A 60,948-nucleotide genomic window follows, 5' to 3' on the forward strand; every position below is an offset into this window, starting at 1 on the left:
GTAGGAGGGACTTTAGCATTCAGTATAGCACTCCTGTTCTTGGGCCAGTGTGTATCTTTAACACTTAGGATAGAGCTTTGCCACCTACATTGTTTATTTAGTTTGTTATCCTGCTGTTACTTTGTGCACTACAGTGCAATGAGCTTTTCTCACCACGTTATATGCAATTCTGAGGGCATGGCCTGAAGTTGTGTCTGTGAAGGTTTGGGTTGGATATTAGAAAGGGGTTCTTTACCCAGAGAGTGGTTGCATGCTGGAACCTGTTCTCTAGGGAAGTGGTCATAACACCAAGCCTGATAGAGCTGAAGAAGTGTTTGGATGATACTCTCAGACACAGGGTGTGACTCTTGCGGATGGTCCTTTGCAGGGCCAGGAGTTTGACTGGGTGATCCTTGTGGGTCCCTTCTAACTCAGGAATTATGTGAATCTAAGCTGTGATTTTGCAACAGCATACTACAAGCTTAAGCAAGGGCATTGAGAAGTAAATACCTACTACAGATCTAACCTGTTTCTGTATTAAGTTCTGCCCATGCACATCATATATCAGTAAGCTTCCTGTAACGAACCAGGGGACTCCGAAACACACTTTTATGTTGGAATGGCCTCTCAGAATTAGATCCTAGTGATCAGACATTTGAAAATGGGGGAGGGGTCTTCAGCTAGTGTCCATCCCACTCATGGCCCCACCGAGCTTTATAGAAAGCCTCCAAGTCCCCAAGAAACAATTTAAAAAGCTGTTAGGACTACCAAGACAAGATTCAAGTTCAGCACGCTGACAAAAACAGCTTTAGAAAAGAAAGGTGTGGCAGACCAATGTTGCTGGGGCTCCATCTATTTAATTGCATTTTTTTTTCCATTTGATCTACTTTTTCCCCCTTTTTTACCTACCTTTTAATTCCCTTCTCTCTGTTTTTCAGTCTTCCTTTTTATTTCTTTCCCCATTCTCTTGTTCACTGTTTTCTCATAGCCTTCTCTTTTGTAACAGCTGCATGCCAGTGAAAAGTGACACTAGATGGGAATCCTGGATGACAGTGGCATCTTTGATCCTTCTGTTGCTAATTCATTGTAATGCACAGAAAGAAAAAACCCCACTGCTGTTCTTGTCTGACTTGGAAGAAACACTAGTTCTTAACAATCTCAATAGACCTAGTCATTCTTTGTGCTTATTACCATGGGGTTTTTTTACAAATTTATACAGTTCAGATGAAGAGTTTGGTCCTGCCTCTTATTAACAGACATAAGATCAGAGATTTTCTTCCATTTGTACTTCCTCATGAAGTATATTTCCAAACACCTTCTTGCACCTTAGCCCAGATATTCAGCATTCTTTCCTGAGGGAGGGAGGGAGGGAGGGAGGGAGGGAAGAAGGAAGGAAGGGACGAAGGAAGGAAGGGAGGAAGGAAGGAAGGGAGGGAGGAAGGGAGGAAGGAAGGAAAGGAAAGACCCCCAGTTCTTTTATTCAACTCTGTAGACACCACTATTTTTATGTAACTGAAATGGTTTTTTGGAATTCAAAGGCTTGACATTCCTAGACATGTAATGATGCAATATCACAGATAATTCAGTTTCAGTCTTGCTCTCAAAGTTTTCAGGACAGTCTGGCAGCTGTGCCTGCTATGAGCTGACATGAACAAACTTAAGAGAAAGCTCTGTCATTCCATATTTGTCTTCACTTTTCTTTGGTCAGCAGGGGAAGGGCAAGACATAATCTCAAGGTGCTGAAGCTCCACTACCATTATTTACAGCTTAGCCAGGCAAATCTCAACTCACGTGGTTAATAGTTTTAAACAGCTCCTAAACAATCCACCAGCTATGGGTGCCACATAAACAGGTGAGCACTCAGCTGAAGTCTCTTTTTAATACTGGATGCAGTCTGTGTTCAAGAGCTGAAACAGTTCACAAATTCAAAAAAATCAGCCTGTTCATAGCCAGCTGGTAAGCAGGAAACATGGCTAAAATCACTACATGAACAACCTATGTTAGGCCTTCCCCTGCACAGGATGAAATCACAGTCAGCAGAGCAGGAGCCCTCCCTTCTACACTCCTTGTGGTTCTGGTTGAATTTGACTGCTGGAGTTAATTTAAGCTCTTAGCAATATCAAGTCACCTATTACATTTGTGCAAAGATATTGGTTAGCACTGATTCATCTCAGTTAATGGAAATAGGGTAGGAAGTTGTAGAAGGCAAATTAAGACTGTTTGGCAAGATTTGTCCCTTGTGCCCTTGATACTTTCTTTTTTGCCAACACAGGTGTCTCAGTGGAGCACAAGCATACATGTAGGGAAGGGCTATGTGTTACACTCCAGTAAGAATGCCATCCACACTGGCATAACTGCTTAAATTTCACAGTTAAGATTTTTTTTTTCTTTTTCTCAAGCATCAGTCAATTCATATAAATAAGCTAAACAAGATTTGCAAATATCTGGTGCTATATGGTTAGTCCTAAGATCCAAGCCTGACAGAATTCAAGAGGCATTTGGATGATGCTCTCAGGCACATGGTGTGACTCTTGGGGATGGTCCTGTGCAGGGCCAAGAGTTGGAGTCAATGATCCTTGTGATCCCTTCCAACTCAGCATATTCTCCAATGACAATAATGTGTCCAACTTGCAATACAAATATATTCATGATTATGCCAATGGAAGCTTTGCTGCTATTACTGTGTGCTGTTGCACTAGAGAGAAAACTCTTTTCACCAGCATACCTTATCTGAACTATCTTTGGAGTACCTTTTCATCAGTTTTGGTGCCAAATCTCCATCAAATTTGAGGATTATTTACAAAGAGAATCTCAAATGTACAAACTAAGTCATAATGGAATAAGGTATTAGACAGAGTTCTTGTTCCCTAATATTATTTCTTAAAACAGTAATTTCCTGTGTAAAAACAAACTGCTGAACTTTGCTTCTCTGAAGACTCAAAACAGGTTTTCTCCTAAGGTGACAATTTAAATTGTAGTTATCAGAGTAGTCAAAACAAGCATACAGGAACACTAAAATCCTGTTCTTCTTTATAGCTGATCTATGTTAAAACATAAACAGTCAATAAAATACAGAAATTTTATCATTCTCACTTGTATGATCATATATGTTTCAATGCAAGGACCCTTTTTCTATTTACCATCTACTAAAACAGAACAACAGCACTATATTCCACTGAAGGTATACAAACTTTGAAATGTTTTGGTTATATTTGTGTTTATTCCTTTTAGTATCCTCCTAGGACATTAGCTTTTACAAATTAGAGGTTCAGGGTTTTTGTTTTTTTTTTTCATTTATAGCCAATTATATCACTGCAGAGAACAGAAGTGTCTGCACAGGATGACTGGATTGGTTTGTGATCCAAGAAGGATTGCCAGAATACTCAAGGTCATTAGCAGTGTCTTCTGAAATGTTCAGGATCACCTGCTCACTTGCAACCTAAGCTCAAGAGGAGACTGGGGGGCCTCTTATATATGACACAAGCATAGTGATTGTAGCAGTCAATAGAAGGAAAACAGACCAAAAGTGATCACAGGAAACAGAGCTGGAAATCTAGTCCAGAGCTTTTGGGTCCCTTCCAGCATCTTGCGCACGAGTACATAGTGCTGCCAACAAATATTGACCAAGAGATGATTAATAAGCTACTAGCAAGCATCTGTGGAAACAAGTGTAAGGACAATGTTATTTATCAAGAATAAAATCTATAATCTTGATATTTAAACCAATCTGTAGATTTAATCTTGCTTAGTGTTTATGACAGATTGATGAATGTACATGAGGTTTTTTTCTATCAATAGTCACAGCTAACCAATAACCTGAAATTTTTTTGGTCTGATCTTCTACAGAAGGGACAACTAAGTGATTAATACTGCATATCTGCACTCACTCCAGGAACTTTTGATCCTTCTGGCCATCTTCAGCCAAATTTCAACATGGAGTGGACATCTTAAAAATAGATGATATTTTACAAAACTCATTGAAGTGGATAGAAGAGAGAAACTCAAATCAGTGCCCTGGGAGAGACTGGCAGGTAGAATTCAGTTATTTTGTATTCAGGGTGGTAGCGGATAATCAGCCAGTTAGCAGAGAATTTGAGACCAAAATATTCAGCACATGTATGTATGCCTCACTGTTGGCACGGTGAGGTTTTGGCAGTGAGGGATGTGCAGGGGTGGTTTCTGTGAGAAACTGCCAGAAGCATCTATGTCCAGCAGAGCCAATGCCAACCAGCTCCAAGGTGGAACTGTTGCTGGCCAAGGCAAAACCCATCTGTGACAGTGGCAACACCTCTGGGATAACATAGTTAAGAAGGGAAAAAATTTATTACACAGAAGTAATTGCAGCCAGAGAAGAGTAAGAACATGTGAGAAGAATAACTCTGCAGACACAAAGGTTTGGGGAGAAGGAGTGGGAGGAGGTGCCTCAGGAGCCAAAGCACAGATTCCCCTGCAGCCTGTGATGAAGACTATGGTGAGGCAGGCTGACACCCTGCAGCCCATGGAGGTCCATGGTGAACCAGATAACCATCCGCAGCCCATGCAGCAGGTGGACACCTGAAGAAGGCTGGAAATCCATGGGAAGCCTGTACTGGAGCAGCCTCCTGACAGGACTTGTGGCCCCAGTGGAGAGAAGAGACCACACTGGAGCAGGCTCTTAACAGGATTTGTAACCACAGAAGGGACCCATATTGGAGCAGCCTGTTCCTGAGACTGCACTCAATGGCAAGGACCCATGCTGGAGCAGTTAGTGAAGAACTCCAACCCATGGGAAGGATTCCCACTGGAGAAGTTCATGGAGGACTGTCTCCTGTGGGAGGGACCCCACACTGGAGCAAGGGAAGGACTCCTTCTCCTGAGGAGGAAGCAAGAGTAGAAATATGTGAATTCCCTGACTCCCAGGGCCACTGCCTAGGAGAAGGTAAAGAATCAGGAATGAAGTTAAACCCAAGAAGGATGCAGGGACGGGGAAAAGGTGTTTTTAAGATTTGTTTTACTTATTTTCCTGCTCTGATTTTGATTGGTAATAGATTTCCCCAAGTCCTGTCTCTTTTGCCTGTGATGGTAATTGGTGAGTGATCTCTCCCTGCCCTTACAGCAACCCACAAGACTTTCATTGTATTTCCTCTCCCCGTCCATTTTAGGAGGGTAGTGTTAGAGTGGTTTTGGTGGGCACCTGGCATCCAGCCAAGGTCAAATTACCACAACATGTTGTCACTAGCCCGTGGAAATCTGTAAGAAATGCAGGAAAATTTCAGATTATTTTGTTGTTGAGAATTATGTTATAAAGATAAACTTGAACATAAACCTACATGAAACTGTTCTTCCTTATTTCCACTGCTTGCATAGGTTTTATATTCCTTTCATAGTGACAAGACTGTGCTAAGCAATTTTTCTGAGTTGAAAAAAAATAGAAGGTCCTAACCTCAAAGATTTCCTAATCCAGAAAACAACAGCAATATCACAGATATCACTGTCTGTGTTAGAATGAGATAAATAAGGAGAAAGTAAAGTTGCCAGGGATAATCATTAACTGCTATTTCTATTATGTCACTGTACATTCTACTCCCTTTATTTTTAGCATTATCTTTACATAAACCAGTCCAAAGTTTTAGAAAATAAAAGTAAATAAATCAGCAAACTTTTCACTTCTCTTTTTTATTCTGTATAAATAAACTTGAGCTTTAGCCACAGCAACTTTCACCTTATTTGACCTTCAGATAACTCTTTTTCAGTTTACTCCATCACTCCAAGATGACCTTTGCAGTCGGTCAGGAAATGTCTAGAGATTACAAGCAGTCCCTTTCTTTGATGCCTTGTAGAGCTGGTGCCAGTGGCAAAGAACATTATTTTTCATTTTATTTTTAATCAATTTTCAGAGAAGGAAATAACATTCTTTAAAAGCAGATTACATGTCCAGCGTTGCCTTATTTACAGGCTTAACTTCCAGTGACTGCAACAGGATGCTGCATGAGCACAGGATTGAATCCTTAAGTATAATTCCTATTATGGTGGACTTTTTTTTCTACAACTTTGTATGGGAAACTCCTAAGAGATGGATACAGACCAAACTAGAAACGATGCAGTAGAAGTCTGCCCTTGCATTTAACACCTCTCTTACTACAGTTGCTCTATTACTAGAGCAACAATAGAGAACACCTTTACAAGCCTGTCATTTCTCCCAAGTCTCACAGATTAAGATATATTGCCTTTTGTTCTCTGTCTTATGCTGTAACAGTTACAGATTTGCAGAGCTAGGGCAATACCAGTTTTTCTCCGGGTAACAACCTTGCTGTTTTAAAATCTCGTTCACTACAGCCCTTGCATCCTGCACATGGGAGAAGATTTTGCAGTTGGCCCATGGACAGAGGTGCCACTGGCATAACAGGGACTATCACACAGTTCATATGCAGAATCAGCTTGCTAACCCTAAGGAAAATAGAAAGTAGTGTATATCTATAAGATTTTTCTTACTACTGGACAGCAGCCAAAACAAAAATCTTTCTGCTGCTACTGATTCATTTGATCTATTCAATACTATTTCAGGATATAAAAACCTGGATTATTTTAAAAGTCCTAGCAAAAAGCAACTTTTTGCTTCTGATGTGAGAAAGTCTTATTTCTCACAGATGTGGCAGGTTATTTTACCTAATACACACCTTTAAATATAGAAGTGGTACAAATTCTAAAAACAATTTGTGGAGAAATATGATGAATCAGCAGAAATGCTTTACACTTACCATTGGTATCTGAGTTCTGCCAGTTTTACTCTTGAACAAAGGCAGCAGAGCTGTTAATGAAAACAGTCTTGATGGTGGAATAAATAGTGCTTGGTATAAATAAAGCACACATTCAGCTTTTTCAATTATGTCAGGGGTACCACTAACATTAGGAAAAGCCCAACCTTTCTAGGCTTGCAGTTCTAGTTGTGATTATTTGCTAAATCTCTCACCTACATCTGCAACATTCTGCATCAGAAGTTTGTCCTTGTCCAGGGGTTTTCTGTTTATCATGTTCTGAGGGTTTTGACCTACTTTTTCATCAACACTTCTCACCAATACTTTCTCACCTACTTTCTCCCTGCCCTTCTTACCTAGGTTAGTCTGTTACTCTGTCTCATATAGTGAATAAATAACTCACGTGAATCTGGAACTGACCCACTTGTAAGGAGACTCTTAGTCCTTATCTTTTATACTCACATGCCCCTCTGCTGACACTCTTCACTCAATCCTCATGAGTAAGGCAGTATGGAAAGTGCTGATAAAAGGATTAGCTGACAAAAAAGCCCCAGCAAGCCGTTAGCAAGCATACCTCATTCATGCATACTACCACAAAGACTGGGTCACTAGAGGAAGATGTATCTCACCCAGATACTGCTATCTCAAAGCGAGCCAATTAGCCTAGATTTGTCATCTAGTCTTCCTCCATGTCCATGGGGAGAGAAACAAAAGTCATCCATGAGAGACAAATCTGTCCACTTATCTTAGAGGCCTCCCTCAGGAGGATATATCATCCACAGTGGATGCCTGGTGGCAAGATAGCTAAAATTAGTGACTACAGGGTTAAAAACAGGACAAGTGGAGACTTCCACACTTCCAAGAGGGAAAAGAGTAAGCATGCCAGGAAGAGAACAGGTTGTGTTAAGGACTTGTTGGATTTAGTGTTGGTGACTGCCTCCTTAGATTTAAACATTCAGACCTGGACAGCAGAGGAAATAAACAACACATACTTCATTGGAGCTGCATGGGGTGGGTGTACACACATTAAAAGAAACTGAACAAACAAAGGGTCCATGGGAGCCAGGAAAGCCATCTGCAGAGGAGGCGTACCAGAGACCATGCAAAGCAGCGAGCAATGGACTCTCCCGAAGCGCTGTGCGTGTCTTGCACAGCAGCACATGTGACACAAACCACATGAAAAAGGCCCGGCGTGTTCTGCCATCAAAGCTGCCAAAACATGCAGACACAGGGCAAGCAGCAGCAACAGTTCTGATCAGAGTCGCACACTGCAGATACATTGGTGGAAGGGGAATGTCTGAACTGCAACAAGCAGACAGAAAATCATAGGGCAACTTTAAACTCCAACAGTAATTTTTGCTACCCAATCATTTTTGTCTTCTTTATTTGTTAATGTTCAAAAATATATTGTAACATTGTTCTGTTTGGTTCATACCTGGGAGCTCTAAGTAGAGCCTGACAACTCTGCTGTGATAATAACACCCTTTTTTGAAATAGGAACCTTGCAAAGCCAGGAAGCAGTGCTTTCATGTTAGCCCAGTAGTTCTACTAATGCAATTATAAATAAATAAACAAATAATTAAATAAATAAGCATACAAATAACTAAACAAAAATAGTCTCACACTTTAGAAAGCTAGGAAAAATGCAGCAGAGTATTTTTTGGTTTTTGCTTGTGGGGTTTTTTTGTTTGGTGAGGGGGGGGGGTGAGGGCTGGTAGAGGTGTCAGTTCTTACCTTAGATGCTATTTCATCTGATCCTGCTCATCAGTCAGAAGGCACTCCTTCTGCTGTTGCTGGTGTTATCATAGAACTAGCATCACAGAATCAATTAGCTTGGAAAAGACCTCTGAGATCACTGAGTCCAACCTATGGCCCAACACCACTTTGTCAATTAGACCATGGCACTAAGTGCCATGTGCAGTCTCTTCTTAAGTATCTCCAGGGATGGTGACTCCACCACCTCCCTGGGCAGCCCATTCCAATGTACAATCACTCTTGCTGTAAAGAGCTTCTTCCTAATGTCTAACCTAAACTTCTCCTGGTGCAACTTAAGACTGTGCTCTCTTGTCCTACTGCTGGTTGCCTGGGAGAAGAGACCGACTCCCACCTGGCTACAACCTCCTTTCAGGGAGTTGTACACAGCAGTAAGATCTCCCCCAAGCCTCCTCTTCTCCAGGCTGAAGAACCCCAGCTCCCTCAGCTGCTCCTCATAGGACTTGTGCTCCAGTCCCTTCACCAGCCTCACTGCCCTTCTCTGGACATGCTCCAGCACCTCAACATCCTTCCTAAACTGAGGGGCCAAGAACTGGACACAGTACTCGAGGTGCAGCCTCACCAGTGCTGAGTACAGAGGAACAATCACTTTCCTGATCCTGCTGGCCACACGATTCCTGATACAGGCCAGGATGCCATCGGCCTTCTTGGCCGCCTGGGCACACTGCTGGCTCATGTTCAGCCTCCTGCCAATGAGAACCCCCAGGTCCCTTGCTGCCTGGCTGCTCTCCAGCCACTCTGTGCCCAGCCTGTAGCACTGCATGGGGTTGTTGTGGCCAAAGTGCAGGATCCAGCACTTGGCCTTGTTGAATCGTTGGATTAGGACCATCCATCCAGCCTGTTCAGGTCGCTTTGGACCACCCCTCTACCCTCCAGCAGATCAACACTCCTCCCCATCTTGGTATCATCTACAAATTTGCTGATGGTACACTCACTCCCCTCATCCAGGTCATCAATAAAGATATTAAACAGGTCAGGGCCCAACACTGGTCCCTGGGGAACACCATTATTGGCCAGAACCCAACTGGACACAGCACATTCCCTACCCCTCTCTGGGCCCAGCCATCCAGCCAGTTCCTAACCCAGCAGAAAGTGCCTTGTCCATGCCATGGCTGACAGCTTTTCCAGAAACATATTATCAAGCTGAGCTTTTGATCACTACGTTCTTAACAAGAAGTTCTGAAATTAAATCAAAATAGTACAACTAGTTGGTATTTAGAAGATACAGTATCTTTCTTTGCAAAATCTTCCAACACTTTAGAATTTGATATTAAAATCCAATGTGACTTGACACAAATGATCTGACAAAATAGTCCAATTCAGTTCTAGCAGCAATAAATCTGGCAGGTCAAATGTAGTTATAATACACCAAGACAAGAGAAGAAATCTTATTAGCAACAGCCTCTACTGCTATTTTTGTGCTCAATTGACTCCTGTACATTTCCTTTCCTCCGCCTACATATTTTTGTGGAAGAACAGAATTAGTTCACAGAAATGTGCCTGGAAAGTCTCTGTCAAGATCCCAGTCAATGAGTTGATCATGTCCTTGGCCTGCCATTATAGAAAGTCCTTCATAATTCATTCTGCTCAGCTTTTAGTAAGAGGGAAATTCAGCGTTTAATAACTCCACATTGAACCTGGCTTTGTTTTGTGACATGATACAAGTGGGAAATTAAACCTTCATAAGTAAAAAAAAAAAAAGAAAACTGTACACTTGCTTTTGTAGTTATTTTACCAAGATCTGTTAGAAAGCTAAAAAAAAAGGCTTCCTTCTTTTCATTCTTGCTTCTCCTCAAATCTTAATTTATGAGACAAGTTTGTCATTAAGTAATGCTGAAAAGAAATACCATACCAGTCCACTCAGTGGAATTTCCCTCTGTTTCTGCTGTCTGCTCTTCCAGGCATTGCATTGGTAGGGACCATTGCACTTGATGATCAGAGAAGGGGATACCTTCAGTGATAGCTTAAGGGTTGTGTACTCAAACTGCAAAGACAAGAAGTGTTTACAAGTGAATGCAGAGCTTAAATGTAGCAGCATGTAGGGCGTAGAACTCTCCAGAATGTTTCTCTCATTTTGAAATGTTTACTGCTCTTGGCTGCCAAGTGAATAAATGCTACAGTACCCGTTTCTATCCCTTATGCAGACAGATACTTCTCAGTAAATACAAATGCACATGTTAATTACAGATCTCTGAAGTCCCTGAGTAAAATTCTTACCCTTTGGTATGTTTGTTCTCATGTCAAGCATGACACGTTGTGGTGACAGCAGAGTGCTCTCATCAGTATCCCAGCTCAGCCTCCAGTGGGATTCTCACAGCAGCCTTATCCCAGGCCTTACAAGAGGCTGCAGGGAGAATGGCTTCCATCTGTGTCTGCTACTGTAATGATACTCCAGGAAAATAAGTTCTTCATTTCTTTGCTTCTAGTATTTTTCATTTGTCATAGAGGTGTTCACTAAGCAGCACCAAAAATGTTAGGATCAGTACAAACACATAAAAAGCTGAAAAAAAAATATCAGCACAAGTAAGAACAAACACTGATGGGATTAAGAAGTAAAACTATTTGGTGGGGATCAATGTCAGAGAAATAGAAAGAACATCTTCCATTAAATAATATAATGAGGAGCCATTGCTTGGCTTACAATACTTACTCTAGGTACATCTGTCCTAAGAAGTGACTGAATCCTTGCCGTGGCCTTACACAGTAAACTTGTTAAGAGAGAGTGTATAAATTGCTCTTTCTGTTTACTTTGCTGACTCTCAGAAACAGCCAAAAGTAACACTAACCAATAAACAACCTTCCCCTCATCTTTGTGACCATGTGATAAACACATAGTGCAGTACCTCTTAGAATAAAGATAAGATAAAGATAAAATCTGTACATGCACATGGTTTGGCCAGTCACTTCTCCTTTCACTGTTTATATCCATGTATCTTTTGAGGAAAGATAATTTTTGAAAGAACCTGGGAAGTGCCATGTATGACCAACTGGGAGCTGTACAGGGAAGGTTATATGAGCTTCAGATGAGTTTTAGAGACTGCTCTTCAGGTGTGCACGAGTGTGCTGGTTTAAAGGCAAACCAGCAGGGGAAATGAACTCACCACAAGAGAGATTATAAGTCAGAGCTAAAATTTAATAATATTACAACAAATACACTGACACAAAAGGGAAATTGCTTTCACCTCACAAAAACCCAGCAGTATAACCCAATGTCCTGGGACACAAACCCAAGGGGGTTTGTTAGCCCTTGGGCTGAGACCCCTGTGGCTCCCCCAAGTCCAGAACAAAAAAAAGGAAATGAAAAACCTGTTGGTACAGGCGAGGGCTGTGGTCTGGGCGACACCAGTGATCTCCTCTTGTCAAGGTCCTGCTGCTCCTCTGGATCCAACGAGAAGTTCTTGAGGTCTCCTTACCAACCACTTATGTACCCTCAGGGAGCACCCAGTCCCTCCCCCTGGGCAGGGACTCACACAATGGGTGATTAACTCTGGGAGCCAGGGGGTATTGTTGAACTGTTGATGGCCCTTAGCAGCCACACCCCCTCAGGCTGGGTGTGAAGGTGATAAGGACTCCCTGGGCAGCTGCTGCTAATGGTCCATTGTCCTTGGGGAATGAATAGAAGGGGTAGAATACACAACTTTGATCACCCCACACACAGTGCTAACTGGTCCCTCCTGCTGAACTAGGACAGCAAGAGACAAATAGTGATTTCTGACCCAAATTCAGTCTTCTCTGTTAGTAGCAGCTGACCTAAAGGAGTGTCTTCTTGCTCAACCTTAGTGCATTAGTGGTTAGAATATTATCTATTGTTTGCAGCAATATGTTGCATACTGCTTTAAAAGATTAAAAATATATAAAATTTGAGTAAAAACTTGAAAACAAAATATCTGCACAGCACTAAGATTCTGAAATTAAACAATAACCATTTTCATCATCAGAATTCCCCTCTCATGAAACAAACAAGGAATATCCTTTTAGCTTTTGCCATTGGCAATGAAAAAAGAGCATTTTTCAAAGAACTATGCACAAAATGACCACACTATGGTCTTACCCAAATTCTGAGGCCAGTTTGAATAACATTTTTGAAAGACTTCCAGCTGCATCTGAATTGATACTCCTAAAATATCCAGTTTGTGAATAAAAATAAAAATAAAAAAGAACTACCACAGTTTTAAAGGAAGTTGTTATGTAAATTAATAAATAATATTTCTGCAATTGTTTCTTTCGTATGTAGGTACTACAGCCCTATACACAACTAACGGGCTTCCAACACTCTACAAAAGCTTAAATTCATAAAGCAAATACATTAGGCATCTTCATAACTATAAAAAGTTCCATCCCTTGTATAGTCAAGCATCTGCACCACTTCAGGGAATCATCCATAAAACCCTATCCAATGACATCAGGTCAAACTTTCTGAATTAAGTAGACTGAAATATCAGTTGGGAAGATTACTTGAAGTTTATCCAACCTCTCACATTATACAATTCATTGTTATTGTTGTTGCTGTTGTTGTTATATTAAACAGGTATTTAGATACCATAGATAGGCTAAAACATATCTATAAAGCTACTTAGCATTTGTTGAGCTAAGATGCAGGAGAGAAAGAGAGGAAAAGGGAGAGGGAATCTGACAGAGAGAGAAAAAAATAACGAAAAGTAGGAACAGAAAAGAGGGTGGGAAGACAGAGAAAGATTGAAAGAGATCACATGGCTTCTGCAAGAGAAGAAAGTACTTCAGAGAGGAAAAGAGTGAAACATTATTTACAACAAGAAATTTTCATAGATAAGGAAAAATAAATGAGTCAGAGTGACACAACAGGGTGGAATTTAATCCAGCTGTTTGTGTCCTATGGCAACCCCAGATAAGCAATATCAGAAAAATGAATTAGGAATCCAGATGGCAATAAATATTATTCTCATCAATAAAGAACAGATGCCAAGAGTACTTTTGACATGTAAATACCATTTTACTGTATTCCTATCATTTGGCTATGCTTTTTCAAGTGAAAGGTTGGACAAAACAATCCTGGTCTCTTTTTCATTTCAGATGCTACTCTTATTTTTTTCATATACTCATGTTGCTGTGTTAATCCCCTCCTGCAGATTAAGTAACATGTAGGTATATCCTTAATGTTATAATAAATCGTCAAATCTAATTGCTTGAAAATGGTACACAGAAGAAATTTTCAACAAATACTATCTGACTGTGAAGTGGCAATAGCATAGTAATTCTGCAGCACCACTCTGGAATCCAAACAATTCGATGAACATTCTGGTGACTTTTTTGATCTCTTTGGAGTCCTCAAAACATCTGCAAGGAAAAAATAATTTTCCTCAAAATTATGTGAGAAACTGAGGAAATATTTTCTACTGTGAAAGCTAAAGGTACACACTAAATTGAAAAACAAGGATACCATTTAATCAAAATCAGAATTTATAGTTTCATGAAATTGTATTTAATGAGCTTTTTAATATGAAAATAAAAACTAGCTCGGACCAAATTCAGAACTACCAATGATGTTTGTGATTACAGAAAGGAATAATATTGCTTTCTTTATCAGTTACTGAAAAAGTATACCTTGAGGTAAGACAGTATCTATTCACATTTTCTTCAGAAACAGCATAGAATGTTTTCTTCCCTGCCATGTTATTCAAGTAGTTTTTATTTATTATTTTGCTAGCAGTGAAATCAAAGGATATTTAGCAATTATTAAAAGCTCTGGAAATGCATATGCCAAAATAAAGCACAAATTAAGACTAAAGAGCCAACCCAAAATCTGGGGCTTCCTAACAGGTGTTGAACTTCATAAGTGTAAGAATGTCAACATAAGGGCAAAAGGGAGTTATACATAAAAATCAGCTAACCATCAGCTAATGTGTGGATGATTTGTGTTCTTCCAGACATGAAAATAAACCACTTACAGACTGCCCTCAGATTTCCACCATATAAATCTTTATGATACGCATTAAATTAAGGGGCAAATGGGCATGAAGAGGCACTAAGCTTCAGCACCAAACATAAGAATTCAATGCAGGGAAAAATAGCTGTCTGTATCGTCCACACCACCAAAGAAGAGGAAAAGTAATGCTTTCTCTAAATTCCAGCTCCTATAGGAGGCACAGATATGTCTGGTAGTTACAGACATATATTACTGTAGAAAGCCAAAAGATTTTCAGTGGAGGCTATCAAAGCTGGCATGCTGTACAAGTTAAAATGAAACAAAATACCTCACTGCTCACAGTGGCAATGTGCTGGCATTCTTACTTAAAGGTGAAAGAATAAATTGTAAACTGAAAAATTACATCTGCATCAGAAACAATTATATAAATAACAGAAAAAACCCAGAAATAATTGTAGGCTTGTTGTCACTTCCCTGCTGGAAATTCTCCAAAGGGAAATACCTACCTCTGAAATAGGTATGTAAGACTGAGAACTCTCCAGTGACAGCAAGCAGAGCGTTCCCATATTTCTTCAGACACCATCAGCATGTAATTCTGCCTAGCTGCCGCATAGCTAAGATGTAAGAGTTCAGACATGTATCACAGAGATGTACTGCTGAGGTGGCAGTTTATATCCACCTACAGAACATGCCACATGCTAGTGTTTACCATGTCCTAGTATTTACAGGAAAAACAGTATAAAGTTATCCAAGGGGAAGTGCACAAAACTAGTACAGTCATGTCTTTCTTTTGACTAGTCTATAGTAAAGTGCGGAGCGATAAACAGAAAGTTCTCTATGGTACCTGAAGTGTAAGAGCTCTTTAGATGACGTCCAACAAACTGATCAGCATTTAAGCTTATGGATAAAAACAAGTTGAGCTAATGGATATTCTGAAAAATGGGCCGTGTCTGTTGTTATGACCTCTGCTGAGGCCAGCTAAAGCATGCTGATATTAGTAGAGGAAAATTTGGTAGTCTGATGAGTGTGTCACATCAGTATTTTCTCCACGCAGACAAAACTGGAGTCTAAAAGCAATGTCCTTGATGAAGGCCAAGCTATATAATCAGCATTATAGGAGGAAATACCAAGTATTTCCTAGGGGGAAAATGACAATATGACAATATATCACTATAACATCCTACTTTTACCAGCTGCTTATTCTGCGTTTGGGGACTTTTCTTGACACTTGTTAACTACCTAAATGTAATTAGAATAATCTCTTCCTTTTAAATTAGAACATATTTATCTATCAGTTTTACTAATGGCCACCTGGATGTAACAAACACTGCCTGTGTGGTACCTTCTGCAGTGATTGCAAAAAGGAACTTCAGAGCATTCATCAAAATTCCACTTAGTTTTACCAGAGAAATTTTACTTTCTATCTCAAGTTCCTGCCTTTGCCATTAAGAAACATTACTTGCCTAAACATAGCAGATAGTATTTAATTCATATATGCCAGTGGCAGCGGGATGTGTGGCCAGGATTGTGTACACACAGAAAACTATGTCAAAGATTATTAGCATGTATTTATACACTGCCCTGTTCTAAGAATACAAGCAATCAAAATGAGGGGGGAAATGGTTTACTTAGCTTAAACATAGTGTAAAATATGTAACAGAGCTCAACTCCATTCTCTGAACATTGTTGTCGATCAAAGACGTATTTGCAGGTGCATGAAGACTGGTAGAGATTTGAAGGTTGAAATACATAGCTGAGCATTATTTCTTTGCATTTTACATATCTTTGTAAGACAAGTTCCAGGTGCTACAGTGCTGAAAAGTCTTTCAGCTGCAGCAATTTGATGCTGCTGTCATTTTTGGGCAGGTATAACAGCGCAGTTGCACTAGAAACATATAAGAGGCCTATACACACACTGTAGCACTTCTTTGCTGAATTTAGATGGCTATCTAGAATATTTGGCACCAAAGGAAGTATCAGTTAGAGCCAGGTCACTGTAGCATGAGTGAAGTTGGCTCTGGCCAAAAGGGAACATTTCCAACCTCTCTTCCCTTTAATTGCTTCTGACATTTCATGAAGGAAATAGATCAACACAGAAAAGCATTCAAAAAAAAACCCAAACCAACCAGCTGACTCTCTTTATATTCTAAATTCTCTAGGGAGAAAGGGAGCGATGAATTCTCACCTGTTAATTATTACCAAGAAACACAAAAATGTCAAGAAAATCAGTCTCTTAAGTATACATCTTTTATTGTTCCTTACAATCCAAAGCTTCACAAAGACCCAGCACAAAGGCCTCAGCTCTACATCAATGCCCTTTTTACAGAGAAGACATGTGGACAGGCCCTAAAGTTGGTGACTTAGGACAGTGTCCACCAAGGGGACATGGATGACAATATTACAGGTTCAGTAATGAAAAAAAAACATCGAAAGCATAACACAAAAGTATTGTAAGTAGGTTTAGAAATCAAGATATCTAAAACTGTTATTTAGTCTTAAACAACATGGCTTTTAATCATTAGAATTGTAACAGTTGCACAGCACTGAGGAACTTTAGTGCTCAGTTAAAGTTCCTGTTTGTTTCATACTATACCACTCTTTGCTTACTGGTTCTGACTTTTTAAGAGAGACATACAGTGTTACAGACTTCGTTGCACAAACAGACTACCACTCTTGACTAGCTTGGTTCCACTTAACACCTTCCATAGCACCTTTATTAAGTGAGGAACTGCCTCTTCACACCACAATGGGAAGAAATATAGAGAAGGATTCAGTTAATCTAAAATCTACATGTCTAGTGCATATTAGTTTCCCATGTTACCTCTATAACCACTGGAAAGTGACAGAACCATCCAGAAAGTGAATCTTTCCAGCTATTTTAGGCACTATACTTTAAGAGATGAGTTACTTATTGGAAGTGTACACCTCTCTATATAGAGGACAGACCTAGGCAACTAGATTAGATTAGCTGCCTAACTTTCATGTGCCTGAAACTAGATGCGATGAATCCTACCTAAAATGCAATACTGACAGTTTCCTCACGCACCAGTAGACTATCTGCTACTTTTTCCTATTTGAAGCTTTTCTCCACAATTCAAATTATTTCCACTCTGCTGTGCCAGAAGGAGGGATGGTATCAGTGGTCTCTAAACTCATCAAAGTCAGATCTCCATCTGACTAAAAACACTGGGATCATGTGTCCAATGAAGGATATTTAAACTTCCTTTTTAGTTTACTTTTTCATGTTTCCAAATAACTAACAGAAAGAACTTGTCTGAACTCAAATCTGGTCTTTCATATTGTCAGACTAAGAATCTCTAGCAAGAGTGCATCTTTGTCCTCGTAATGCTGTCCCTTTAGAAACTTCTGAGATAAAGAAAGGGACTTCACAGTATGGTAACATACACTGGGGAAAAAGATGTTTGTGTCTCTGCTCTTACTCAAAAGAGACTTTTTCATGAACAACCACAAATGTCTATACATCCAACACATCCTTAACCTTTAGAAGGCTGCAAACAGTCATTGTTCTCCAGGCATGGAGATTTCTGCACAGAATACCAGTTATTATTCAGACTCCTTCTTTTCTTGTTTTCAGCCTTATACTACAGCAGGAACTCTCATCTCTCTGAAAGCTCCAAGAGAAGCAAAAAAAGGAGAGCAAATGTCACATATTTGCTATATCAACTCATAAAACCACAACAGAGACAAGAAATGGGTTTAAGCCAGAAAGACTGGAGCCACATCCCAATCTGCGCCCTCCCACAGAATAAAGCAGACTGAGATCCTCTGTTTTGGTCTGGATTCAATTCTGCTGTAGATGGAAATCGTTTAGACTGATGAAGAAAAGACTTGCCAGGAAAACACAGCAATGCCAGGGACTTCAAATTCACTATCTCAATGGCTCTCCAAGTTCCTAATGTGTCTAGGAACACGAAAAGGTGACTTTACACCTCGCAAGTAAATCTCTGGGGCAGAAGGCAGAAACAGGCAGACTTCCCTGTAGAACTCCTTAGCTATTTATTGAGTTGACAAATTAACTCATTGACACCATCCAACACACTCCTTTGGCCATAAGCTTTTCTTTCTTGACCTTATGCTGCATGTGGTTCACAAACTGGAGTTCTGGCTGTTGATGATGTGATGGTGCTGAAGTTACTGAAGGATCTGAGAGCTCCTTCTTCGACAAAAGTCAATATTTTAGAAGATGCCTGAGTTAAAAGTTTTGGTTTTATCATGATCCTTTCTCTTCTGGCACCAACTGTTTGCCTTAGTGCAAGAAAAAGAGTTGGGTCAGGATTCCTGAGGGAGTCCAGAATGTACCCTGGATACACCATCAGGTAAAATTCCACCTCTGACAGGCAGGTATATTCCCATGGCATCAAGGAATTAGTGATGCCAAGATCTATGATACAGCAAACATCAAAGCTCCTGGGCTCTAAGTCTTTGGCTCAAAACAGACAAAAATAAAAACCAATGAGAACAAATGCAGTTGAATTTTCCTTCAACAAGTATTTAATCACATGCTAAAACTTGTGTTGTTTCTACAATTTTCTAGGTTGTCACTCTCTTATTTTCTAAATTTTCCATATAGCTTTTTCATAGTTTTTAGTTTGTGGGTGGAAATATTTAATTAATACAGATCCAGAGCACTGGATCTCATTGAACCCCATAAAACAGCCAGCATCCATCCATCTATAAGAATGTTCACCAAAAATGAAGATAAAATTAAAAGGCTGCAGCATTATAATAGAAAATTGCATATAAAAATATATATTAATATCTCATATAATAAATACCTATCATATATATCATATATGGAGAGTTATATATGTCTCAGAAATACATAATATATTGATTATATATGTAATATATATTATATATATTGACTATATATTCAATCTCTATTATGTAGTATTAATATTATCAATATAATACTTTTAAATATATATAATATAATTTTATTATGCATATCTAATCAATATATAATGATAACTTATAATACAATCAAATTGTACTAACAAATTTTAAACTACTTTAGTGTTTTAAAAATTTGAGAATCACAATGTATTAGTTAGCCCTACAATTGCTACTTCAAGGAACACAAAAAGCAAATCCTTTCTTAAATAAGTTGCCAACTCAGAAAAGAGTGAATAGTCACAGCACTTACCCTCCATATTAAGCCTTAAAAAATTAAATCCATACACAAAACTATGGTACTGGTAGTGTATGTTTTACTCTCAATTGACTCAACTAGTGTTTTAATGAAAATTGCAGTAACCTAGATCCACTAAAAGGAAGAGTACCTTGGCTTACAGGTTTATATGAACACTTTCTCATTAAAATAAATGATTAAAATATTGGCTCAATTGATGCTATAGCCTGATTTAAGGAACAGATGGTGACAAATAAAGAAAAATATATCTGCACTTAATTTTTCTATGCACCTAAGAAAAAATTATAACATCTGAAATGGTTACACCAGTTATCAGTTGAACCAAATGTCCTACATCTCCACTGTTGGAATCATGTAGCTTTCTGGTGTTAATGCATTGCGTGAAAGGCACTGGGATACTTCCAGTCATCCTTGTGCTTTAGACATGGGATGCATATGGGGAAGCCATAAAGCAAGAAACAGAAGTTCTTTACATAAAATGAGCACTGGTTCAAGCAGACATTGTTCATTGATCACTTTTCCAGAAATATTAGGCCTTACAAGTAATTGGGCTGGCTCAAGAGCAAGTAGGAATTTATTAAGCCAGAAAAGAGTTGGGTTTTCCTGAAATTCCTGTCTGAACTTTGAATGAGCCTTTTTATGCCGAATGTCCTCAAGGAAACCTGTAACTTTTACCTCTTTTTATCATGGTATAGATATTCATGTCTTGGAAGTGTAAGTTGACACAAGGCCTGAGGTTGAACTACAAATGTCAAAGCGGTACATGGAAATGTTTACTTGCCCTATAAGTACCTATTGTTCTTTTTTTTACAAAAAATAATTTAAAAATTCCTTCTGAAATTAAAAAAGACTCTACTAACCCAAGACTTTTAAAATAAAAAGAAGCAGCTACTATGGTAATTAGACTGCACCAAAATCTGGATTTGGCTTGTTTGTTCTCATCTTCTGCCCTCCAACAAAGACAGCCCTACAGCCTCAGCACTGTAAAGGATGGAAGTCAAATGCAAGTCTGATGGGAAGATCACCAACAAGCTGGGTATGGTTTTGCACTGCCACATGAGGAACCAAATCCAGTTTGCCCAGAGAGAGCTCCAGTAGTCAGTCTGATGCTACATTTTGCTTCTCTAAGGACTCTGAATCATCCTCTTTATTTGTGTACTCCTCCCACATGCAAGGTCCCATATGAAGCAGTTTATCCTTCCTAGCGAAAAAGGCTGCACATGGGAACCCTCAGGAGCATGTGCAATTCCACTGCTCAATTGGCTAAGGATGTAATGCAGAACACCCAGAGACCAAGCACAATGCCAGCATAGGAGAAAAGAACAGTCTTGAAATGCAATTCCACTAAGCCCTATACTCAAATACCACAGGACTAGGTCAGCTGCTTATCAGATTACTGCCATGCTCTACAGATGATGTGATGCCAAGCAAGCTTGCATTAGGTTTTTTCTGTCCTTTAGAGGGGAAAGGTTTTCCAATAGCATTTATCAGGCTGATTTCAGTGATTCTTCACTTGTGAAAAATTATTCTGGATCACTTTTAGAAATTATATCTGAAAGGCAAATCTAAAGTTGGGGGGCTTATTTCAATTTTTAAAAGTGATTTTAAGCATTAAAAATAACTGTTGATTGTATCAACTTACATTTCTTCTAAGATAACTTAGGCTTTTCTATAAAGCACCTTCGAATCATTCCGGAATCGATTCATTAAGCCGTGAGAGGGAGACAAGATGTTATGGAAGAGGGTAGCACTGTCTGTCATGCACAATAATGGCATTTTCCATGGCACAGTAGTATTAAATAATACATTCTGTTGAGCCCTAACATTTCATGTGCAGATTATGCTCATGAGTTAGTCATGGTAAACTGTAGAAAAAAAACACCAGAATTATTACTCTCTTTTTCTTAAATGCAGGATAACATCTCTCGGGACTTGTCAAATAATTGAGAACATGCTTTTGTCTAAAATCAGGAGAATAATTCTTTTAACATTGAGATAAAAACACTTGTTAGCCTTACATATGGCACTGTTGTAAGGCAGTGTCAAGATAGGACAGCACCCACTGGATTCCTACTCCATTTTGGTTTCATACCTGTGGTCTCCAATGTTGCTAAATGAATCCCTCATCTGGAAGGTCATTACTGATTTTCAGAAAGCAAAGTTAAATTACTTTTAGAATATTTGCTTTAAAGCATGCTGCAAAGTGAAGTGATGACTATGCATTTTCAGTCCCAGGCATATAAAGAAAATGGACTTGAATTTACATTTTTATAGTAAATTTAAAAGTAGCAACAGAAGAAAGTAAGACTTTCCATCATACTGGGAGGTAGGAACAACAATCCTTTTAGTGTGGATTTTTAATAGAAAATGTTTTCACATGTCCCTTCATTTGTATTGGAAGGGTATTTGGTTCTGCAGCATTTAAATAAATCAGTAAATTATTTCCTACTTAAATTTGTGAAAATCTGAAGTGGGAGGATTTTTAGCAGGTGGAAAGATCTTTGGGGGTTTAAGGAAAGTTGTGTTAGTCATCGGACTCATTGAATATTTCCTGGTTTAGGAAAGCTCGGGGTTTTTATGTTCATTTGGTTTTCCAAAGGCTCGTCCCTACTCAGGGAAGTATCAGAATTCAGGGACACCTGTTGACCTTTAGGGAATTAATTGTGATAGATAGATAGATAGATAGATAGATAGATAGATAGATAGATAGATAGATAGACAGATAGATAATGCAGTAACCTAAAAGGGAGAAAATTAATGATCTCAGCATTACGGTGACATGTTAAAGGATGACCTTGCACAATGAAGTTCAAATGTTGCTCTCATACAGAAAGAATGTAATCCAGAAATAGGTTGAATAGCACCTTGAAGAGCAAGGGTTCGTGAATACATATTGAAGACTTGCATTAATCCATTCTAAAGATTTACATTAATCCATTCCAGGAGGCATTTTGCATGACACAAAAAGAAAAACATTCCTGCCTCCAGCATATTAAAAAATGGAAGCTAAATTCTATTTATCAGAATGGAATAATACTGACTAATCTTTTTTTATATCTTATAATTGCAGACATTTTGCAATGAGTTCATCGTTTCTCAACAATCCACTCTGTACCAAAGCACCTAGGTAATACTTGAGCATAATGCTACAGCTGAAGCATACAATCATTTCAGTTCTGGATACCACAATCCCATTTCATATATGTCAATGTATACACATTTGACCTTAACAAGCCAAAGAGCCTGCAAGGAAATTAAGTACAAAATAGCTTCCATCTAAAATACTGTCAGAACAGTATTTTTTCTGAGCCTTGCTCAACACATCTGATTGCACTTAGGCTTTTAAAGTCTTATGCGAAACATCAGTATCAAACTACAGACTTCCTCAGTGCACTTAAAATGCTAATAGACAGAGAAGAAGAAATTAACATTTCAGAACTTGAACTTTTGCACTGGTGTCTGATTGATCACTAACAGCCTTAGCTTTTATTTAAAAGTAAGCAGACGCATACCATAGATTGGGAAACAGAAATCCTGAGTGAGTAATCAAACCTGAAAGGTACCATAAAACTGCAAAAGACAGAAATCCTTATAAGCAACATTTCAGAGCAATGTGCTTGTTTATTTAAACTTCAGACAGTGTTTGGTGTAGACACTAACTTACTGATGATTTGCAAGGGATCTGTCCTATATGTAAATCTGGCTACATTGCATAAATGAAAAGAAATTTAAAAAATAAATTCTGTCACATACTGGTATTAATAGCAACAGTCCTTGTCCCTTTACCACCTCAGCAACTAAATTAGCAATGGACCATTTTCATGGGGTAGGAACGGTACTCTGCAATTAGTGCTCCCACTGAGACCCTCTAAAGCACACTGCTGCTCTCTCCCCACACCTGCCCTCCTCTGCGGCAGGCTAGAGAGGAAAACTGGAGGCAAAAAAGGTAAAGATCAGGTGCTGAGATAAGAAAATTTACTGGAAACAGTAATGAGATAAGAAAATTAACAGATACAGCAACAATATTAATAACAAAAGTGTACAAAAGAGAGTGGTTCATATGGAAAATGCTCACCGCAAAGCTCAACCCAACCACAGCCACACCACTCTGACCATTCCCTCCACCTCAGAACCAGTGCCATCCCAGAGCTCCCTTTGCCATGCTTACTTGACTGGAAGGGGCTCCTTCCCCTGGAAGAGACTCACTTCCTCCCATCCCCAGCAGTGATGTGAGGTGCTATAGCCTAACCTCCATGTTCTAGCCATGCCCCTCTTGGCTGCTGCAAAAATTAACCGTCTTAGCTGGAACCATGACAACCATCAAATGCAAGTGCTTTCTTCCAGCCCCACTTCCAAGGGATGTGTTAGTTTGACTTTTTGAAAGATCAGGGAGGTTTGATGAGTTGATAAGCAAGGAAAGAAATGCCTGAAGTGAGAAGGACTGTTTCCTTTTGGAGTCTGACTGAACTGCCTTAAAGATGCCAGTGGCTCACTGGAAGTTTACAAGATGCTGTCTGTAGAAAGTTTTCTATGGTTTTGTTTGGAAATGAAGCTTCTGCTTCTCCTGCATGCAAAACTGGCACAGGAGACATGTTGTTGCAAATGGGCCAGGCTATATTTCTGTCCCTGAAGGACTTGGCTCAAAGAGACAATGTGCCCTGATCCTGTCACACAAAAATTTTCTCTCTTCCAGCTCATCACAAATTCTGAGGCAAATTTTCTGTTACTTTTCCAAGAAGCAAAATTAGCAGATCCACTGAAATAAAACACATGAGCTTGTTGCTAGTGTTCAGAAGTGTTGATCTCATGGAGTGAATCTGCAAATGAGCAAGACATGATTCAAGGCAGCTACAAGTAAGGTCAGAAGAGTGCAAAGAGAGACAGGTCTGTCAAACCTCTTAGAGAACTTCAATACCACTTGATGGTTTGTTCACAGATGCTATATATTGTAGCAGCTATTTGGCAAAGGACAACTCTGGAACCATGCTATTTATTACTATATACTTTGCAACTTTTTCTTTTCCTTGTTCTTTCATAAACACATTGGCTGAGAATCATTGTTTTGCAGCTGCCAGATGCAATAAATCTCCCAGCACACTCGCATTCCCAGCTTCAGCTTGTTCTAAAAGAAAAGGCAAACATTGTAAGATTTAGTAAACAACCATCCTGCAAACTGAAAACACCTCAAAGTTCTGCTTGATAAAGTCACTCAGACAGGATGAAATCAATTTGAGATAGAAGTTCATAATTAGATTTTTTGGACTAGGAAGGAAAGGGTAAAATGTGCTTTTCGGTTTCATTTTGTTGGGAAAAAAAACAAAGACTTTTTAAAATTTGACTTCTGAATTTGTTTACTTTCTCTATGATGGGCACAACAGCAGTGCGAGTCAATAGCATTGCTTTTCCTGAGACAGAGAGGGAGAGATACTGGTTATAGCAAAAAGGAAGGGATTTGGTGGAACCAATCAGAGAGGAACACTCCTGAACTTTAGGAAAGGCTGAATCTGGATCTGGCATTTGGTGTTTAGGCTCATTTGGGGAACAAACAGCTCTGTAGTGCATGCTGCAACAAATGGATGAGTGATTCACTACAGTGTGGTGGCCTAAAACAAAGCCACCTTTCTGTTTGGAAGGGGAGGTTCACTCATGAGCCAGCAGTAGGGCAGGCTCCTGCTTAAAAGGTCATCAAAGCGAGTGGGAAATTTCAAGTGGTTGGAGGTAGCTTTGAATGAAGATGAATTCTACTCCATTCTTTAAATACTCCTCATCCTCCCTCCACACCTGCATATGAGCAAAGACTCATGTTGAAGAAGACCAGAGGAGCAGGCTGGGCCTCAAGGGGCTCAGTAAAAGCTCTGAGAGAGCCCAGTCCTCTTCCTCATCTTGTTAGCAGTCTTCCTTTCTTCCTCAGTGTTGATTTTCCCTCTTGTTTTCCAGACTATTCTTTGCTAATGTAATTTGAATTTAAAATATTTTGGAATTGCAATCCTGTCTCATTTTTGCCTTGAAGACAATTATAAACAAAGATATGTTAATAAGAGTCATACTCAAATGGAGTAAATGGGGAAATCATGGGGGGAAATGTGACAGTGATGCAAAACCCACTGTGTGAAAATCCATTGGGTAAGATGACTTCTAGAATTTCCTACGAATACCCTGAAACTATTCTTTAAACTAATGCTTTCATCCAACAGCCGCTCACAACTGGGGAGTTTATAGGCCTATTATAAGCCTGCCAAAAGTACTGCGGTCACAGCCAAATCCCAATAGCCTCTCTGAAAAGATCCACATTGGGACAAAATGAAGTAAGTTTGGTTTCTTTGACATTTGGAGGGAAAGAGCAAAATAAAATTCAGTGCATAACTAACAACTGCCATCTGCCATGCTAGAAATTGCTGTTTTCGCTTCCCAGGATAAAAAGCAATAAGCTGATACGAGACTCCTACTCTGCAAGTGGCTATTTTGAGGGGGAATTTGCTTGTGAATTTAAACATAAGAATCTGATTTTAAATTAGCTGACAAGTCACAACACTCAGAGTAAGCACTCAAAGACAGTAGGGAGGAAGAATACAAGATCCTGACTGAGCAGCAGGCCTTTTGCACAGTTCCCTGTGAAGAAAAAAAAAGAAAAGAAGAAAAAGGATCAAGAGCCACACTATGAGCATACGCAATGATTCAGCTCAAAAATTTATACAGCAGCCCAGAAAAGAAATGGGATAAATGTGCCAGATAAACATCCATATATCTGCAGTTGCTATCAGAACTTAAAAAATAAACCTCGCTCCGTATTGAGGTCTCCACAATGAAAACTATGCATGATACAAACATTTAGTGAGGTGCTCCAGGCCCAGGATGGGAACTGGAAGAACAAGAGAGAATTTGCCTAAGAGCTTTTGATCTCACTTGTGCTGAAGACCATATCTCCCATCGTCTAGGTCCACAACTGGACAGTGCATCTTGAAGAGCTGTTTTCTTCCGCTCTCCAAAACCACTTGGACTAGACTTAGAGATTACTCCCAGTATCTAGCACAGGATAGATGGACACAGTAGTTTCCTCAGGAAAGCCATTCTCATCTTTTGCAGAAATTGGTCTCTGCAGGGTTTTTGGCAGCAGCTCTCAATCTCTTGCAAGCTCAAATAACCTGCCAGAAGCCTTTTACCATTGCCACTCCCTATGCCAGGCTAATAGTCCAGAGTTTTTGTGCCTATTGCTCATTCCGGTTCATTGTGCTCTGTGACATTGCTATGGGACACAGCTCAGGCTCAGTGATTCTTGCAAGGTAAACAAGGACATAGACAATATGCTAAAGAGATCAACTAATCCAGAAATAATCCTGCTATTTAGAGCTGTTTCTTCACAATGAAAATTAAAGGAGAGAGGGTGGGTAGAGGTCAGGAGTAAAAATGAACATCTAATGAACATACTCCTGCCAGACTAATGTGACATGCTGTGCTGTTATTCTGGAGGGTGGATAGGTGTGTGTGCATATGTGTGTGTGAGAATTCATGCATCCTGAAGAATTCTGGAATAGAGAAACTTTATCACTCCAGAAATTTCATGATTAATTCTGTATACACTGAAAACACACACAAACACACACACACACACACACACACACACACACACACACACACACAAAAGCCACAAAACTGAATTTCATCTATTTCTGGAAATCTCTGTCATGACATCTTTGGCACCTCACCAAGAAAACCTTTATTTTGCATGGCCTTTTTGGATCATAATTATTTAAACTTAATTTTGACAGTGTGAGATCCTGCATCAGTCTTCTCTGCCTGTCTAAAAACCTAGCTGAGGTAGTTTTTCTTCTATCATCAGAATTTATCACTTCCTCTAACAGAGATGAAAGCCAAGTTTCTTCACTGTTCAGTATCAAAAGCCAAATGTAATTGACACACTCTAAAGGGATAAATGCTCAGCTGATTCTGTGTGTCACATGGGCCCGTCCTCTAAAATCCATTCTAAAAACAGGTTAAGACTTCTTGTCTTAATTCACATAGACAAGATACTTACAAGAAGCATTTCAAGGTGTTAACACATTAAGGATTTCTAAGTGAATAGCAGTTAGGAAGAGTCTTTTTCTGCATGGAGATTTTTCAGTGGCAATATGATGACTGAATTGAAGGATGGCATTTTGATCATCGATGATCACATCACAAGGTTATCAGTAAGGAAACATTGGAGAAAAAATAAAAGACCATTTCTCTTGCCATATTGAGTGATAAGTCATATTATTTGAAACAATTATGAGTGTCAGTAAAGAAATAAATAAATATAAGGCAGAGGAACTGGACATCACACACAGACCAATATGATCAAGCGAATGCCGAATTTATTATACACCACACACAGTTTATATAGAGCTAAAGCTACACACCATTGGCTAAGTTAAAACCTCACACCACCAGGCTACAAACTTTAATTGGTTATAATCCATATCTCACAAGGACAATGTTTATATTATCTTATCCTCGCTGTTTTCACGCACCTGCAGAGTCCTGTGAGAACCTAAGGAGCTCCCATGAGAAACCTTTAGGGAAAAGCTAACTCCTCCAAGCAGCTGTGACTTGTTGCTGCTTCTTAGCTGATAGCTAAGTCTCACAGGGTTTGCGCAGGCTGGTTTCAGTCTTGCAGGATCTTATATAGATCTGAATTGCTCACTTTTGATTTTACTGTAGCTACATGTCGGTGTGTTTTTATCAATTTATTTCTAGCTAACCAGGGTCAATGACATTGCAAAAGACATGGCCTCTCTTTATATCCAGGACATACAAATCACACATAGGTAAGTGTGGAACTCTAGACCACAGGGAACACTTGCCAAAACTACCTAGAAGGGGACTTCAGGTCAAAATTTTCATCTGCAAAAACTATGTTAACCTTCAGTTTCTTTATGCTTTTGCAAGTCATTGGATTAAAGCGGTAGATTACATTAGACCATCAATTCTACAGCAAAATTCCACCAAAAAAACAAGGAACGTTTGAAGTCTTCTTTTACCAAAAGGTACAGTTGAAAAAATTAGAGGTTTCTTTTAGACAAATCCCTTGTCAAGCTAAGACGTTTCAAGCATTATAAAAATTTTACTCCTACAATCTTTCTTCATTTTATATGTTCCCATCTCCTTTGAATGGATACCAACTTCTGACCCAAATGGAACTTCAAAACAGACTTTTCTTTGGAACAATAACCCTGCCTCAAAAAGCATAATAATATCTTGCTCAATTTACTAACAGCAACAAAACCCAATTAATGATTGAATTTGTGCCAAAATGAAAATCTTGGTTGATTGAGGGTTTTTGTAGAAAAACCTGTTAATGATTTCATATGACTTCAAAGATCCTTAATCTTTGCAGATGTATTTACCCCTCAACCAAATTATCAGGGAAAGTATCATATTCTAAACCTAACAGGAAAAAAAAAGAAATAGAAAAAAAAGAAAAGAAAAAAAAGAAAAAAGACTACCACCAGAGGAAAAAATAACATGTATTGTTCTCCAGCAACACAGGAACTGTTCATTTTTCTGGCCATTGCAACACACAAGTAACCACTCTACTCTTCATATGAGATGACACACTCATACTGTCAGTGATTCTCCTCCCATCTCAAGAGGATTATTTTGTATTTCTTTCTGAGGTCTTCTAAAAAGCAAATATTTGTTTGCATTCTGCACATCCTGAGTGCTGATCACAAACTCTTTTGCTAGAAAAGTGTGTTCTAGTGCATGTTCTTTTGTATGAATAATTTGTACAGTAATCTACTTTCCTTTCCCCACATGACTGGATTAAAGTTTTATGGGGCACAGGGTAAAACCAAACAATAAGAATAATCTTACTGTCATCGTCACCAAGTTTCACAGCAATTCTGTTTTCATGTTTTCCTCATTCCATCCTTTTCCTCCTCTGTTTTTTAGACAATTCATTTCTCTACTTGTTGTCCCTCAGTCTGAAGTCTTCCCTGCTGCTCACATGAAACGGTGTAAGTTACTGACTGTTGAAAACTTCAGCTGAAATGCAGCCAGGTCAAGATGAGGTTATATAAAAGTTTAAAGGCAACATTTTTAGGTCACATTCTCAGCAGCGCAGATTCCAAATGTTTCAGTAAGCAGACTGCATTTAACACTGTAGCTGACAGTATTCATTAAATTAATACTATGCCTATAGAGAGTTCATAAAGTGCATTTTTACCATCCATACCCTATAAGCACATGCTGTACTTGTACCGTTCCCAGACTACCTATACAGCCAGGTATTTATTTGTACTCAGTTACAGAAAGGAAGAAACTTAAAAGCAGTTGTTTTTCCCAAAATAATTTCATAACAAAACTATGGCTTTTCTTTATTTTTTTCCCTCTCTGTATGAAGATGAGGTAATCTTTGAAATTATAAACAAAATTTAAAGCCTAGTCATTCTAAATACTTTATACTGTGCATGCTTGTTTTCCTTTCCTAATACCATTGCATGTGCCAACTCTCAGCACTGTGAGGAATCTCCACTTCACAAAAGTTTACTTTTGTTTTTTTTCCTTAGTAAAATGGCCTTTACAGTATTTTGGTTAAGCATTTTCATGACTGGAGATTTATTTGAACATTTCAGATGTGAAACCTCTTGGAAATTCTACAGAATGTATTCAGTTTGGTTGCAAATCCTGAGAAAACGTGTGTTTGTTCATAGTTTCAATAAATTAAATAGAGCCTATGACTGTAGGTATGAATGAACCAGAAAAGAGCAACAATATACTTCTAACAGCAGCTACAAAACTTAACCTTTAGAAAAAAATTACCACATTTCCTTTGTGCATTTCCTTACATAATAAACTTATATAATCCCATACTTTATGGCTGCAGATACTCTCTTTTACCTAATGATCACAATGTTCAGGGGAGTATTAACAGCATTTCATGAGTTTACAATGTACAGCCTCTCACTCAGACACCACCATACATTACTCACTGCTCTGTGGTAGGATTTTCAGATGCATTGGTGACACCAATGACCACAACTTTGCATCATACATCTAGCCATATTCTTTACTAGAATTTCAATAATGAGTTCCACCTCCAGCCAAAAACTAAGATCTGAGAAACAAATGCTTTTCTCACTGAAAACCTGGAAAGACATCATAACCCAAAGTAAAACACAAATGACAGTAAAAAAGTGAATTCTGTTACTTGATCATCAGGCCACACACATGTCAGCTTTCTGGTCTTACTAGATTAACACTCCAGTATGATTTCCTGTGATTTTCTTAGCATCACTTCCTATATGAGCACTCAGAAAGGAGGAGAAAATAACAAAGAGTCTCTGTAAGCACTATTCCGATTGTTATTCAGGCCAAGAGTCCAGGCAGTTGGTAACAGCTTGTTCTGCATCGCTAGAGATAATCCCAGGAGGGGCACAGGTAGTAGCCAGGCAGTTAGAGCTAGGTTATACTGTTTAAAAGGATCAGGGCTGAGCAGAGAACGTAGAATCAGAAGTTGGCAAAAGACCCAGTTAAATTCTGGACAGGAGGACAGCAACTAATTTCTGCCTCAAAAACACAAACTAACTGTACAAAAAGTAGCAGGCCCATCATTATTTTCAAAACCTTAATCAAAAGTATTTCCCTTTGCAAAGTCTTTATGCAAGAGACATAAGCATTTCAAAGAACAAGTGAGTTTACTTACAAACTTTTTTAAAAATTAAAAAAAAAGGCCCAGCCCTCTTCTACCTCCCTTGAACCTTCAGATCTTGACCATGCCTTGTTACATCATTGTAGACACCTCCATAAAATTTAAACTTTACTAATACAGTTCTGCTGCAACATCCTCACAACTTCCATGCCAACAGCATTATTTTTTAAATTATTTTCAAAATGGTTTCATCATGAACTAGTACAACTCATTACCTTCTATTCCCTGCTGGCTTTTGACTGAAATGGATAAAGAGAAGTCTGGTGGAATCCATCCAAGCAATCAATGTATTTGACAGAGAGAAAATATTTTCAAACATTTTTAATTCATAACAGTATCACCTCTTTGATATACTGTATGTATTTCATTACTATTCTACCATTTGTGCTGAGGTCCTCATTGAAGACATGGGTGATCTGAGGTATGGAAAATTGATTTGGTTTGCCACGTGGGAGGCAAAGGAAGTGAATGGCAAAGCCCAGACCTGTAAGTTGTTCATATTTTGTACTTCACCAAGTGTACTTATAAATGTTCTCTTCCTTTTTGCATTCCAATTTCAAATTTTACACTTCCTACTTGAGTCTAAAGTTACTTATCTTTATGTGGTTGTTTTACTGCTAGACAAGTCTACATTTTAATAATTGCTTATGCAGAATTATACAAGCTGGGAAGGCAAAGAATCAAGAACAAAACCAACATTCCAAAACAGGGTGAGCTTCCCACTGTAGAAATAACAATGGTAATTAAAGAGGAGTTTTGCAATTATAAAAATGCTTTAACTATAAAAAGGAAAGAAATGAAAATACTCTTGGTGTCGCTAACACCCTTGCATGATGAAACAAGCCAGCATCCTTAAAACATCATTTACAGAGAGAAAGAAATAAGCCAACATGCTCTAACAGCAGTTAGATTACCATATGTGAGTGAGCATTCCCTGCATAAATGCATCAATGCATGCATTATAAACCCTGTCCTTTTTGTGGTTAGAAGTGAGATGCCAGTTAAACACCCCATAACCCGGATATACATACTTTCTGCATTTAGGTTTTATGTATTCAGTTTTATAGTCCTCTTTAACCTATCCATATATTCAGTATCTTGTTTATATGTGAAGAAATTCAAGACAGAGAATGTCTTTTTTGAATGAAGAAAACTTCTCATATTTCCTTTCCATCAGACCAAGATGCGGCTATCAATGTATTCCTCATATTGAGGATGTCATCAAAGAAGAAAAAGAGTGTTTTGACTGAAAATCTACTATGCATGAAAAACCTGTGGATCATAATGTGGTCAACAACAGCTAGCTCATTCGGGGTTAGGTCCCAAAATCAGGGTCATAACTGATACAGCAACATCTGACTACTATCACATTCCCATCTGTTAAAGCTAACCCTCTCTCACAACCCTTATGGTTATGTATGTTTGGGTGCAAAAAGAAGTGCGAAATGCCCTGTTTCCAGTTTAAGTTCATATATTTAGGTGCTTGTTTCCAAAATCCAGAGACCCAAACTGCTCAGAGAATTTCTCCACAAACATTCCGTTCCTTAACGTATTATAGGCAATGGGGTTTGGATTTATGGTTGCTTTTTTCTTTTTTTTCCCCTTCAGCCTATCATGGGTACCTGACCTGAAATAACATCTTCCAACAAAGAAAGAAGGAAAATGCTTACTTTTTCATACCAATCCACATGCCACATTCCACTGCATTTTTAGTTTCTAACTCCTGAAAGCTCTGATTAAACATGTCTTCCTACTTGTTCATAAAGTGTTTAGTTTGTATGGAGTACCACTGGCTCATAAATTAAACCTGAACACAAAGCAACACAGAGTGACTTATTCAGCAACACAGGGGCAGTTTCTAGTTTATGATGAACTGAAAAGCTACATGCACATTTGTTAGCCCCAGAAACTAAATGTCTTCCTGATCTTATTTTTTTTGTTTATTTTTATCTAAAAGCAGAAATACTGTTTATTTCTCCCGAGGATATATAAATTATTAAATGCAATATGCATACACTTTATTCCCTTATGTTTCTGCAAGTGAATTGGAGGCTGTACTTCTTCCCTGACTTGTGACTGTTGGTCATGTTTTGAAACATGTTCTAGCATTTCCAGTTTTCTTGCGTCTGTGTGTTGAATAATATTCTCTCTTCATCATGGCAAAAAAAAATTATTCACAGCCACAAAGCCAGTATGCAGTTTTGTTAGGCCTCTTAGTGTACAGAGTATGTTTTTAGGAAGGGCCATAGGAGAAAAATACATATAATGAAATTCACAGTTTCTCAGAGAGAAACCTAGTAAAGTTTCAGAGGTTTTTCTCAATCAGTAATTCAGTGATGAGAAAGAAAAACAGGAAGACAGAATTTATGATGTCCAGGGAGGTTCAGCACTTTGGATTAAGAATTTAAATCTGTATACGCCTGAGAATGTATGCAAGGATACAGGATGTGTGCAAGTGCATGCAACAGTTAGCAATATAAAGGAGCATCTCTGCATTGCTGAATCACACTTTTAGTAAGTACATTTAGCACCATTCTGCACTGGGAAGCTACAGGTAGGTAATAGCTTCTGAGAGAAAATTCCAGTTGGTATGCTCAGATCTTGACTTGTGAAAAATGTTAGGCTGCCAGTGTGAGGCAGTACAGTGCTTCATCTACCCATTGAGGAAAAGACTGAAAACAAAGATTCTGTGTTTGTCTAAATGAACAGTGAAGATAGTCTTGTATCAATCCTGCTCATAGACTGAGCCAGCCAGACGTGCACCACCTGTGGTGCAGAGACACTGCTGGTTGGTGCTGTGCTGGAGTTAATAAGCATAGCTGCAAGGCTCTATATTTTACTTCAGACTTGTTGCCAAGACCTAAGATAGTACATACTCCTAGATACAGACACTCAAATTACATTCCAGTTTATGCCTTGGCATGATGTTTTCAGATAAGTTCCTTTAGTCAAAATTTTCTGAACAGCCTTCAAGATAGGATGCCTTCACCGTTGCAGGAAAAGAGGCATATTCTTAGGAAGCAAATCACATACATTTAGCCCATACATCTAAGGCTGTTCAGCAATAGCACAAATTTTGCACTGGCTGTTTTTGAAAATGTTACTGTCAAAACCTTCCTTCATGCCTCTAATTTCCATCCCTGCAACTGAATAGTATAACTCTTTACAAACATTTAAAGAATATTTTTGAAATACTTCTGTAATAAATGCTGTAATACTGATAATAACTTCCAAACAGAAGATAAGCCTTCCTGGCTTGCTCTGTGAAGGTATATCAGGTTCTTGGTCTTGACTTAGCAAAGTTGGCTAAAACCGTGTTCAGATACAAACAGTTCTATCCTATCAATAGTCTTGTATACAAAATAATGTTGAAATTCATCTCAGTGAAGACCAAGTCCTGTACTTACAAACAAGAAATCAAATAAAATATGAAAATAACTGGCAAGACAACAAAGAACATTGACAGGATGTTAGACCTGTATTAAACAGTCAGCATAAAGATTAATGATATGACACTGTTGCAAAATTAAAATTAAAGAAAAAGGAGACAACTGTCATGCCAGCATATGCCACCAGAAATATTCTATATAAAAGACACTAAATATTCTTTTCTTCATTAGGTCTTACTAAGGCTTCAGATGGAATATTGCCTTGCATAAGTTTTGTTACCATGCTTTTCAAAAAAAAGAAAAGCTGGCAAGAAGTCCAAAGTGGAGAAGAGGTTCAGAAAATATGAACTATGAAGAGAGAATGAAGAGATTGGGTTTGTTTAGTCTAGAAGCTGAGGGAAGACATGATAGCATGAAAGACTGCTTGTAAGGGGACAGAAACCAATTCCTGTGTCTAAGGCAGGAAGGACAAGAAAAAAATAAGTGATTTGCAATAAAGAAAACTGTACTATGAAAGCATGTCTACAAACAGAGATGTGCGGGCAAGCTGCAGGGAGCAGCTTTGGAACTTAATTGAACGAAAATAGGTTTGGCGAATGGGACAGTCTGCTGTACTTGAGTCTGGTTTACTGTGGAAGACTGAATTAGACAGACAATCATCTGAGATCTCAATCCCATTTTTCTCTTTTTTTCCCTCATGTTGCTGCTATCATTCTAGAATACTGTCTACAACACAGAATTTTTACAAAAACAAGGAGTAGTTTAGGTTTCTTTGTACTCGCACACCATGGTGCATATCTTCTCATCTCACCTAGCACTCTGTGCTCTGAGATACCATTCGACAGCCCTAGCTCCTTCTTATACTGATAACCTCATCTATCTACTCTATGTCCTTCGTTCCCTGCTTACTTCATCTACATGTTGTCTGGGAATAAAGAAGCAAACATGGGGGCTGGTTAGGAGTGCTGGCAAATAAACAGCTTGCGTAAAGCAGCTGACTGGTCATCTATCAGCTGATTAGTTCATACAAGAAATTGACTGATGCCTTTACCTATAGTTCCAATACCCTGCCATGGGCAGAAACACCTTCCACTAGACCAGGTTGCTGAGAGCTGCATCAAAACTGGCCTTGAACACTTCCAGGAATGGAGTCTGGGAAATCTGTTCCAGTGCCTCACCACCCCCATAGTAAAAAGTTCATCTTTATATATAATTTAAACCTACTCCCTTTTGGTTTGAAGCCATTATTCCTTGACTGATTGCTACATGCCTTTGTAAAAAGTCCCTCTTCAGCTCTCTTGTAGCCCCCTTGAGGTGCTGGAGGGTGCTATAAGGTCTGCCTGGAGCCTTTTCTTCTTTAGGATGAACAACTCCAGCTCTCTCAGCCTGTCTTCATATGAGAGGTTCATCCCTCTGATCATCTTCATAACCCTTCTCTAGACTTGCTCCAGCAGGTCCACAAAATTCTTACATGTGAAGTCCCAGAGCTGGATGCAGTACTCCAGGTGGGGTCTCACATGGGCAGGGCAGCAAGGCAGAATCACCTCCCTCATGCTGCTGGCCAAATTTGTTTTGATGCAGCTCAGGATGCAGTTGTAAGTGCCCATTGCCAGGTCATGTTCAGTTTCTTGTCCACCCACACCTCAAGGAGTATCCATGTTTGGGATTGCCCTGACACAGGTGCAGGACCTTGCACTTAGCCTTGTTGAACACTTTTATTCAGGGGGGTTTATTCAGAGGAGAGAGGGAGGTATGTCTACACATCATACTTTTTTAGCTCCTGCGTGACTCTCTCCAGAACTACTTACTGTACTCCACATGCCATGCAACTAGGCAACACTATGGTTACAAGCAAACTCAAAGACAACTTTCTCAAAACTTCCTTTCATTCCTAATAGTAATTAAAGTGACACAATTTGGGAGATGACTGTAACTGATATAGATATTATGCTATATGTGATTTAAATTTAGAAGGCATGAGTCACAGCAGGCTGTACTTCTGTCATGGTCTAACGCAGCAGGCGGCTTAACACCACACAGCCCCTGCTCACTCCCCCCAGCAGTAGGATAGCATAGAGAATCATAAGTAAAAACGTAACATTTGTAGGTTGAGATAAAGATAGTTTAAAAGGACAGAAAAAGAATGGAAAAATAATTATAATAGTTGTTGTTATTATTATTAATATTATTTTTCTAAAAGAAATACAATAAACAAAACAAGAGATACCCAATGCAACCACTCACCAACCAATGCCCAGCCAATTCCTGAGCAGTGGGCCACCACCGCCTGGCTAACTCCCACATTTTATTGTTGAGCATGACGCCACATTGTATGGAATAAACCTTTGGCCAGTTTGGGTCAGCTGTCCTGGCTGTGTCCCCTCTCAGTTTCTTTTGCCCCCGCTACTACTTGCTGGTGTGGTGGGATGAGAAGGAAAAAGTCCTTGGTTCATTGTAAACACTACCTAACAACAATTAAAACAGCAGTGTATTACCAACATTATTTTCATCCTAATTCCAAAATGCAGCACTATATCACCTAATACAAAGAAAATTAACTCTATCCCAGGCAAAATCAGGACACCTTCTAATAAAGCAATGTAAGAACTTGATCCTGAAGAATTTTTTTCATGCCAGTAGTCCTTATTCATGTAAGTCAATTGGGCTAATGATGTATCTAAAAACTACAGGAATGGGAAAGGCTTTGCAGGATTCAACATTGCTATTATGACCTTTGGAGTAAAGAAAAGGCTAGACATAATCTGAAATTGCAATAAATGTACCCATACTTTCTATACACTTTTCACCTCATGTATATACATTATGTGGCTTGCAGTTCCATTAAGCAGCAGACTGCTCGGAAGTTTCAGCTGGGGCGTGTCAAGGATTCTTAGTCATAAATTTCATAGATCATTTTATTTGCTCAAAATAATCTCTTGGCAAGACATCTTACTTCCCTGCCCCCAAGACATTGTTTGCAATAAAAGCCTGCAAATAACTATACCAGGCAATTTTGTTATTCGGTCTCCTTTCTCAACATGAAATGGAATCTTTTCCAGCCTGTGTTCTTCCTAAAGTGTCTACTGCTACTCTGTATGTGCACATTGTGCAACAGCTGCTGCATCAAACTGCTGCAGAAACTTGTGCAGAATAAGGGAATGACTAGTATTCTTTATTTTACAGCTCAAGAGTGAAGTTCAGCATTTGTCTTATCTTGTTAATCTAGACCAAGTTCGTAAGACAGATAAACTGTAAGATGGGATTCACTAACAGTTTCTATGAATGTAGATAAAAGCAGACAGCTATATATGTTGTGGTAACATGGAGAGGACCTTGGAAATTATAAGACGGGCTTTTTATGTTATATTTCAGCCCCTTCTAGACATACCATTTTAAGAAATTGGCCTTTAAGAAACTCCAGGCAAATCCCTTCCTAGTACAAAGCTAATCTTCCCTCTTATGAGCACATTACTGTTTATTCATCAATTCTCTTAGTTATTTTAAATGCATGTCTTTCAAATTGTGTAATGACAGTACAGTCCTTTTCTAATTACAAGTTATTCAGTTGCTCTGCTGCACAACTGCCAGCAACACCCAGCTATGTATTGCACAGATCTTTCAATGCCTTTTTCGTGATGCTTAGAAGATATTATGCAATATTAAGTAATTAATGGCATTATTAAGAGTGCTCTGTTGGATCTGTGAATAATTTATTGCTTCTGCTTATTTAAAAGAAGAAAATAACAGGGTAAAGGTTTGTATATTATATGGTATTTTATTCAAATGTGGTTTCATGTTGTAGTAAAATGTGTATGTTCTGTCTTATTGAGTCCTGCCTGACTGTGTAATATGAAGTTAATAATGGAGACAAGATGCTCTGTTGATAGGTGAACATAAAGTTAAATCTCTTTTTCATTTAATCTGTGATTATTTTGTCGGAAATATAAGCTTTGCAGCTGTTTGTTTACAACACAAAAAACCCACACTGGGACACAGAATGCTAACGGATGCAAATGAGCAGCTTTCATTCACTTCATGGGATCAAAGGTCCCAGTACATAAATGTACAAACACAGGTGCTTATAGTCACCTCTACTGAGTAAAACATCTGAAAACGCATGTCCACAAGTATGTTCTGATTTCTAACAAAAACCTAGGAAAGTCTACCAAGTGCTTTAATTTGAATACATGCTCTAATGATACACTGAATAGAAATACTTCACTAAGGCAGAGACTAGCTGCCCATATCTAAGGTTACCTTTGATCCACTGCTGACAAAGGAAGTAGATAAAAAAGCCTTTTGATAGAGAATACTACATTTATTCCTCTTTATGCCTTCATAGACAAAGGAAACCCACTTGAACTTTGAAGTACAGTAAACGTTTTTAGTTTCAGGAATAGAGTGGGGGGGTATTTTTTGCTTCATGCTGCAAGTTCTAAATATTTCTTTAAAATAAATGCTTTTTCTTTCTAGGGGGGAAAAAGGCTTAAAAATTATTGAATGGTTTCACTTTTTCTGGTTAAAAAGTACTACCAGGATTACAGTGGTACAAAACTATATGAAAGATTGCAAGAAATTTTATCACTACAGTTAATCCCTTTAAAACATATTCTTCTCATCAAATTTGAGTTCCTTTTGCTAGACTCAAAATGTGAATTATACTGAATAAATATGCTGTACACCCATTACAATTTAGAAGAAAACACCTCTGCTTCTTAAGGTGTAAATGCTCAGCTCAATGAGTTAGCTATCCATTAATCAGACATTGCAATATCCCTACTTCTTTTGATATTGGAGAAGGTCTGCATTTGATACAAGAACTTCAAAGACAAAAAATATCCAATCTGATTGGTGTATGCAGGCAAATTACAGCTGTCATTTGCACATAGAATATGCCTGCTAAGAAAGAACACTGATAAACAAATATTATTGTCAAGCACATAAGCACCAACATATTTTTTTACTGCAAATTATGTAGAGTGACTCTTTCACAGACATGACATAGCTTTGTCAAAGAGCAATGTGCTGGATTCCACTCCAAAGGGGAAGGGTTATGTCCTGCATTGAAATCTACCTCCTCTGGGAGCCAACCATTATCTCCTTACTCTTAGGATAATAAACACCAACAGAGGATATGCCACAGAAATACAGAAAAGGTGAGATCCTTTTTATCTGACTTAAGCCACTAAAACAAAACTAGTCAGCTGTTTCTTTAGGAAACACAGAGCACTTCTAGAAGGGGATTTATTTCATCCTAAAATAAAGTGATCTTCTGAAGATTCTATTTAACAGAGGAAGGAGCTAAGCAGCAAACCTGGACTAAAAGTCTAAGTTTCAGATGGTAGGACAAAAGGAATTCCATCAAAAAAGGCCAAAAAAAATTTCTGCATCATAAAATCTTATTATATTTTTGTTAAACTGTAAAATTATAACAATAATAAACAACCCAACTCTGTATTTTCAGTGCTGCGCCAGAAAGTTGATATTTTACATATTGTTATATTTACACTCATATACTTTATAGCTTTGTAAAAGGGTACCTTATGTATTTTTAAAGCTCATCTTCTGTGCGATTAAAACTTACCAGATAAAACAGTGTGACTTGTTTTATCATCCAGTTCAGCAGCATCATTCCAATGCACATTGCCTGTCGCATTACAATTTCAGCATAGGTCATCGATATTCCTTGTTGCATTTATGTAACTTGAAATTTTAAAAAACCCTCTTACTGCATGCCTACAAAAAACATTAGCAAAAGATTCTAGACAGAAGGTCTTATGTAGAGAAAAGTTCACTTCTTCTATTACACCAGTCTTGCATTTCTTTCTTATTTGCCCTAGAATCAAACGACACTTGAAGCCATAGTGATTGATTCTTTGATCTCATTTGCATATTGTTATCATAACAGGTACCATAGAATCATATAATGGTTTAGGTTGGAAGGGACCTTAAAGATCCTCTAGATCCCTTTGCCATGGGCAGGTACATCTTACACTAGACCAAATTGTTCAGAGCCCTATTCAACATGGCCTTCCACAGATGGAGTAAAGAATTTTGTCCTAGTATCCAATCTAAACTTACTTTCAGCTTGAAGCCATTACCTCTTTTCCTATCCCTACATGTCCTTGTAAAAAGTCCCTCTCCAGCTCTTGTTGTAGGTTACCTTCAGATACTGAAAGACCTCAATGAAGTCACTCCAGAGCCTTCTACAAGCTGAACAATCCCAATTCTATTAGTCTTTCCTCACAGGAGAGATGTTCAATCCCTCTAATCAACTTCGTGGCCCTCCTCTGGTCTTGCTCCAAGAGGTCAATATCCTTCCTGTGCTGGAGAGCCCTGAGCTGGATGCAGCACTGCAGGTGGAGTCTCACAAATGCAGAGCAGAGGGGCAGAATCCCCTCACTCGACCTTCTGGCCATGCTGCTTTGGATGCAGCCCGGGACACAACTGGCTTTCTGGGCTGCAAGCCCACATTGCCGGGTCATGTCCAGGCTGTCATCCACCACCATCCCCAAGTCCTTCTTGGCAGGGCTGCTCTCAATCCCTTCATCCCTTCATTCTGTGTAAAAGCCCAAATTAATTCTGCATATATCACCAATTAAAGGAATGCAACTGCAATAGAAATTCTTTTTTCCAAATTCTGAGGGTACCATTAACATATTAACTAAGTCTCAGTCAATGGCTACAATGAAGTGGGACCATATTTACACTCACAGAAGTGAAACTATTATCAATGTTCTTCAAAATACTTACTGTATATCCAGTACTTTTTACAACTTTTTTTACAGTCTTAAATGAAGCAATACTAGGAAGTTTTGGATTTGTAACTATAGTCTGGAACGACCATTCAATGAAAATATAAAAGAACCCTGAACTCCAGAAAAAGTAAGGAAAAGGATGTGACTCCAGGATTCATGACAAGAGAGTGAACAACAGAATAACCCCACAAAACATCCATACACTCCCAAGACCAAATTCCACTAAAATGTTTCAACAAGTCAGTCATCTCTTGCCTACTAGAGTAGAGCTAAGTGGCAAATCCTGGTATCAGTTATAAGGGTATAAATTTGTATTAGCTCCCACAGAAGTCAGCAAAGCTTGGTCTGCATACAGTGGCAAACATTTGAACTTGGAAGTGTAGGACATGCTGAAATGATGGGTCAGACCTCAGTCACTGTGGTGTATTTCTGCTGTAATCAGACAGCTCGAAGTTGAATTCATGTTCTAAATGCATTCCTTAAAATTTAAAGATGGGTCCAACTTACAAACTCTCTCAATGAAATTTACAAACTCTCACAATACCCATCAAGGAGTATTCTGGCAAGGGATTATAGACTCCTCCACACACATTTGGATGAAATAAGAGATAAATTTTGGACATTATTTTTCATTTTGAAGTGTGCAGTTCCTGGTTGCTGGCCCAAACGTCTCATTGATGTAAGAACACTTCTGAGGTTCTCTCACAGCCTTTCAAGGCTAATCTCAGTTTGACTTACTGCCACATGAAGAAAAGCTCGTAACTCCCCAGGCAGCAGCCCCTTTGGCTTTCATGAGAAAATCCATAAGAGAAACTCACTGGTATATAAAGGGCTTAGAGAGCTGATGCCAAAAGTGTTTCTGATTTTTCATTTTTATAGATTTTAAGAACACAGTAACTGTAGCAAATGTAGTATTCATATTTGTAACAGCTTAAGTTCATTGTTTACACATCCTAACCCCTACCACAGATTAGTAGCTCAAATTCTTTTAGCTATTTAGGCTCTCTTCAAGGTACAAGAGCTGAAGACTATCACAAAGGCCTGCAAAACAAGACCAAACATAAACCAACAACCTTGAGTCTAAGAACACTGGAAAAACTCCAAAGCCCAAGGAAGAAGAGAATGAAGAACAGGGGGTCCCAGTGACCCCAGCCCCAAAATCCTAGGGGATGGCACAGGGGTGGGAGTGGGACTGGACTAAGAGATGTGTAAACTGGGGATTGGGTGGGCAATATTATAAAACCCATGAAAATCAGTGTTCAAGAGAGGGTGCACGGAGATGTCATCATGTATTCCTAAAAGCCCTAAGCCTGGACATTAAAGAATGTACCTTTTTATCTCATCCCACATTAACTTGGCTCAGAGTCCTGTTTTGGGGGGCACTCACGGCATCAGAGCTGACCACTAAGAATTACAACTACCTGTCAGTTAAAGCTGTCCAGGTAGGAGCAGTCAGTATATCTTGCTTGCTCTCTCTCTTGCTGATCTTTTGGGTTTCTTTTACCGACAGGGTTCTCGTTGTCACCATCATTTCTTTTCTCTCTCAGTTTTTTATCTTGGAACGCTTGAGGTTTTTCTTCAATGAATCATTGTACAGTAAAGAGGTCTGCTTCAGATGATATGGTATACTCTGTCTCCTAAGTTAAAAATGCAGACAATCATTTTGGGTTTGCCCTAATATACACAGTACTGCAGCTATCTCATTCTTTGGGTCAAGAATTTCCCAGAGCGTTTTCCAGGATAATCTGTAGAGCAGTAATGTGTCCTCATGCATTAGCCAGTCTGAATGTCTGGTGCATTTTACACTGTTCTGTTTAGACTACAACTTAGCTACCGCTCACTCCAATTTTTCCTCAGCACACACGCAATCGCATGACAAGATCCTTCTCATTCACTGACACTCGGCTTTCCACAGGAGCACATGCCAAGCATACAATGGCCAGGGAATGCAGAGGAATTAAACATTTTTGGAATTCGATTACTTCAAAGCCATTTCACATGCTCAAGTCACTTTTAGTCATTCAGAGTATGACGTGACGTAGGAGCATGGCTTTTAACCTTTAAAAGACTTCCTGTTACCTGAAATTCAGATTACACAGAAAATTCCTAGCTGAAGTAGTGTTTGTCATTTTGTTCACTAAACAGAGTTGCTATGGGAGAATTTCTACTGAAGTACAGCAATAATCATTTAATTCCTAAGGCCAATGACACCTTTCTCCAATGACAAGGAGTGATGGAGTGGGAAGTAGGAGAGAGCAGACCCCTGCTCCTCCAGGCTGCTGCCCTCCCGGCCATGTTCCCCTCTCTTCCCCCATATGGCCCGTCTCTTCCAAGGGTGCTCAGGAAGAGCTAACAAGAATCAGTATATTGCTCCTTTCCTGGACCCAGTGTGTGTCCCATGTGCTGTGTATTGCGACCAGCAGGCAGGAAGAGAAGCTCTCATTAAGCAAATTGGGTTAATTAAGTGAAGGATGCTTTGATCAGCGCCTCAGGACAGCGGGAGGCGGTGGCATCGGGGCACACCTCCCCTCCGGGGTGCAGTCAGGTGCGGGCGGCGGGACGCGCCCCCCGCGCCGGTGCGCGCGGCCGGAGCCAAGGGGCCGGAGGGGAGGGCAGGGCCGGGTCGGGCCGCCTGGCGGGCGGCGGGACAGGCGGCAGCGGGTGCCAGGCGGAGTTCAAGGCCGGTTGAGAAACGACGGCCCCCGACGGCTCCGGCGCGGCAGCCGCTGGCAGCGACGAAGACGAAGGGCGCGGGGCGGCCCCGAGGGCCCAGCGCCCCCTCGCGGCACAGCGACACCCGCGCCCCCGCCCAGCGGGGCGCGCCCGCCCCCGGCCCTGCGGAAAGTTGTCCCTGGCCCCGGAGCCACCCGGCTCCCGGCTCCCGCCTCCCGCTTCCTGCCCCGCCGCCGCCGATTGGCCCGCCGCGCGCCCAGGAATGCGAGCCATCCCTTTAAAGCCGCGCGCGGCGGCGGCGCCCCCAGAGTCCCGGCAGCGCAGCCACCGCCGTTCGCCCTCCAGCCCCGGACGCTCGGGGCTCCCGCGGATATCAGTCTCGGTGCCCGGAGGCCGGCGCTGAACCGCCCGCATCGCTCTTCCCGCAGGTAAGTGCTGAAGCTGCTCCCACCGCTCTCGCCGTCCTCCCCTCCGAGGGCGCCCGGGGGCACCTGTCCCGTGCCCGCCGCTCTCCCTTCCTGCTGGCGCCGGTTTGCCCTCCGGGCGTTCTGGGTGTGACGGCAGCGCGGTGACCTTCTCTCTTGTGTGTGTCCCCAGGCTGGTTCAGAGACAGACCTTTGCCATGGGGCCAGCGACTGCGCTCTGCCTCCTGCTCCTCGTGCTCAGCGGCTCAGAGACCAAGCGGACTGCAGGTAAGGCCAGCTCTGTGCTAGTCCCAGAACAGTCAGAGAAGGGAAGTACAAAAAAAACCCCTCTTCTTAGGTGCCTGTTTAGGCAGATGGAGTTGTGTTCGGTGGTGAAAAGCTCCAAAGCTTTCAATGAACAAGAAACGTTTTAAGAGGAGCATCAGCTAGCTGGGAACAGAAAACTCTCTGGTGTGAATTTGTGTAGCCTTCAGAAACAGGCATGCCGTCTCCAGGACTTGAGCACGTAGCTTATCCCACCTCTGCAGTGGACAGAGGACAGGGAACATGATGTAGGAACTGGCGGATGGTACCATGTAGAGAAGCAGCTGCTGTGCTTGCTGTCACTCATCTGAATTAACTGAGCTGTTTGCTATATCCTAGCATGGGAATACTGTGGTCTGGGCTTTGCTGTCCATTTCTTCTCTGCTAAAGCATGAGGTGCCAGAGTGGCTGTTACCTTTGTGTGTCAGTCAGCAGGTACCTGGCACTCCTGTGCTAACTGGCACCTGTACAAGAATGCACATGTACTGCCACGCTGCAGCTCCTGGTGGGAGTGCTGCACCATCAGAGCTACTGTATCTGCTCTGATGTGAGGTGCTGTGCCATGCACGACCTGCACCAGGAGCCAAAATATTAAGTAATTGTGGAAGATATGCACTTATTTAGCCTCTTCTTGTCCTTTTCTTATGATGCTTGTTCCGATCTCTCTCTGCAGAGTCTAGGAGTGATGATAACAGTGTCTTCGATCTCTTTGAACTCATTGGCTTCATGCGGAAGGGAGGTGGGCGCCGGGCACCAGGAGTGTACCTGGTGAAAGGACCAGATTCGTCCAGCCCTGCTTACCGCATTGAAGATGCCAGTCACATCCCTGCTGTCCCTGACCCGAAGTTCCAAGACTTGTTAGATGCCATCCATGCTGAGAAGGGCTTCATCCTCCTGGCCACTCTCCGGCAAGCCAAGAAAAGCAGGGGCACGCTCCTGTCTGTGGAACAGAAAGATGGCTCTGGTCATGTCTTCAGTCTGGTATCAAATGGCAAGGCAGGCTCCCTGGACCTGAGCCTTTCTGGTGATGGCAAGCAGCAATTAGTGTCTGTAGAGGATGTCTTGCTAGCTACAGGACATTGGAAGAATATCACCCTGTTTGTGCAGGAGGATCGAGCTCAGCTCTATGTGGGGTGTGAGAAAATGGAGAATGCTGAACTGGACATCCCCATCCAGAACATCTTCACTAGGGACCTCGCCAGCAGTGCCAGGCTCCGAATTGCCAAAGGGGGAGTCAATGACAACTTCCAGGTAAGACTTTCGCATATGTTTTTGCCAAGTATTTTCAGTCATCTGCTTTAAAGGTACATTAGCTGCTCAACCAGCCTAAAAAGCTACAAACCTTTAAATATAGAAAACTTTCATAATGGAATTTGAAGGGTGAAGTATTAAATTTGCAGGGATGGAAATTTCTGCCGCAGTAGGAATGCACTGAAGCTTCTGGACAGGTAGGTGTAGCTTCACTGCTCAGCTTCTTGTATGAGGTTCAGAAATTCATGGGTTTTTTATCTTCCTGCCTGGAATGTTGCCAGGTCTTTGTCATCAAGGATGAGACTATTAGGAAGCAGGGCTCATTTTCGTTAAGAAGAATGTGTTTCACTTTTTCATCTTTCTGTCATGAAATTACTCTTAAGGGTCTCATATGACCTTAGGTCTTTCCACGCAAGTGATACTTCTTTCCCTTAAAGTTGCTTAAAGAAGCTGTAATTCTTCCTCCATCCACAGGGACTGCTGCAGAATGTGCGGTTTGTGTTTGGAACAACGCTGGAAACTATCCTGAGGAACAAAGGCTGCTCCAGCTGTAAGTTTACAATCCTCTGAATCCAATGACCTATTAAAAATATGATTTCTCATTACATTAGAAAGACAAGTTTAAACAGAACTCAGAAGTATGCTGACATGCAAATCCACATTGCATAAGAAATAAGATTATATTTCAGCAGGCACCCTAGTGAATCTGATAACAGCTGTTTAGCAGGTGTTATCCTGGAATGATAAATGGACATGATAAAAATTGCATTTACTGTGTCTGTGTTTTCTCTTAGCCACTAGTGCAATCATTACTTTGGACAACCCTATCAATGGTTCCAGCCCAGCTATCCGCACTAATTACATTGGCCATAAAACAAAGGACATCCAAGCAGTCTGTGGATTTTCCTGTGATGAACTGACAAATATGTTTGTGGAACTGCAAGGGCTTCGGTCCATGGTCACAACACTTCAAGACAGAGTTCGCAAAGTGGTGAGTGTTGGTTAAATTCATGGTACCTTTTATTAACTGGTACATAGTACATTAATTATAACCTGCCTTTTGAGAGCCTGTATGAACAGCAATAAATTTACTTTGACTTTTGTGAAAAAGGGTGTTTTCTGTATTAACTTCTAAATATCTTATCTTTGCTTCTCACCACCACCTGCCCCACTCCAAGACTGAAGAAAACGAAATCATAGCCAAAGTGGTCCAGATCACTCCTGGAGCGTGCATTTATGATGGAATCTTGCATAAAAATAAAGAGGAGTGGACTATTGACAGCTGCACTGAATGTACTTGCCAGGTAAGATTCCTCACATTCACAAATCCTCTGAATATAAACTCAGGAGTCAGAATTAACAGGTACTTTTAAATTATATTCTTCGTTAGTGATTTGTACACAGAACTGGGCATAGTAGAGTAGCCATAGAATGATTCAGTTTATTTCATTCTACTAGATCTCTGGTATAAAGGCAACTTTCATTCTGTGTTACAACAGCAGTATTTTAGAAAATTATACAAAACATAACTCTGATATTACTATTAACACCCTTTTAGTTCCTTAATTTGGGAAATGCCTACATTTTTTACATAAGTCAATGAGTAAACTAAAAGTCAGCATCAATAGAACAAATGTATAATACTATCAGCTTTGCTTCCTAGAATACTTTAGATGTACCTTCTGTCTTCACTGAACCTCCTGCTGGCTTAGTAGGAAATGATGTTCTAGTACTGAGAAAAGGCACTTCAACTTTTCTGCAGTGGTGTTTATCTAGCAAATGCTTCTAGCTGTTTTCTATTAGCTGTTACAGATTATATGGAACAGCAATCCCTTTCAGATGTCAGGTTAGCTGTTTAAATCCCAGGATCACTTGCCAAGATATTTATGCTTTGTTTCATTTCTGGAGAATGTAAATATACACAAAACGTACAGTTTCAGTGTTTCTTTAAACTATTTGCTTGTTCCATTTAAGTATACCCTAGCAAAAGCATCTTGGAGTACCAGTAGTCTACCGAAGAGTGGGTTAACTAGCAAGCCAATCTTTAGAAACTAAAAGCTGGCTATTTGTATATGTGCAATCCAAAGATTCTCTTCTGCATCTGCTTCTATAGCTCTCAACATCTTTTGTCTTGTAGTCAGCAAAGGATACTGTGACTTCTGCATCTGCCTCTTTCCTATCAACCTTCTTTCTCAGTTTTAGCTGTAATTGCTTTAATGTAGTAATTTGCTCAGGGAGATTAAAATAGTAATCATAAGAGCATTCTTCTGACCAAGCTGCTGCCTCAAGAAGCAAAACTATAGAGTGCCCTTTAGCTCTCATTGAGATTGGAGGTGGGTGTTCTTATTCTGACTGTTTGGCTTACAGATCAAAAACTTCTAAGTATAAGTTATAGATTTCATGGATCTTGAGCAGAGTCCACTAAACTCATTTTATCTCTACCATATAATCAGCTTAAATCCATATTAACTGGAAAGAAAGTTAGCCTCTCATTCTTGTTTCATTTCCTTGAAGTCTGACCTTATCATGTGATATCCAAAGTATAATCCTTTATTTTAGTCAGCATTTGCTAGCTACTCCTGATAAACTTCTGCAAAACAAAAATACTTTTGCTCTTGACTAAAAAATAAGGGGTGAGAAAGGAAATGAGAGGAAGTTTGACTGAAAATACCTTTGGGTTGTATTAGCTCTAAATACGAGGATCTCTGCTTTAGATCTGCTATTGAGTCTTTGCTGCAGAAAAGATCTCTATTATTTAACCAGACTCTAGACATTGCTTATATTCCACTTCTTTATTGCAATTCTCACAATTCTTTACAGAACTCTGCTACTATATGCCGGAAAGTGTCCTGTCCTCTCATGCCTTGTTCCAATGCCACTGTGCCTGATGGGGAGTGCTGTCCCCGGTGCTGGCGTAAGTACTTAATTCATTCACATTTCTATAGCAGTTGGCTTCATTTAACTAGACACATGCTGCTCTGAAGTATCCCACAACTGGATATACAAGGATAACCTTGCACTAGTGAAGTACAGTTAGTCTGATGCCTCTTTGATGTTAATCACTTAAGTGATGTGTGTTCAATGTGTTCTACAAGACACAACCTACTGAAATATTTGAGTTCATGTCCTTTATCTTGTACAAGAAAGGAAGATGCATGTGGCTTTTGAGGATAGCTGTGTCCTTTTTTTGTGGTGAGAGGGGTGGGAGAAAAGACTATGGACTTATATTCAGAGCTGTATCCCTCTGCAGCTAGCGACTATGCAGATGATGGATGGTCTCCTTGGTCTGAATGGACCTCATGTTCCGTGACCTGTGGTAACGGGATTCAGCAAAGAGGGCGTTCCTGTGACAGTCTCAATAACCGCTGTGAAGGGTCTTCTGTGCAGACTCGAACTTGCCACCTTCAGGAGTGTGATAAGAGATGTAAGTACTTAATCTACTCATGCTGGTTGTAAAACATAGGCTACTTGAACTGGCTTAATGTTAACAGCAAAAATCACCATGTAATTCTGTCACTGGCGTGGATTGTTGTCTTCTAGCTTTAAGGACTTGTATTTAATCAGGTAAAGGGAAGCAGATAGTTAATGCAGTAAAAAGGCATGTTTGGGCACTGCTCTCAGGACAAAATTTGACCTTAGTTTAGGTATGAAATGTCTCTAGCAACAAAACTTGATCTGTGACAGTGCAGAGACTGTTGTATATGAAGTCTTTGGTACCGTTCTGGTACTGGTTACATCCTCGGTGCTGTGCAGCTTAAGTTTTCTGAAACTATTAACAGACATCTCTCTCTTGTAGTTAAACAGGATGGTGGCTGGAGTCACTGGTCACCATGGTCATCTTGTTCTGTCACTTGCGGCACGGGCATCATCACTAGAATTCGTCTCTGCAACTCTCCAGTACCACAGCTGAATGGCAAACCTTGTGAGGGAGAGGCAAGAGAAAACAAAGCCTGCCAGAAAGATCCTTGCCCAAGTAAGTGTGTCCTGGTGGTAACTACTGTTTTGTAGCTTAAATGATGAATTCCTGGAGTAGTTGCTATATAACCTAGTTCTAGTATTCTCTCTTTAAACTTAGAGGTGGGCTATGTAAAACTTCATAGGTTAGTTTCATCTGAAACTAAACTATTTTCTGTGCCTCCTCTTTGGAGTCCAATAATTCTGTCATCTATGTTGGAACAATGTCTGAAGTGCTCTCACTAGAAAAATAATAGTCCTTGGTGAGGTAGAAACTAGTTGTAGCACTAAATTTAATGCTATAAATGTCTTCCAACTTGTCTCCCTTTAGTTAATGGCAACTGGGGACCATGGTCTCCATGGGATGCTTGCACAGTGACATGTGGAGGAGGACTTCAAAAGCGTAGCCGTCTCTGCAATAATCCTGAGCCTCAGTATGGTGGGAAGACTTGTGTAGGTGAAGCTAGAGGGACTCAGGTCTGCAACAAACAGGACTGTCCAATTGGTGAGTATTCATTTTCCCAAAAACATCTGAAGGTTGTTGGAAATCTTGAAAATAGATATAAAAATTTTACTTAAGTCTGTAAACCACAAGTGCTAGAATTTTAAACCAGGATATCAAATACAGTACTGTAGCAGCATAGTAAGAATCCCTCACTGTAACACTTTCTCATTTGTTTCTCAGATGGGTGTTTGTCTAACCCTTGCTTTGCGGGGGCTACATGTACCAGCTCCCCTGATGGTTCCTGGAAGTGTGGTTCCTGTCCCACTGGCTACCATGGGGATGGTGTTCACTGCCAAGATATTGATGAGGTAAGAAATCTATAGTTTGCTTCTTGAAAGAGAAGGAAATAAAATGAAAAGGGAGAATAGAATCAGTGTTTTCTAATACTGTGTTGGTATCCTCTACCTCAAACTTGCATTTCAGTGCAAAGAGGTTCCCGATGCCTGCTTTGTCTTCAATGGAGTGCATGGGTGTGAAAATACTGAACCTGGGTACAACTGTCTGCCTTGCCCACCACGTTTCACTGGAACACAGCCATTTGGTCGCAGTGTTGAGGATGCCCTGACTAACAAACAGGTACTTGAGAACTGTTCTGGGTTATGAAATCTCACAAAGTTTCTAAAAAACAGAAAATACATATGCATTTTAAGCAAGAAGGACTTGGTACATTTAGTAAAGCACCATCTTCTGTGATTCAGAGCAGAAGGAGCATTAAGCAGTTTCTACTGAAATTCATATTGAGTTTTAAATATAACTGCCTGCCCCAGCCACGGAGGGTCCAGATGTTACACATAATTTTAGAAGTAATTTAGGAGTAAATCAGTATTCACTAATGATACAACAGTATGTGCCTCACATATCTTAGTGCTTGGTTCCATTTGAAAATATATAAGCTTTGAACAAGAAAAACAATCAATGCCAAGACTGCTACTGGAGTTGGGGACTGGAAGAATGTCATGTATGAGGCTTTTTTTTTAACCTGGTTGAAGGATAAGGATTTATTTGAATCTCTGGGGAAAGAATGAGGGATAAAAATATGTTTTCAGTGGGTTTAATTTCTGTGTGGCCTTCTAGGTCTGCAAGCCACGTAATCCATGCACAGATGGAACACATGACTGCAACAAGAATGCCAAATGCAATTACCTTGGCCACTTCAGTGACCCCATGTATCGCTGTGAATGTAAACCAGGCTATGCTGGTAATGGCATAATCTGTGGAGAAGATACTGACTTGGATGGATGGCCAAATGAGAACCTTGTTTGTGTTGCCAATGCCACTTACCACTGTAAAAAAGTAAGTTTATCCTCTTTTCCCATCTACGATTATAACAGCCTGACTAAGAAATATACCAAATTTGTTAGTGTTGGGAAATAAAGCAAATTTCTGTCTAGTTAGAGCTATTAAACTATCTTCTCTGCAAATAACCCTCTATGGACAGAGGAAGTGTAGAGATACCATTGTCAAGGCATTGCTAACAGGCTCTTGCTGTTGCTGTACTGCTTTATATATTCTTGCAATATGGGAAAAAATGAAGCCTGACACGATTATAAACACTTGTAAAATGTTCTAGGAAGATTCTAGTTTAGGCTGTATCTGCATCAGCTTTGCTTTGACACATAGGTATCTCCAGGGAAAGAAAAACAGGGTAAGATTCTCTAAAGCAACCCAATCTTTATTTTAAGAACTATTTGAACTTTCTAAGACTTATCACTGTAATGACTAGCTTAAATTGAGAGAATTACAGTAATAGAACACCTACCTGATTGACATACTGTGGTTTTGCCAAATCGTTAGATCTTACCTGCTCAACTTCCTATTGTAATCACCTCAGGAATGAACACATCTGTGTACTCTATGCTTTCTAGGATAACTGCCCTAATCTGCCTAACTCTGGGCAGGAAGACTATGATAAGGATGGGATTGGTGATGCCTGTGACAGTGATGATGATGATGATGGCATTCCTGATGACCGGGTAAGACAACAGAAAAGAACAGCCTTTGAGAATGTGGCTCTCCCATTCCCCTTTCTAAAGGTGGGGTCTAGCTTCTGACCTTAATCTTAAGAGAGGACCACAGGAAATTGCTGGCACTGACAGCTATCCTGGAAACCTTTGTTTGCATAGTTATGTGTATCTAACTTTCTGCAGCTGTTTGAGCTTTGGAAGTGAATTTTAATTCAGCTGTTCTTACACTCATGTAAGCAACAGGATGTTTTGAGATAGTTGTATTCCAGTTTTAACTGTTTCCCTGCCTTTCATTTCTTCTGGTTAAAGGTTTAATTTGATTGTTTGTTTCTAAAGCTTGACTTCCTTCTTGCTTTTTCAGGACAACTGTCCATTCACCTACAACCCACAGCAATATGACTATGACAGGGATGATGTTGGTGACCGCTGTGATAACTGTCCCTACAGTCACAACCCTGATCAAACTGACACTGACAACAATGGAGAAGGAGATGCATGTGCAGTAGATATTGATGGAGATGGTAGGTGGCCTCTAACCATTCCTTAACATGGTTTTCTAATCACCAATGAATCAAATGTACCCAGTGTACCACTGATTTCCTACTAAAGTTTCATCCCTGAACACACAAGTTCTCCTGTGTTGGCTTCAGGACACAAAGGCTACTGAAGGAACAGTTAGGGCTAATAGAAATTCACTTTAGAATATATACATTTTGGCACAGTTCAATTGTAGCTCCACTCTCACAGGCAGTAGGACAGAAGTGTGGCAGAGCTAGTGATAAGTCAAGTTTCAAAGCTTTCAAATGTTCAAAATGCTTTCAAAAATGTACTAAGAAACGTGTGGTGGGTTTACACAGTCACTTGCAGCATTTAGATTTCTGACTTGCATTCATGAACTTTTCTTAATTTTTCAGGGGTGCTTAATGAAAGGGACAACTGCCAATATGTCTACAATGTAGACCAGAGGGATACAGACTTGGATGGTGTTGGAGATCAGTGTGATAATTGTCCACTGGAACACAATCCTGACCAGGTATGAGATTGCATTACATAAACTGGTATGATAAAAAATATAACCTGTTGTGTGTTGTAGAAAACATTTGAACGAATTAAACCTTAAATTTCACTTGTTATAAATCATTCTTAGTAATCTTCCAGATAGTGCCTTTATCAAAAAACATACTCTCACAGTTTGAACAGCTGTTAGATATTTTCTGAAAAGTAACTCTAGTGAAGGTCTTTGAGACTATTGAGTGTACTTATCTCCTTAACATTTCTTAGGTTTCTCAGTTGTGGTGATTCTCATAGTGAGACTATGAAATACTTCGGGAGCATTGTATAAAATCTAGGCAGTGGGAATTACCTTCTTCATAGCCTGTAGTGCTGCGTTCACTTAGACTCAAAGTTGCACTTCAATCTTTGTCCTTAAGCTTGAAGCAACTGCATTTCAGAAGACAACTTTTTTTACCAGTACATTGAAAGCAGCACAAGTTGATTGTTCTAAGGAAAAGGCACATTCTGGCACTTTTGAAATTCATCCTTATAAAAATCTAGGGGTATCCAGACTCTCAGACAACTTACTGGTTCAAAAATGTTTGAAGGCAGAAATAGATAAAGCATGTGTCATCCTGTCAGTTAAAAGACTAAGAGCTTCAGGGACATAATTGGAATGTTTGAAAGGTTAGAAAAGCTGTTGCAAATAACTGGAATGTAATGTAGTGTGGTCATGTAGCCTAAAAGCTACATGAAGGTTACTTTAATATAAAATTTCTTAGTCATTGTGGCTTGCTTTAGTACTTCCCCACCTTAGGGCAACATTTTTCTTATGACTTTGAAGTCTTAATGTAAGACTCAATGGCTTTCCAAACACTTTTCTAAGCAATTTCTATAAGTGGAGATACTAGATTTTAAATGGCAGAATTAGAAGCTATTCAAACTGTGTAGTATGCCTTCTGTCTATGCCAACACCGGGGTCATCCACCAGTGTTAACAAGACTACTGGACTAAACCTTGAGGCAACCTCAAGGGTGACAGGATTGTTTTTATTTCAGAAGCTGATTAAGCAAATGACTGCTAAAATGTGATTAGCAAGCACAGCAGTTAATGCAGTCTGTGGCCAGTATGGGAACAATCGGGGGGCATGAAGAGCATTGTAGGCTTTTATTGTAAAGAAAATTATGATATGGTGTAGAAGCTCTAAAACGAAATCTTTGTAGACTCTGTTTTAATGTTACAGCCTCTACTGGCTGGGTACAGATTAGTCCTACCCTTGTCTGGCCCTTGAAACCACACTGTTAGCTGGGAAGGTGGGAGGTAAAGTACTCTGCATCCAATATAGTAGGCTACTGACAGAAGAGTTGCGTGGCAGAAGGGAGAAGATAAGCTGATGACCACACTGCTTTCTGATGCTGCGGATTCAAATTCAAACCAAGACAAGACTAAAGCAGGATAAAACCAGGTAGCACAGGCAGCTTTAAGTGTATATTAATCCACTTGCTACATCCATCTTAGCTCTTGATCAAGCAAGCAGAAATCCCAATTAACTGTATATATTTAAACTCCCATTTCAGAGACTCCTATCTCAGTCTTAAGTGGCTTTTTAGAATGCTTTTTTTTTTCTCCTCCCATAGGAAGACACAGATTCTGACCTCATAGGTGATCAGTGTGACAACAACCAGGACATAGATGAAGATGGCCATCAAAATAATCTTGATAACTGCCCCTATGTGCCCAATGCCAATCAAGCTGATCATGATAAGGATGGAAAAGGTGATGCCTGTGACCATGATGACGACAATGATGGTATCCCTGATGACAAAGATAACTGCAGATTGGTTGCCAACCCAGATCAAGCTGATTCTGATGGTAAGGTGACCAGTATTACCATAACATTTAAGAGTATCTTCCAACAGTTTGATGCTATTTTTTCATGCTCTTCCACATTGAACAAAACTTTGAAATAAGAAAAACTAGAATATCTGTACTGTTGTTGTAGTGCTTCTCAGGAGTAAAGAGCAATGTAAAAATGACCACATATCCAACTTATTCCTGAATCACTATCAGACTGGAGTGAAAGTGCATTTATACACTAGGTGTTGCAGCTTCTGTCTTGTATCTGCCAGAAGTACCTGGGCAGTCAAGAGTTCTGCAATTAAAACTCCCAAGCTGTAAGACTCAGAAGCAAACAAAGGTGGTGATGTAATGGTAAAATTACTTTTATTCTGCAGGTGATGGACGTGGAGATGCTTGCAAGGATGACTTTGACCAAGACAGTGTGCCAGACATTGACGATATCTGCCCTGAAAATGTGGAAATTAGTGAGACTGATTTCCGAAAATTTCAGATGATTCCCCTGGATCCCAAAGGAACATCCCAAAATGATCCAAACTGGGTTGTTCGTCACCAGGGTAAAGAACTGGTTCAGACAGTCAACTGTGACCCTGGCCTTGCAGTTGGTAAGGGGAAAAATGTAACTCTAACAGGCATTACACTGTTGTTAGTGGGTTTGGTTTTTTTGGTTTGGTTTTTGTTTCTTTGGGTGGTTTTGTTTGGTTGGTTTGTGTTTTTTGGGGGTGCTTGTTTGTTTTGTTGTTGGGGTAGGGGAGAGGAGGAGAACTTGAGAAACTATTAAGGAGTCGTCTAAGAATTGCAAAAGAGCAGCCCCTAAAGTTTTGCCCTTTAATGTCTCCATAGGTTTTGATGAATTCAATGCTGTGGACTTCAGTGGTACCTTCTTCATCAATACAGAAAGGGATGATGATTACGCTGGCTTTGTATTTGGCTACCAATCTAGCAGTCGTTTCTATGTTGTCATGTGGAAGCAGATCACCCAGTCTTACTGGGACCCCACACCAACCAAAGCTCAAGGCTATTCAGGTCTCTCCATCAAAGTTGTGAATTCCACCACTGGCCCAGGAGAACACCTTCGTAATGCTCTGTGGCACACAGGAAACACTCCTGGCCAGGTAAGAGTGGCACTAACTACATGCTGAAGTGCTCTTAATGTGATAATATGATTACTCCAATGCAATAAGGTACTCTTCTGCCCTGTAAGGCAGGCCGTTCTTCCAAGTTAGGCACTTACAGATGGTTTGCACATGCTAATCAGAATGGTGTAGTCTCTGGCAAAGACCAGTAACTTTGTAATTTTCCCCTAATGATTTACTTGAAGTCCTTAATAGTAGTAGTGATGATTGTCAAGGCATCTTTTTGTCAAAACAATAGCTGTCATCTCAGGCTTCTGGTTAATAAATGTTTTTTCATAGGTGAGAACTTTGTGGCACGATCCTCGTCACATTGGCTGGAAAGATTTCACTGCATACAGATGGCGCCTTAGCCATAGACCAAAGACTGGCTACATTAGGTAAGTATCATCCTTTTATCTGAAGTAATTATCTCAAGAGAAGTGGATGTCTGTAAAGACAAACCTAACAGAAGCTTGTTAAAGATGGCTGTACTATTGTCTCTTTGTAGGGTTGTAATGTATGAAGGGAAGAAAATCATGGCGGATTCAGGACCAATCTATGATAAAACCTATGCTGGTGGTCGGCTAGGATTATTTGTCTTCTCTCAAGAAATGGTGTTCTTTTCAGATCTTAAATATGAATGCAGAGGTATGGATGACATTGTATTTAAGAGATCCCGTATGAACTAATTTGTTCAAGAAAGCCACTCTCAAGAAAAGTAGAATGGATCAAGATAGAAGATCTAGAAAGTTCACCCATGATCTTTCATGGCTCAATCTCAAACAAGTTCTGCAGGCAGACACAGGACATCATCTTGATAAACTTTTTACAGTTAAAAGCTTAAAAGTACAAAATTTAAGTATAGAATCATAAAATCAGCTGGGTTGGAAGAGACCTCAGAGATCATCAAGTCCAACCCAAGTATATTTCTATTGTGTTATTTCAAAGTATCAGAAATCCATGTTGAGTGGATGATATACATCTTGAATCTCCTTTAAAATGCTAAATAGAATGAAACAACAGAGCTGACAAAGTCCAAGGTGGAAATACGAAATACTGGCTTTAGCAAGCAAAAAAACTAATTTGCTTAAAAGCAAGCAAATTAAAAGGTTGTCTGCATATTGCAGTCTTGCTGTTTAGTGGAGGTAAATGCATATGACTAATTCCAGGTGCTTTGGTCTTCTTAAATTGTGACTTCATCATGTAATGGTTACATAGATTAGGTTCTGAAGTCTAACTCAAGAAAATACCTAAGCACTTCCAAGTTTTGGGTTTTTTTACAAATGTCTTTTGGCATTAATGACTTGGGCATAGTCATGCATAATACACAGAAATACTTAAATTTCTCAATTTTTTTTCTTTTTCACAGATACATAATCACAAGGTTGTTGGATTCAGAGACTATTTAAAAATGCTGGTAATTGCACCTTTTGAAACGTTTAGCCTTACGAATCCTGGGACCATTATATTATTCCTTCCTTTCTTCTTTCTTCATAAAAGTGGACTCAAAACACATGACCTGCCTCAAGAGAATGCTTTTGAGAGAATGGAAGTGACAACATACTTGGTATCTGACCTCTGCTGAAATGGAAGGAAACAAATGTGTCTTGCAAATGAGAATTGTCTTCGCTGAACAAGCACACTTCTTTCAGTAGGAAAGAGATTTGTTTGCTGTTTATCACAGTGCAGCGTCACTACACCTCTAACTGAGGTCCCATGGAGTAGCATTTTGTAAAAAGAGCATCTTTGGATGTGCTGTGGACTACTTAAACTGAAGACCTTTCATTGTGTGGGGAGAAGGGGTTTTGGGTGGGAGAGGGAACTCTGGGTCTTTCTTTATTCCTTATAGGAGAGAAGATTTTTTGTTTTTAAGGACAGCTGTGCTATCTTGGTTTACATCCATTTAACTTGGAGAAATTATTACTGGTTTTTTATGTCATCTCTTTTAGATAAAAACACAGCCTTACTCTATTTGTGGAGAGCTAGATCAGTTTCTGTACTACACAGGACAAAACATATCCTGAAACTGATTTCTGTCATTGGAGAAGGGAAAGAAGACAAAAACTGGTACACTGGATCACACCAGCTTTGGGAGAACTGGGATTTATGATTAGATTCTGTTTTTTCCTGATTAGAAGCAGATCTTGCTCTACCTTTTAAATGTGCTCTTTCAGATATGGTGCCAGAAAGCCCCACCATCTCAGCTAGCACTGTGCTGTCCTTCAGGAAACCAGCATATGTTTCACTTTTTATGGTTAAAGAGGCACAAAAATAATAGTAATGAAAACATTCCTTTTCTACATGCCATAGATGCTTTAAACCCCTTCACTTCTTTGGAGGGGAGGAAAAGGGGCCTGTAGATAAAATTGTAAAATATTTATTTTTGCCTATTCTTGATGTTATAATGACTGAGGGGTTATTGATTAAAACAACAAGAAATGCATCAAGACTATCCACCTAATAATTGTTGCGAGTCTTCATGACTGTAAGATTGTAAATACAGATTATTTATTATCTCTGTTCTATGCTGAAACTAGAGGGGGTTTAGTTGAGGAAAAATCCTTTCTGGAGCAAATAGTGGTGATCTATTTGTTACAAAGAGCAATTTTCCCACAAAGGCTTTGATGCGCAGGGAAAAGTGACGAGTGGGAAATCGGATGTTTGTTTTTCTCAGTCTGAGCTCAATGTTGGCTTTTGCTTTCTTTAGGCAAAGCAGTTGTTAGCCTGGTATGCAACTGTTTTGCAGTGCTAAAATTCAAGTCCCTTTAGGTGGTAGCAGTTTCTGTCCCAGCCATAGTGCTAGAGATGAGGGAATGCCATTTACCATCTTAAATGTTATTCAGTGCTGGGAAATGTCTGTGGTTCTTTACCACGGGTCAGGGGCCCTAACACAAAGCCAAGATACCTGCCTTGAGGAGATTGCAGGGAGAGGCACAATGACTGCCATCAGCAACCATTGAAACCGGCTGTTTGTGCCACTGCTCACTAAGTATTGTAACTAGTGATGTGCAGCTACAAAAGAAGGAATTCTTCACGGACTAAACAGAATTTCAGCAAGTCCTTGCAAAAGAGGCAGAGGGCTTGATGTACATTAAAAGACTGTTTTCCCCAACAGAAGGGGCAGCATCTATAATACTTCCTTGTCTTTTCAAAAAATGAAAAGAAATTAACATTACCTCATTGTTGTGTGACTGAGAAAAACCTTTGGATAAAGCAGAGTTCAAATGTCTAACAAACTTTAAAGCTACTGTAGTACTAAAAAGTTAATGCTGTACATAATCAAAATTTCTTTGCAGAAAATGTATTCCCAGTAAGGAAATGGCATTGGAAAAAAAAAGGTCAAATACAATTTCTAGTGTTGTATTATATTTTTTCCTGTCATCTTGTATACCATTGCTTGTATTTTTATAAATTATTTTTCTTGTTGCCATTGTAATAGTTAATCACATAATTGTGTAGATAGGCTATTTAAATAATTTATCATGAAATGCTACCTGTAGAGTTAGTATTTCTATTTTTATAAAAAGTTTGCACACTGAACTGAAGACTTTTTTTTTTTTTGCTTCCCTCCTCCCCATGTTTTTGCTAGCATAATTTTCTAAGAACATGCTTTTTTTTTTAAACATTTTTAACCATTTTCCATTTTAAAGTTGTGTAAGTTGTACAATAAAGCTTCTTACATACAAAGAACAATAAACCACCAAGGACATTTATATTTATACTTTCGTGTTCCAGTTTTATTCATGTTCTGCAATACATCTCTGGGTCACTGATGTGTTATTTTTGTTAAGTTTGGCTTCAATGCAAGATATCTCTACTCTCTTTACATTAAAACTATGCTGAGGGGATGCACCTGAGCTGTTCCCTAGGCATAACAGCTGCTCCACCTCCAAGCACTGCTGTAGTTACGTAGCATGTGCAGGTGGCACATTTGCTGCTGAAGGCTGCACTTAAAGACTTCTGAAGGGCAGACACAGCCATGCTGCTATTGACACATCAACAGGTCAACCCTCTGAGGGACATCAATCATACCCAGCCAGGCCTTCCCCTCTCCCAAGAAAAGAGGCTTATTTGCAGAGGCAGAGGAATCTAGGCTCAAGACTGAAACTTGTAGTGTGATCAAAAAGCGGATAACATGGCACTATATCAAAAACAGAATAAGCTACTAAAGTAAGAGCAGTTAAGACTGGCTGCTCAGTCTTTACTTGCAGCAGTTTGTCTCATGCACTGCATAGCAAAGCAAGGTGCTGTATTAGGAGTGCTAGATACCCACATAAGAAGTGTATTTAGGGGGTCCTGCAGATATGGAAAATTAATCTTTACATCTCCTTTACCTGAGGATGAAGAGTTCTGTGACACTAAACTTTCAAGGGCAGTCATGTTTATTTGCTCTTTTTTCCCCACTGAGAAAAAGGACAAAGAAAAAGCTCCTGACCTGTTGCTTCCAGAATATGAGGGGCTGCTGAATTTCTGCTATCACCAGTTACAGGATTGCCAGCTTGACTTCTCTG

The 60,948-nt window shown here is 39.7% G+C and overlaps 1 protein-coding gene across 1 annotated transcript; it reads left to right on the plus strand.

Moving 5' to 3' along the window:
* Positions 1–44,390: 44,390 nt before the first annotated feature.
* Positions 44,391–60,158, plus strand: THBS1 (thrombospondin 1). The gene is made up of 22 exons (XM_071558072.1): positions 44,391–44,498; positions 44,668–44,762; positions 45,472–46,049; positions 46,524–46,599; positions 46,844–47,040; positions 47,228–47,353; positions 48,870–48,963; positions 49,300–49,473; positions 49,846–50,022; positions 50,335–50,508; positions 50,689–50,816; positions 50,932–51,084; positions 51,583–51,801; positions 52,374–52,481; positions 52,834–52,993; positions 53,387–53,505; positions 55,103–55,337; positions 55,700–55,927; positions 56,166–56,437; positions 56,738–56,835; positions 56,946–57,085; positions 57,807–60,158. Exons 2-22 carry the CDS (start codon positions 44,693–44,695, stop codon positions 57,812–57,814), a joined length of 3,534 nt encoding a protein of 1,177 aa, XP_071414173.1. The 5' UTR covers positions 44,391–44,498; positions 44,668–44,692; the 3' UTR covers positions 57,815–60,158.
* Positions 60,159–60,948: the final 790 nt, after the last annotated feature.

This window comes from Pithys albifrons, chromosome 6 (genome assembly GCF_047495875.1).
Source record: "Pithys albifrons albifrons isolate INPA30051 chromosome 6, PitAlb_v1, whole genome shotgun sequence".
Taxonomy (NCBI): Eukaryota; Metazoa; Chordata; class Aves; order Passeriformes; family Thamnophilidae; genus Pithys; species Pithys albifrons.

What these genes read in the sequence shown, in the direction of transcription:
- THBS1 (XM_071558072.1), top strand. Translation starts at nt 44,693, where the DNA reads ATGGGGCCAGCGACTGCGCTCTGCCTCCTGCTCCTCGTGCTCAGCGGC. An exon ending in ATGCCCTGACTAACAAACAG is followed by an intron (nt 51,085 to 51,582) that starts GTACTTGAGAAC and finishes GTGGCCTTCTAG; the next exon opens with GTCTGCAAGCCACGTAATCC. An exon ending in AGATCAAGCTGATTCTGATG is followed by an intron (nt 55,338 to 55,699) that starts GTAAGGTGACCA and finishes TTTATTCTGCAG; the next exon opens with GTGATGGACGTGGAGATGCT.